This window comes from Monomorium pharaonis, chromosome 6, assembly GCF_013373865.1.
Source record: "Monomorium pharaonis isolate MP-MQ-018 chromosome 6, ASM1337386v2, whole genome shotgun sequence".
Classification (NCBI taxonomy): domain Eukaryota; kingdom Metazoa; phylum Arthropoda; class Insecta; order Hymenoptera; family Formicidae; genus Monomorium; species Monomorium pharaonis.
Window position 1 is genome coordinate 10,195,801 of NC_050472.1, and position 70,004 is coordinate 10,265,804.

Genomic DNA, 70,004 nt, shown 5'->3' on the forward strand with positions numbered 1-70,004 from the left:
TCAGAGACAGAAGATACCAAAAAAGGTTAATTTTAGAAATGATCCATATTAAGAAGCAAGTTAAGCATCAATTTACAGAACACGGAGTGTATTGACTATTATTCATTTAATTGTATTATTTATTGGTTCACGTTTTTATTTATGTCAGTTTGATAAGATATGCATTGTTTTTTGGTTATTCAATAGTCATCATTTTTTAACTGTTTAAGTATATTTTCGTTTGCGTTATTTTATTCATATTTAAGTTCATACATATAGGTAATTTATTATGACTGAAGAGGACTAAGGGCGGGTTTATCAATGCTCAGCTAAGTTAAATTTGACTAATAGTTAAATACTAACTGTAAGCTATGTGTTTATCAAAGCGGAATAACTAACAGTTACGCATAAACTGTTAGTTATTCCGCTTTGATAAACACATAGCTTACAGTTAGTATTTAACTATTAGTCAAATTTAACTTAGCTGAGCATTGATAAACCCGCCCTAAGTATAGTCGAAACGTTTCAAAGTTTAACATTTTTTAACACAGCTGGTTTTTAGTCGCGGTTATAATTATATTTTTATTGAATAAATTATTTTGTATTAGGAAGATTTGTCTTGGCTCGATATATTGACCTGTTATCGTATTATTTTTGCTTAGCATTAACAAGCTCTTTATATGTTTTGTTGATTTTCAGAACATTTACAACATTCCAGAAGATGACTTTGGATATTGGTACAAAGATAAAGAGAATACTATAGAAAATGACGTTCCGTATTACAAAGTTAACAGAAATTTTCTGGTAACATGTAAAGAAAATCAAGGAACAGTAAGATTTGAGCGTATGTGCATTGCTTGCATTAATGTAGAATCGAATAGTTTTTATACAGTGCGATCACATCTGTTGTGAAGTTATGCGAATCATATTATACAGGAAAGCAATAATGTTAAAAAATGTCCGATTTGCAAAGGAGAAATTTCAGCAGTTTACAAAGTATATATACTATAAACAAGTTTGCATCTTTTGAATTCTTAATATATGTAAACGAGTAATATGTAACTATAACAATTGTATTTGCATTTTCTGTAAGTTTTAAAATGTTGCTTTTTTTCTGTAGGGTTTAGAAAAACACAATATTGCAAAAAGTAATTTTCATAATTAGTATGACTATTAAAAGGTAGTTTTTTAATTTTCACTTTAGCTCATATTTTCTGTATCAAGTAACGAAGAAAACCATTTCTTCGAGTCTTAAGGTTTACTTACTAAAATGTAACATATATCTAAATTCTATTATTTAATTGCAACAGCTGCAATCTTTGTCTACTTTTGTTTTCCGTCTTCGTGTAATCTGAAATTATTTAAATTTTGTTGTACTTAAGAAATATAGATAAAAATAAATATTATATTTTAATTTGTACTTACTTTTGACGGAATATTTTCAATAAAAACCAATTGTTTTCGATCATTGTTTATTGTATAGTTTTCATAGTCTTTACGTTTTAATCATGATAATACAACTAGAGGTCATTGCATGTTTATTGCATTATCTAGATTTACAATAACTTGTGTCTCTTTTTCATAATTCTCTTGATTTTCATTTTTCAAAGAGATATTTGGTATATTTTCTTCTTCTAAAGCATAATAAAGCAGATTTACTTTAAGATTAAAAATTATTTGCACAAGTTATTGTTAATACTAACCTTGCATATTTACAAAAAGGCAAACATTTTGTTGTATATTTATTGCATTATCTTGATTTGCAATAACTTGTGTCTCTTTTTTATAATTCTCTTGATTTTCATTTTCCAAAGATATATTTGGTATATTTTCTTCTTCTAAAGTATAATAAAGCAGATTTACTTTAAGATAAAAAATTAATTACACAAGTTACTGTTAATACTAACCTTGCATATTTGTATAAAGACAAACATTTTTGTATGTTCCAGTAAACATTTGTAAAAATTGTTCAAGATTCAATCTATAAATATTTTAATATAACATTATTATATATTCATTATATTATTCATTATTTTATTAGTAACTTTTTATACTACCTTCCTACAATTAAAGCTGTTTGTGCTTGAACAATTTTTAAGTCACGCTCTTTATTTTTGCGTAATTGCACAAATGTTAAACTTTCATTATTTTGTAGACGTCCAAAATGAATTTCTTGATCTAGAATTAACTTTGTCAGTTTATCTGAAATTAATAATTTCATAATGAGTGATATGTAAGCAAAATTTAATTTTTTAAATTAAAATTAAATTTGAAGTATATACACAAAATATACACAATAAACTCTGTGTTATAAAGAACGTAACAATCAACTATAAATATTTTTAGAAAGCTATTTTTTACAAAGTAATAGAACATATTAACACATAAAAATCGCTTTGAAACCAATATCAACATAAAGAAGATAGTCTCAATATCATTTCCACCAATGTTACTATTGGTTTGTCCCAAGAAATGACCCATTTTGTTTCTGATAAAAGCCACTTGATGGCGAGTTTGAGAACCAATCGCAAAGAGAATCTTGTCGGAAATCAAACTTTCGAATCTTAATCAATTATAGTTAATTTTTTAATTATAATCGGTCAGAATTATTGAGACCGTCCTTTTTATGTCTTCTTTGATATTAATTTCAAAGCGATTTTTATGTACCAATATGCACCATTCTCTTGTTAGCTATTTGACCGATTTTTATAAAATTTAAAAGTATTAAAAGAAGGAAGATATTTTTATTTAATGCCAGTAACAATTGTAAGTCATTAAAGAAATTTTTTATCGAAAAATTGGAAACTGTCAATGCATATGTGGAAAGTTATCCTTAATATGTCATTCTTTTCATTCTTCAGTTACTTATTTGGATATTTCATAAGTTTCTAACAAGTAGTTCAAAAGAGTATTGGAGAAAGAAAAAGAATTCTTTGCGATAAAATAAAAAAATAAAAAAAATACAGTTTAAACAATAAAGTAAACATGAAAAATTATCAAAACTTTTGACTATTATTCATTATTACATTCTGTATAACAAACAGTATAATACCACTATACAAAATACAAGACTTGCTGTATTAAAATAGTTTACCTAAGAAAATCCATAAATTTTGATGAGAATTACCCAGCTTCCGTCTTATCATAATATGGAAGTTTTCCACTAAATTGTTTGTTCTTACAGGACAGTTATATACGCTGACTTTTGATGCTTTCGGTAACCAGGTTTTTTCAATATATGTTAGAAAATCCAATAACTCTTCATATTTAGAATGTGTAGCATCACAATAATTATGCAATATTTTTAATGCCTGCATGAAATATTCTTCCGGCAATAGTGGAAGCGTCATTGTCATAGACAACAGTGTATTTGAAGTATTTGTTAAGCCCAAGCAATTCCACTTACGTAATACTGCCTAAAATATAAAATATAATTCATGTTTTTTAATTTCATAAATTAGTTATTAAGAAAGATAAAAACCTACTTGATTATAATGAAACCAACAACCATGAATATTTGCATTTGGAAAAAGTTTTTCCATAACTTTCATAGCTTCTGCTTCGTAATCGCTCATAATAAATTTAACATTAGTTTTTAGTCCTGGAGCTAGCTCTAATATTTTTAACCATATTGATTCATATAGTGCACTGGTACGTGCTTCACATAAACAGAACACAGTTCCAACTGCCTAAGAATAATGACTTTTAATATTAATGTCTAAATATATTTCATATAAAAAAACTTACTTTATTCATATAACGAGTGTGAATGGTATATAGTTGATCCATATGTGAATAACGGGGAACAACCTACCAACAAATTACAAAGGTATAAAATAAAAAAAATGTTAGAAGGAATTATAAAAGATAAGAGGGTTTTGAAGCACAACAAGATGTTTGTGTCAAATTTCATCAAATGTTTGTGTCGAATTTATTATTCATTAATATTATAATAAATTATTTTCAAGGATAATTTCTTGTAATTTCACACGTTTACATTAATTATATAGACTGCAATAATTTATTCTCTAAATGCATTTTGTTTAAAAAATGTTTATTGTATTCAAACTGTTATTAATTTTCTTACATTGATGGTCTCATTAAAAAACAAAAATGTTTATTATTAAACTTTAATTTAAATAAATACAGGACAGACCGGAACGCTTTAAAAGTTTTTTTATATGTAAATAATAAATAGAATTTAAAATGCACTTTTTTAATAGCTGCTTGTAGTAAACAATATAATAAAACATTTTTTAGTTAAATAATATTATTAACTTCATTGCATTTATAAAAAATATATGCAAATACACTTGTAACGTATAACTATTACCACATGTGAAATTGTTGCACTTATTGGAACTGATTACAAATCTAGTTTTTATGTATTTATAAATAGAATACATGTTATAAATAAAAATTAGAAACAAACATATATAACATTCAATTTTTATTAAATGTATGCATTAAAATAATCTACAGTAATAAAATAAACTTAAATTATTGATTAAACACAAATATGTTTTAAGACTTTAATAAAAAGTTATTAATTTTAAAGTAAAGATTTTAATGAAATAATTTAAGTTACAATATAATGACTAGATTTCTAAATATAACATTTAATATGTCACTGATTTATCTTACTTTCGATTATATAAAACCTTTTTTTAATTCTTTATTTTATAAAAATGTGTTCTTTGGTTTAAAATAATTGAATGTTCTTATAAAAAATTTTTTACAGATTTTTATCATTTGTTATTTTGCAATAACATGTAATGCTATTGCAACAACTAGTTCCAGTCTCCTCTATTATAGAATACTAATAACTTAGATTGTACATCTCTCTATGAGTCAACATATTTATAATATTATTTAATTATAATTCAATAGAATTTTTCATGCATGAATTTGTCTTCTCTGCTCTACTTTAATTTAGGAGAATTTTTACATCAAAATTTGGCTATTTTTTAAGAGTATGTAGATCAACAGCTTGATATATATCGGGTGTCATCATAATTTGTTATATGTAACAATTTTTCAGTATAAAATGCTAATGTAATGCATCTTTTTATTATTTATATTTTTAATCACTTAATAACTTATATGCTTTACATAGAGAGAGGTATTTGTTTTTTTAGATTTCTTCATTTATTCTATAAGATTATACCAATCAAAATAACTTACCGAAAAAGTTCCATCAATAAAAATTTCCCTAGCTTGTTGAATTATTTCAAGAAGTCTATCACTTGAAAATATAACAGCCCTGTTGCCATCTTGTGCAATTACACTTCCTTTATTAATATTTTTAATCCATTCATACTTCATTAAATCAGTATGTAAGGCTTCAAAAGTCTGTGATATAAGAGGTCTTTGTTTCATTCGTTCTCGAGCCATTATACTTTTCATAGAGCTATACGACATATGTGCAGCTACATTTGGATTTCTAAAACATTATTAAATAAAATAAATTAAACATAAATTTAAAATAATTATAAATGCTTTCCAATACATAAGGTATGTAGAACAAAATAAAGTTTTTCTGTTCAACAATTTAATTACAAATATGTGCTATTTCTTATTATATGCATATTTATAAAGTACATGAGAGAGAACCAATTATGAAAGTAAACATGTCTAATATTAATAAGAAATAATAGTTAAATTCTTTGAATTTCTTATTCTCTATTAATATCAAAAATGTGATTTTATTTTACAAATGTACTGAATATAAAATATATATATATATATATATGCATATATTAATATATATATATATTGATTTTGTTCTTATTAAACATAAAAATGTTTTTATGTGTAACAACTACCCAGATAACCAAGCGTAATGTAGCATTTTAAGCAAACCAATGCATTGGATGTATTGTTATAGATTTGCTATAAATTTTGACATCAAAATAAAACATTATGAATTCAGCAATATGATTATTTATACATGCAATCAGTTAAGGACATTTAAAAAAAGGAAACGATCAGCAATAATGATACATAATATTGTTTGCGATATAACAGCAACATAGCAACAACAAATGATTGATAACAAATTAATGCTGACACGTTGCTATCAACTTGCCATTGTTAAAACAGAATTCATATGAGTTCAGCCTAACAGACATAATGCTGTTTCACTTTGTTTGGAGTTTTTCTAAATTAGTTGCTGCAAGATTGTTGGTAACATAACTGCAACATCAAGACATTTGGCTATCTGAGTATGAATCAAAGAAAGCACCTTTTTGTAATTTCATTTATAAAACAACATACATTCGACAAACGTCATCAAAAATTTTCTTCGGTGGCAGAAGCGATTCACGTGATAAACGTAACATTTCACTCTGCACTTTTAATTTTTCCAACTTTATAGTATCTGGCGGATGTCCATGTTGAGTTTGCACATGAACTTGGTCATCAATTATTTTTACCATACCAGGGCATCCTGTTGTACGACGGCTTGAACATCTATATGTGTTCTTTATTCGTTTATCAATATTATACGTATATCCGTCATATACGTAAATAAAAGTTCCTCTTTGTTTACCATTAACGATCTCCATATTACATATATCGAAATATAACTTGCGGTAATGATTATTTTCTCTACCGGGATGAAACGCACGTTCCGATTCTAAGAGCCATCACACGAATCAACAAGAATGCAGCTTGTTATTTTGACTGGGTTCGGGGAGACGCTATTAACACAGCGCTAAGGTTGGACTGTGCTCGGAGTCGGAGAGCACAGGAGAGCACAGGAACAGGAGAGCACGTCAGCACGCTTGGGGTGCGTTCGGGGAGCTCACTATTAGCACGATGAGCGGAGCCAATGAAATTTGGGTCCAAATGCACCGCGCCGCAAATAATCTTCTTGGGTCTGTTCGCGTCACATGCTCCGACATGCTCCTATTCACCCCAACACACTCCAATACGTTGATTCCGATGACGCCAACCTATTAGAATGCGTTGGAGTAAGTAGGATCACAGTTTAGCTATAACCAGTTACGACAGTACAGTCGGAACCTTTGATGTTTATGTTACCTAGTCACGTGACCATCCGCCATGTTTTGGATTGTAAGAAAGCGCGTTATTCGAAGATATAAAACAAAAAAAGATAGTAAAAATATTTCTTATGATTCGTGTCAAATTGTTATTAAAGAGATAAGTGAATAAATAAAAAAAATTACAGAAAAAGTTAAAAAAAGTTAAATTCTGAAATGAGGTTAAACAATAATAAATAAATGGATTTTTTGGAAAACAAAAAAATTTTATTCCTGCGTTTTGTCCAGATATGTTTTTACACATGACACAGGAAAATCCACCTTTACTAATTTTACTCATTATTATAATTTATTTCAAAATAAATGATATTGAAAAAAACACTGAAGATGATCTTCATTAATAATCTTTTCAAAATAATACCTAATTAATATCGCTTAATATCACTGAAAAATTATTCACACAATATAACCTCTAACACGCAATTATCACATGTCTAGCTCATAGCTTCGTACCGCGTGGCTCGCCATGTCCGCCATATTTTAGATAGTACAGTTGACGCATGCGTCGTAAAATATTATACGAAGAATTTCGCTGACTGTCGTAACTGGTTATAGCTAAACTGTGGTAGGATCATGTCGGGGCATGGCGACGCGAACAAACCACTTCTTTCGAACATTTGGACCCAATTCTTATTGGTCGACTACTGCGCATACGTGGTGTTGGTTCATCTTTCTTATTACATCATGCGTAGCACTACCCATGATGGAAGGATATAGGCTGGTATTCATAGTCGAATCTTATTTCAAGATCGTCTCAAGCAATATCTTAAGATGCTAATACAGCTCTGTGATTGGCTGATGGCATCTTAAGACAGTACTTAAGATAATCTTAAATATAAGATCCGACTATGAATACTGGCCATAAGGTGTGCTCCTCATACTCAAGACGAATTTCAATACGGTTCTGCGCAGATTCCAGGGGCTCTATTCTTGAATTCATTCGCAAGAGAAACGTATTCGCAAATTCTGATCTTACAGAAAAGTTGGAAATTTATTGGCTATCGTATGGCTATTAACCAATAAACTTGTAACTTTTCTGTTAGAGCGAGTACTTGCGTATACGTTTCTCTTGCGAATGAATTCAAGAATCGAGCCCCAGATGCGGCCATTTTAAAGAAAGAGAGAAAGAGAGAAGAGATCCTTTCTCTTAGGCCGGAATTCATAGTCGAATCTTACTCAAGTTCCAGCTTAAGCACGATCTTGAGACGTCAATGCTGTTATTTTATTGGTTAAGTAAGTCTCAAGTCGGCTTGAAGCTAGACTTAAGACCATTCTTGAGCTTAAGATCGATGAATCCCGTCCCTAGCCCGGTATTCATAGTCAAATCTTATTTCAAGATCGTCTCAAGCAATGTCTTAAGATGCTAATACGACTCTGTGATTGGCTGATGGCATCTTAAGACAGTACTTAAGATGATCTTAAATATAAGATCCGACTATGAATACCGGCCCTAGAGATACTATAACAGGTAAGGAGCCAAAATCCATAAAAAACTAGGGGAGAATGTTGGCAATGATGGAAAATCTCTAGAATCCATAAATTTATTTCTGAAGTTGACAACACTGTGGTGCATTCGGGAGTAGCATGGGATGCGTCATGCGTGTAGTGCAGAACCGTGATTGTGACAGATGGTGCATGAAAGACCAAAATAACCTCGCGGAGATGACAGGTCAGCAAGACGCAGGTTAGTGCTAAATATTAAACTTTAATAAGATTATTAATTTAGGATCTTTACAATACGAGTTACTGTAAACTGTTTTTGCTGTTTAATTCTGACTGCATTTACTATGTAAAGATTATCTTTCTTATAAAATTATGTGATATTTACTACATGTTTACTTTAATAATTAAATAAATAAATAAATAAAACCAGAGTTGTATTTATTAATTAATTTAACACTAAAGTCATTTGTGTTGTAAAGATCTTAAATTAATAATCTCAGATCAGTCTTTCTAAAATAGTATTACAATGTGAAATAATATTATTATTACCAAAATACCAAAAATAATATAGAATTATTATTATTTCTTAAGAGATATAAACGTATAAATCCTTTTTTGTAAAGATTTAATGATTGTATAGATCCATCAAAAATAAAAGATTAATTAGTAATTAATCTTTTACCTTTGACAGGTCTGTATTAATTAGTAATTAATCTTTTACTTTTGATGGGTCTGTATGATCATTAAATCTTTACAAAAAAGTATTTATACATTTATATCTTTTAAGAAATAATAATCAAACCATATTCTTGGTATTTTGATAATAATAATATTATTCCCTATTGTAATATCGATACTATTACAAAAAGACTGATCTGAGATTATTAATTTAAGATCTTTATGATACGAGTTACTGTAAACTGACATTGCTATTTAACTCCGGTTGTATTTATTAATTGAATTATTAAAGTAAACACGCAGTAAAATCACATAATTTTATGAAAAATATAATCTTTAGATAATAAATGTAGCCAGAGTTAAATAGCAATGTCAGTTTACAGTAACTCGTATCATAAAGATCCTAAATTAATAATCTCAGATCAGTTTTCCTGTAATAGTCGATATTACAATGTGAAATAATATTATCACCAAAATACCAAGAATAATATGAGATGATTATTATTTCTTAAAGCATACAAATGTATAAATACTTTTTTGTAAAGATTTAATGATCATATAGTAAAAGATTAATTACTAATTAATACAGACCTGTCAAAGGTAAAAGATTAATTACTAATTAATCTTTTATTTTTGATGGATCTATACAATCATTAAATCTTTACAAAAAAGGATTTATACGTTTATATCTCTTAAGAAATAATAATAATTCTATATTATTTTTGGTATTTTGGTAATAATAATATTATTTCACATTGTAATACTATTTTAGAAAGACTGATCTGAGATTATTAATTTAAGATCTTTACAACACAAATGACTTTAGTGTTAAATTAATTAATAAATACAACTCTGGTTTTATTTATTTATTTATTTAATTATTAAAGTAAACATGTAGTAAATATCACATAATTTTATAAGAAAGATAATCTTTACATAGTAAATGCAGTCAGAATTAAACAGCAAAAACAGTTTACAGTAACTCGTATTGTAAAGATCCTAAATTAATAATCTTATTAAAGTTTAATATTTAGCACTAACTTGCGTCTTGCTGACCTGTCATCTCCGCGAGGTTATTTTGGTCTTTCATGCACCATCTGTCACAATCACGGTTCTGCACTACACGCATCCCATGCTACTCCCGAAAGCACCACAGTGTTGTCAACTTCAGAAATAAATTTATGGATTCTAGAGATTTTCCATCATTGCCAACATTCTCCCCTAGTTTTTTATGGATTTTGGCTCCTTACCCTATAACAGAGATTCGTCAATACGTTAACGATTTCTGATTGGCTCCCGTCGCTTGGGATATAACCGGAAGTATGAGAGAGAAAGATAGATATAACTGACAGAGAAAGCCTAGCCGACCTAACCTGTCATCTGTCAAAAGAAAACAGAGTGTCTACGTGTCTACCAAATAGAATATAAAATCAGAGAGAAACCTGAGATTGCACATATTTTTCTACGAGTCTAAATACAATGCTTAAATTATATTTATAATACATCATGTGTATATAAACATAATAATATATAATTTCTTAATAATCAATTTATATTACTTAACCTTACATGGGAAAATTAATAAAATATGCCTAAACCTTTTTTTTAAATATATTGTGTTTTAATATTTATTTTGTTCACGATTATTAAATATCAATAACTACAAATAAAAATATATATATTGTATTCTTGCATTTACAATCAAAATAAACCGCCATCGAAAACGTTATATCCGATATCCGGTTTTACCCCAAGACGGCACATTCGCAAATCTCTGTTATAGTATCTCTACTTTCTCTCTTTCATTATTTCTGTTCCTATTGCCTGCACTAATTACCACAGCTTCGAGCTTGAAATGCTCGCTATCGTACGCGCGGTCAAAAGGTTCCATATTTATTTGTACGGAATCGAATTCACGGTCGTGACCGATTGTAATAGCCTCGTACACGCCGTGACTAAAGCAAACCTCAACCCGCGTATCGCGCGTTGGACTTTAAAATTACAAGACTATAAATTTAAAGTAATACATAGAGCCGGTCATCATATGTCGCATGTCGACGCGCTTAGCCGACAAGTAGCTTACTCGGCGTACATGCCGATATCGATAGAACGTGAATTAGAGTATAAGCAACTGCAAGATCCGAAACTTAACGAGCTGGCTCAGCAACTCGAATATTCGGATCACGACAAATTCGAATTAATCGAAGGCCTAGTCTACAGAAAGTCGGAGGATCGTCCGCGTTTCGTGGTACCGGACTCTATGATAGCGAACATGATAAGAGCCTATCACGATGAGATGGCACATTGCGGTTTTGAAAAGACTTACCAAGGCGTCTACGCTACCTATTGGTTTCCGTCGATAAGAAAAAAGATTAGAGATCATATCGATAATTGCATCACTTGTCTCGCGGCTAATAGCTCCACACACGGTAAAGAGGGCGAAATGCAACTTAACAATACGGCCCTGGATTCATTCGAAGTTTTGCACATCGATCATTTCGGTCCGCTGCCGGCGGCCGAAGAAAATTATAAACATGTTCTAGTCATTATCGATGTCTTCTCTAGATTTACATGGCTTTATACCACGAGATCGACGGGAGCCAAAGAGGTCGTTGAACGTTTAAAATTGTTGTTTAGCATTTTCGGCAAGCCCAAGAAAATTATCTCCGACCGAGGCACAGCCTTCACATCATCAGAATTCGGTGATTTTCTCAAGGAGTTAAACGTGTCACATTCGTTGATTGCCGTCGCCTCCCCGTGGGCCAACGTGATGGTAAAACGGGTAAACAAATTTCTGAAATCCTCTCTTAAAAAATTAATCGAAGAACAGGCCCAGTGGCACACCCATCTTGATAGGGCTCAGTATGTTATAAATAATATGTTTCATACTGCGATTAAGAATACACCTGCTAAATTGCTCCTCGGATATGATCGCCGTGAGCACAGCGACAAAATTGTTACCGATTTAATAAATCAACTCGCCGGCGTTGATCGCGATCTCGCCTTCGAACGAGAAACAAATAAGGCAATAGCCATCGAGGTTACTGACCAACTGCGTAAATATAATAAACAATATTACGACAAAAAGCACACAAAAATTTCAAAGTATGTCGTCGGGGATTATGTCATAATAATAGATTTGCAACCACGGCCAGGGCAAAGCTCAAAGTTGAAAGCGAGTTATAAAGGTCCGTATATGATTGCAAAAGTATTAGAGAAAACCCGTTTTATCGTTACAGACATCCCGGGGCATAACATATCTTCTCGACCATACAACTCAATCTTGTCTTTTGACAAGCTCAAACCGTGGGTGAAGCCATCAGTTGTCAGAACCCAAGATTGAATGCGGAAAAGAAAAAGAAAATATATATTAGTATAGAGAAAATATATCAAAACTTTGTAAAATTAGATTAAGTTTTTATTAGTGGAAGATCTGTATGATTAAAGTATTAAGATAATATTGTAAAGACAATTTGTAAAACATGCGTTCCATTAGCATTAAGCTATTAGTGTTAAGATAATATTGTTAAGTCATTTCGTAATCATTAGTTAAAAGAGGAAAAACATATTGTCGATTTCTGAGATAACCATGTTAATTAGCGGCGAAAACATTTCAACCAGCGATCATGTACGTTACCCGCGTTTCTTCTCGCGGGATAAGAAATAGCGTTTGAGGACGAACGCCGAGTCAGAACGGTCGAACTGTAAAAAATTTCGGTCACCCGGTATGCTCTCCATAATGCGGAGCAGCACTTGCTCCACGTGAACGATCGCTTTAACAGGATAGTGATTACTAGCATTTATTACGGGCACATAGCTTTCTATGTTAAATTCAAAGAAAAGTGGAATGTTCTCCATTTTATTATAATCAAAATCTAATTCAGCCTCTAATCTCGTTTAACCTACGTAACGTCGCGTTATATCATGTCCCGTTCTCAATCTAGCTGCTTTCTCCACCAATCATCGCAGTTTACTCATGGTTCCCTTGCACAAAACGCAGATGAAAATTTTACTCGGTGAAGGAAATACGAAGATTTCCTTTCTAGTTTTGGAACACCTCCGAGTCATAGGCGAGAAACCAATCGGAAACGCTCGTAACATTTTGGAACAAACTTTGAGTAAAATTTTCCTCGAAGAGGACGTTTTGGAATGTACCCCTAGTTTACACCGAGCACTTGATACGCGTATTAAATAGTAAATAACTAGTGAATGTGTTTAATTAGAGCACTAGAAAAGTAGGTATTCTCCATAGACCTTATAGATATGGACTGGCAATACCATCGACATATAGAATGGACTGAGCATTGCGATAGGTTAGCGCGCGCCTGCTTTAGAGTGAGAGGTACTACACCTGAGGCCTATGTTTGTCTCTTTTGCAAGCTTCTGATTTGTTATTTCGTCCCCCTCCATTCACGGAGGAGGACGAAATAACAAATCAGAAGCTTGCAAGAGAGACAAACATAGGCCTCAGGTGTAGTACCTCTCACTCTAAAGCAGGCGCGCGCTTGCCTATCGCAATGCTCAGTCCATTCTATATGTCGATGGGCAATACCAAGCGAAACCGTGTCCATACTTCTCTCTCTAAAAAGTCCGGAAATATGTTTCGCGCATGCTTGTACATATTATACATTGAAATCCAATGATTGGATACGTTTTGGTCACGTGTTTTAACTTATGTGTGTGTATATACAGGGTGTCTGGTATTTTTTTATGGGATTTTTATGAGCAGGTAGAGCGCATGAAACTGAACAGAAAAATCCTTACCGTTTTTCCATTTTTGCAATAGTTAACAAGTTAGTGACTTATAAAATTTTCTGTATTAGCCCGGCCTACCGGCAAATGCAAGCGCGCTGAGCGCTCGGCCGCGGCGGCCGCCCTTCCCTAGCGCTTGAACCTTGAGATTGCTAGGCGTGCGGGGAGAGTTGTTACAACAAGCGACAATGGCTACACACAAGCAACGCGTAACGCTAAATTCTCCCTTTGAATTATGATAGTTCCTTACCTTTTTTAATGAAAATGAAATTTTCTAACTACAAAACGCATGTGTGTACGTGTACATACATATGTACAAAAAATATCAGTTTTAAGGCTTAAAGAAGTGATTACTAAATTTATTTTTTTAATAAATAACGATTATTTTTAATAAAAAATTTTTTTTTGATGGTAGTCTTAAACGTCGTAAACTGTCATTATAAAAGAAGCTGTTATCATATGCTCGAAACAAAATTTATGCTTTTTCAAAAAACATTAAAAAATTTTATCCATTAAAATGAAAATGACAACCAAATAAAATGTTTGTTTCAACTTTATATTCTTAATTAAAAATTAAATAACTAGGATATTTATATTTTTAATAAAATTAATCCTTGTGATAGACTTATAATACACGGTAAAAACTTTATGGCAGGAATTACTACGGTAAGTAGTAAACGCGAGCCAAGGAGGAATTATGCAAATTTTCATTATATTTTTCATCAAATTACGACAATATTTACACTACTTATATGATATAATTCTCTGAAATTTCTTCTTACAGTTTGTGGTTACTATCATAAATAATAAAGTCATACATAATTTTACTATAAAATTTTCTCCGTGTAAATTTACAAATATAAATTTATTAAATGTTTGAAAACTTATAAACAATATTTATTTAGTTTAAGAAAATTTTAGTATGTAATGTGTGTGTGTGTGTGTGTAGGGAGGGGGGGTGTACATACATACGCGAGCTAAAGAATAATCACTTTGTGACAGGAAAATGATTATGCCTTAATTCAAGAATTGGTTTATAATTTGTGTGTAATTTGTGTATGTGTGTGTGTGTATGTGTGTGTGTGTGTGTGTGTGAGTGTGTGTGTGTGTGTACATACGCGAAAATGTTAAACATTATTTGTTTTATGTACAGTGTAGTGTTTATTATCAACAGAATACTCTTTTCAGACATTAAAGATAAAATAATTATTAAAAAAAATAAAATTAAAAGTGAATAATTGATTTTTTTTAACTAGAATCTTTTTTTTTTTTATGTGTACGTGTATAGTAATCGGCGTAAATAGTAATAGTGATATAAAATCGCGGAACTAAGGTATAATCATTTTCCTGTCACAAAGTGATTATTCTTTAGCTCGCGTATGCATGTACACCCCCCTGCCTACACACACACACACACACACACACACATTACATACTAAAATTTTCTTAAATTAAATAAATATTGTTTATAAGTTTTCAAACATTTAATAAATTTATATTCGTAAATTTACACGGAGAAAATTTTATAGTAGAATTATGTATGATTTATTACTTATGATAGTAACCACGAACTGTAAGAAAAAATTTCAGAGAATTATATCATATAAGTAGTGTAAATATTGTCGTAATTTGATGAAAAATATAATAAAAATTTGCATAATTCCTCCTTGGCCCGCGTTTACTACTTACCGTAGTAATTCCTGCCATAAAGTTTTTACCGTGTATTATAAGTCTATCACAAGGATTAATTTTATTAAAAATATAAATATCCTAGTTATTTAATTTTTAATTAAGAATATAAAGTTGAAACAAACATTTTATTTGGTTGTCATTTTCATTTTAATGAATAAAATTTTTTAATGTTTTTTGAAAAAGCATAAATTTTGTTTCGAGCATATGATAACAGCTTCTTTTATAATGACAGTTTACGACGTTTAAGACTACCATCAAAAAAAAATTTTTTATTAAAAATAATCGTTATTTATTAAAAAAATAAATTTAGTAATCACTTCTTTAAGCCTTAAAACTGATATTTTTTGTACATATGTATGTACACGTACACACATGCGTTTTGTAGTTAGAAAATTTTATTTTCATTAAAAAAAGTAAGGAACTATCATAACTCGAAGGGAGAATTTAGCGTTACGCGTCGCTTGTGTGTAGCCATTGTCGCTTGTTGTAACAACTCCCCCCGCGCGCCTAGCAATCTCAGGGTGCGGTCCCATGAAGCGGATTATGCGGAAGCGGGACGAGCGGATCATCAATCGCGGGATCATTCTGATAGAACTCTTTCAAAAATTCCGTCGAAACGGTCCTGTGATTGGTGATCCGCTCGTTCCGCTTCCGCATAATCCGCTTCATGGGACCGCACCCTCAAGGTTCAAGCGCTAGGGAAGGGCGGCCGCCGCGGCCAAGCGCTCAGCGCGCTTGCATTTGCCGGTAGGCCGGGCTAATACAGAAAATTTTATAAGTCACTAACTTGTTAACTATTGCGAAAATAGAAAAACGGTATGGACTTTTCTGTTCAGTTTCATGCGCTCTACCTGCTCATAAAAATCCCATAAAAAAATACCAGACACCCTGTATATGTATATATACATATGTATGCATGTGTGCTGACATGCGCGATAGTTATTTCCGGTAACTTTAGAGAAAGAAGTACTAAAAAGTCTGTTTCTCTCTCGCACCTCTTCTGGACACCGTTTTCTAAAGACCTATAATCAAAGATGCGCCAATGGCCCCCCACCATGACTGCTATCCACCATCTTGTACCCATACGAAGACTGGATGGGGGCTGGGGCCGGGGGCTGGGGTCTGGGGCTGGGGTCTGGAGTAGTGGAGATAGTAAACAATGTGAGCCTGCTCCAAGTTGTACGCAGCCATATAACAGATGTAAATTTAATTTTTCTTGTTCTTTCTGAGTGTATCGTCAAAATATAGTGACCCTCGAGAGTGCAGAGATTGAATTACCTTATAATTTCTGACACATATTCCTTTAACCTATACTGCTCAACACAGAGCACTCTCTCCTCTTCCTCGCTCAGCGTGGGTACGCAATGGCGGATAAACCATGTGACTCAAGTGACCAATCAAAATTGTGTTCTCCATTGGCGAATCTTTGATTATAGGTCTTTACCGTTTTCTATACACAAACTAAGGCACTATAAAAGTGAGTATTCTCACGTCCGCCATTTTTCTTCAAACTAGTCAAGTAACTAGCATGATGTTTTATATATATAATACATCGCAATAACTTTTACAGTCTCAAGATTATAAATATCGTGTCTTCGTTTTATTGTCGCATAAAGTTTGGCGTTTTCAAACATTATTGATGTATACAGGATGTCCCAACGCACGTGGACCATTACACGTAAAAAGGTAAAAGGGATCGAGATGAACATAAAAGTCCAATATTGTCTTGGGTTAGGTCTTGGGTTAAGTCTTGGGTTAGGTTTACCAATAATCAAGGTATTAATTTTTCAAATTATGCGAATGAGAGCGCGCCGAGAAAAGAGCTCGATCCGCTTGAGCCATAACACGGAAAAAATCTATTATAAATGTTTGATAAGCTTTTATTATTTACTGTTCACAATTACAATAGAAATTAATTAGATTATTTGAGAATTCCATACGTTAATATCTCGATTATTTGCAGACCTAACCCAAGACAATATTGAACTTTTATGTTCATCTCGATCCCTTTTACCTTTTTACGAATAATGGTCCACGTGCGTTGGGACACCCTGTATATGTACAAAACATATCTAACTTTTCATGCTAGTTACTTGCTAGTTTGAAGAAAAATGGCAGACGTGAGAATACCTACTTTTCTAGTGCTCTACACAAACTGTAGGCTATTGCCGGTCCATATCTATAAGGTCTATGGTCGCAACGCACACTTAAGAAGAAAATATCCCTAGAATTGTGTTTAGGCCTACTTGTTGCACCAGTGTAGCAGTGTAGCTAAAAAGAACAGACCTAATGTTGTGCCGTCCTGCCGTCTCGTCGCTGCTGATTGTCACCAGCGGAACAACAATACGTCACGTTAAATTTGCCGCATGATAATTGCTCGTAAGTCCGATCGGATCGCTGTTCCGAAGTATTGGAAGATTTGGAAGTATTGTGCATGTGGCACGCGCGCTGGATGGATTGGCTATAATCATCAATGCATTCTTTGTAGTTAAAATAACTTTAGTTGACTCTTTCGGAGGTACGTAGAGTGTTAGGAGGCTTTTTTTTTTCTAGCTGTTGATGAAATCGCAAGCTTCGCGTCATCATTTATCAGTGATGATTAGACGCCGCATATATAGATTTTATCAAGCATTTTATCGTCCTGTGTATTTGATGTGACTGACGTGCATTGAAATGCGATTCGCAGCGAGTCTCAGCGAATTCGGTTGCTTGCACTAGTGCGCACTGAGTGTATATTAAAGCTTGTTTATAGTCAATTTTTATATTTAAGAATCATCTTAAATTCTTCTTAAAATACTTCTTAACCAATAAAATGATCTATACAACATCCATAGAATTATTTTTTTGGTCAAATAGTTTTTGAACATGTATTCTTAGTGAAGACTCGTAAAATTTTAGCTATAAAATATCCTTGAAACGCGTTTCTGTCAGAATTTTATTAACCAAGATTTGCAATAACATTTGCAACACATTTTGTTGGTGATACATAGGTGATAATTTATTTCTTATTTGTTGCAGATGAGGGGGCTCATATTTTTTTACATATTCTTGTTATGCTCTAGTCAACTTGGAGCTGACAAGAAGATTAACAAATATGTGACAACTTTAATAAATGCCAAATGGAATGAAACGCCTCTGATTCTTGAGGCAGCTGAATATTTCAGTGATGAGAATCCAAGTTACTTTTGGAAATTTATCGATTTATATTCCAGAAGGATTAGCAATCTTGTACTAGGTAATTATATTATGATTTGATTAAATTGAGAGTGTCAGCTAGTCATATATTCTGTAATTATCTTCAACAGCTACACAAAAAGAGAATTATGATGTTATTCTGGAATTGGCTGAAAAGTTTCTGTCTCAATCTGAAATGGCAGTTTTCAAATTAGGATTATCTTTACGTATTTATTCCGCACGTGTGGAAATGTACTCTCAAATGGCTGTGAATAAAAATGTTTCTTTATATGGATGCAACAATGTTGTTAACGTTGGTGGAACATTTACTTGTTCTTTAGAAGAAATAGACAAATTGCTTGATCAGGTTAGCAATTTACCATATTCTGTTCAATGTCTGGGTATAATTTTACACATATATAATTGGTTGTTTTCTAGGATACATGGGAAACTATAGATACCTATGATGCAGATCATCAATATTTAAGTACTTCTGAATCTGATAAAAAAATTATATTGTATGGTCAAATTGGAACGCCTATATTTATTGATTTTCATGAAAAGTTAAAAAATATAGCGGAAACAAAAGGGATCAATTATATCCTTCGTCATTATGTTAAGGTAATGCAGTATAGATAATATATTTCTCTAGAGTCCTATTTTAAATGATGCAAAAAAGATTTCAGACAAAAGTTGTATGGTTGGAAGAATGGTAAAATTAATTTTTGAAAAAATTTCAAGTTATGAGAGTCATTACTATTAGGAAAGATAAAATTGTATAGTATTTTTACATAATATAGTTTAATTATTGTATATGTGAAAGTATTATATAAATGTTTTATATAAATATAAAGTTATCTAACAGTAGTTTACGAAGTATTTTATACTTTATCATATTTCATATGACAAAATATAAAATATTTTGTAAATTATTAAGTTTTTGATGATATAATTATAGAAAAGTAACTAATAACTAGATCAAAACTAAAAAATATTTTGTCTCGGATTGTATAGTAGTTTTATTAACTGTTTCTATATTTTGTAAAAATTAATGTTTTTGCAACGTGACTAAAGATAACCATTGAGAAATTTAGTTCCAAAATTGGCACAAGTATTTTTTCTTTTTTTTTCTTTTTTTGATATGAGTCATTTGTACAAAATATTTATAAGTTAATGTTAGAAAAATAGTTTAAAGAACTCTTGGAACTCCTAAGATTTTAGAAGATTATTTATGATTATTTTGACTTTGATGTAAAACATTTTTTTAACAATTATGTAAATACTCTATGCTGTTCTGCAAGACCCAACATATAATGTGATTATGTATAATAATTAGCTTAGATAAGATTTGTTTTTAGCATATTTTATATTTTTAAAAAGCTATAAAATAAACTATAAATTTTTATTTCTTTAATTATCTAAACTCATATTTTAATACAGCAATGTTAAGTTTCCAAAAATAAGGGAATACTACTTTAGAAAATCTACCCCAATATTGGTCATAACTATTGTTTCCAAAAAACTTATAAATATAGCATAAACTCATAAAGTAATACCAATTAAAAAATATATATTATTGCATATTGCAAATTGTATAATTTTTTTAAAGCAATTTAAATATGACCATGTATATATTACAGAGAATTGTATATTTTATATTTAAAATGACTTACAGGAGAGGGAGGATAAGAAATTGCGGTTATCAGGTTATGGTGTAGAATTGCAAATGAAATCTACAGAGTACAAAGCGACTGATGATTCCGATATTAAAGATAACACAGGAAAAAGCTCAGAAGTGGCAAATGATGGCATGGAGGAAATTGAAGGAATCAACTTTATGACTTTAAAGTAAGGTGGTTAGAAAGAACGTAAGATATTGAGTTTGGATATCCAGTAATACTTTATGTTGCATCACTATACTGTAGTGTATTATCTTTTTAGGAAATTATATTCAGATCAACAAGCTGAATTGGATAAAATACAAACATATTTACTGGAAACTAGTCATGAGATCGGTGCTTTTAAAGTATGGCAGTTTCAAGAACTAAGTCACCAGGCAGCTGAAAGGATAATGAAGTCTCCTTCTACAGAAGCACTATACATTATGACTGATATATCGCAAAATTTTCCTATGCAAGTGGGTATTACTAACTCTGTATTTATTTGATTGAATATACATACAATAGTTGATTTATTTTCGTTTTGTAGGCAAAATCGCTAATTCGAACTAAAGTGAATAGTGATATGAAGAAAGAAATGAAACTAAATCAGGAAATATTTATGGCAAGTCTAAATATACAACCAACTGATACAGCGCTTTTCATCAATGGTTTATTTTTTGACTTGGAAGCTATTGATGTTCTAACCCTTTTAGAGTCTTTGAGGAGCGAATTACGAGTCATGGAAGCTCTTCATAAAATTGGTACAATTATATATATAGAATGATTTAATTAATAATGAATACATTAGCTTTTTATCTTATGAAACAAATTATCATTTGCACATCAAATTGATTTGATCTAATTGACTATAGATCAAGTCTATAGATCAGGATTTAGACGGTTACGCATAAAATATGAATAATCTATACACATACGTATTGTACAATGCAAACTATGTTTTATGTGTCAAATGTTAAATGTATAAACAAATAATCTATGAATCATCGAAGATTCAGATTTTACTTGAAATAATATTAATTATATTATAGTAATATTATATAACATTATATAATATTTTATTTTTTTATTTTTAATAATATATATATTTTATAAAATTAAAGTTAGATATATTAACAATTTTATAACTCAATTATTTAATTCCATATTATATTATCCAATTTGTTATCCAATGTACATTGCTCTTGTATTATCTATATGAAGAAGATTCATAAGAATGATGTAGCAATTATGTAAATAATCCCTGTACATATAATCTTGTACGTGTAATGTAAATTATTTATATTTTGTATGTAAATTCTCCCCCTCCCACCTAATTTATATATTGCTGCTAAATCGATTTGGCATGCAGATAATTTGTTTCATAGAGTAAAAATGAAGTTTAATTATTTTAATTTGCTCTATTAAAAAATTCTATTTTTGTAAATTATTGCAGGTTTTAGTAATAAAAAAATGAGTAAACTATTAGCTTTGGATTTATCTGGAGATACAGATAATCAAAACTTTGCAATGGATATAAGAGATTCCGCAATAAATTGGATTAACGATATTGAGAATGATCCACGTTACAGTAATTGGTCACCATCGTTAACCGAATTATTACGACCAACATTTCCCGGCATGCTTAGAAATATTAGGAGAAATTTATATAATCTAGTTAGTATTATTACACTAGAGGAATAACAATGCATATTTTATGTGAAATAATTAACATTTTTTTCTTTAGGTATTAATTATTGATCCTCTAAGTGAAGATTCCATGCCATTAATAGCTCTAGCACAATCTCTTTATGCGCATTCTGCACCACTGAGAGTAGGATTTGTCTTTGTAACAAATTATAATACATCTGTGACAGGTTTAATGGATGCTAGTGTTGCGGTTAATAATGCGTATCATTATTTTGCAGACACTAGAAGTCCAAAAGATGCTCTACATTTTTTATCAGAGGTAAAGTTTTATATTTACAGAATATTTATCATCAGAAAATATCAGAAAACGGAATGTTCGGAGAATATTTGTTCTTATTTTGAATTTTTGTGGAGGTTTATTGATACTCAAGAAAATTTTTCAAATTTTATTTTTAAAATTCTCTTTCTCTCATCTGTCTTTATTCTTTTTAAATAATATTTTTTGTTTTAGTTAGGAAATTACATCGGACAATCTAGTGCTGATGTAGATGATATAAAAAAAGTTATAAGATCTAAAGACTCGTCCGCTAGTATACCTTACATTCTTGGTGAGGAGTCTGAATACGACGTAGGACGCCATCTGGCCAACGACTTTATAAAACGATGTGGTTTTAAGAAGTTCCCACAAGCTTTGTTAAATGGTGTACCCTTGACGCCTAATCAGATAAATTCTGAATCGTACGAGGAAGCAGTGTTATCTACTATTATGTCACAGACACCTATGTTGCAAAAAGCGGTATATCGAGGTGAAGTAACAGAAGGAGACGATATCGTTGATTTTCTCATGAATCAACCAAATGTTATGCCACGGTATATAATTAAATGTACTTTTTATAATTAAATCTTTAAAACATTGTAAATTTATATTCTGTTACATTAATTATTTTGCTTTTTAGATTAAACGAGCGTATTTTGAAGGTGGATAGGAATGCATGGTTAAATTTAATTGGCACGGTTCCTGAAGATGATGACTATACTAAATGGGCTTCTCAAAATTTATCCACTTATTTAATGAAAAAAATGCATTATTTCTTCGTACCGCGTCGTAATATGCGTCATTTATATTCCTTCTGGGTTGTAGCTGATTTGAAATTATTGTCTGGCAGACAATTACTACGAGAAGCTCTTGAATATGTAGTATGTAATTTAGAACTACATACACACGTGCACACATGCACGCACCAAACTTTATATCACATATATATTATAATCTCTCTCATATCAGTCCTTCCTAACTGAAGATCTTCATGGGTCATGTTTAAGTAGTGGTCAATTAAAAATTTGATATACAATTATAAATATATATTATAACAGAATTTATGAAAAATTTTTATATTTTCTATAGGAATCAAATACTGATGCACGAGTTGGTATTATTATTAATGCAAAAGATGACGCAGATCTAAAGTCTGATATTAACAAAATTGTACTTGCTGTACTAAGTGCATTGTCACCAGAAAAAGCTATACTTTACATGCGTAAAATCCTTAAAGAAGATAATGCTGCTCTCATTGCTGATGGTAACTTTAATATTGAGGTATGGTACATTTGTAAATGATAAATTTAACGAGTGTAACAAATATTTAAGAAAAATATCTTTTATAATTGTATTTTAAAAAGAAGAAGTAAACATTAATTGACAATTTATTAATAACAATATTGTATGTGTAAATATATGGACTTATTAGTAAATTGCTAATTAATATTTATTTTTTAAAAATATAATTAAAAAAATTTTTTGTATAAGTACTTTTTACATTCACTGTATATATTGCTAAAATCACCTGTTTAATGATGTAATTACTGCAGGAGGAATCCGTGGTGGCAAATTTACAGAATCAAAAACCGATATTATCATTATATCAATATTACGTTAAAACCGTTTTAAAAATGGAGACACAAGCAAGAGCAGTTTTATGCAATGGCCGTATTATTGGCCCTTTTGATAGTAGTGAAGAATTTACGAGTGAAGATTTTTCTTTATTAGAAAGATTTAGCCAAAGCACTTATGGCGAAAAATTATTTATGAAATTGATAAAAGATCAAATCTTCAACGAAGATGAATATGGTATTTTATGATTTTAATGATAAAAAAATTCAGTTAATCTATGCAATAAAAGTAATTAAATGTTTGTAATATTTTATACAGAAGAAAATAATATTACTGACGATACAATTATGAAGATTACTTCACTCTTAGTGCCACGTCCACAAACTCGAAGTCGGTATGACGTTCCTTTCCATGGAGATGATCACAGGTAAAATAATAATTTTTTGTATACAAGTAAAAACAATTAATGTAACATACACAAAAGTGTTCAATTACTAAATACCAGAATTGAATAAATTGAAATTTTTTAAAAATCAAATTAATGTGGCTTAAAAAATTAATTTAGTTTTTATTTACACGAATTTACAAACGTTACATGAACAAAAAGTAATTTAGTTAAAAGTTATGTTAGATTAAATAAAATTAAATAAGTTCATGTGTTTTAAAAATAATTGGTTGAAATTAACAATTAATTTATTTAAAATTAACTAACTTAAAAATTACTTTTTAACTTTATTATTTTTTACTGTAACTTTTTAACTATTTACCACTCAACCTAAATATATATTATGTATAAGAATGTTTATTTTATTTTGTAGTGTCATCAAAATTTCAGCAGCCAATCCCGATGAAGTTGCCTTCAACTTTATTGGTATTGTGGATCCAGTTTCACGTGGTGCTCAAAAATTGGGTCCAATATTAAAAACACTACAACAAGCTTTAAATTGTAATATAAAAGTTTTCTTGAACTGCGTAGACAAAAATAGTGATATGCCATTAAAAAGGTAAAGTTTTTCGAGTTCTTGAATTATTTTCTTAGTAATTGTGAACAATGATGCATTTTTCTTTTTTGTTTTAGCTTTTATCGATTTGTGCTTGAACCTGAATTGCAGTTTACAACAGAAGGAGATATTAGTGGTTCTATCGCAAAGTTCACAAAACTTCCTACTTCGTCATTATTAACACAATATATTCATGCACCTGAGAACTGGTTGGTGGAAGTAGTTCGCAGTATTTATGATTTAGATAACATTAAGCTCGATAATGTCGCGATGGGTGTACACAGGTAAAAATTTATATGCACAATAATAAAAATATATCTCATTATAAATTGAAATCAAATAATTTTGATTCTAGTTTTACTAGTTTTTATTTTGTATTGTTTTAGTGAATTCGAGTTAGAATACTTGCTGCTTGAGGGTCACTGTTTTGAAGCAGTAATAGGGAATCCACCAAGAGGTCTTCAGTTCACATTGGGCACTGAGAAACAGCCCGTGATGGTTGATACTATAGTAATGGCGAATCTCGGCTACTTCCAACTTAAAGCAAATCCTGGCGAATGGGTGTTACGACTTCGACAAGGACGGTCCGCAGAAATATATGACTTTACCACTGTTGATGGACAAGATGTGATTCAGAACGGTAATGATGTGAAAGTACTGATAAGTTCTCTGAAGAGTCATGTGTTGAAAGTGAAGGTTTCCAAGAAGCCAGACAAAGCAGGGGTCGATCTTTTGTCGGACAACGAGAAGGACTCTGGATTATGGAACTCCATTTCTAGGTACATTTAATTGATTGAATTACATATTTCGTGTTTTAATGATTTTCTAATGCTGGGTGTTAGTATTTAACATATGTATGTAGCATGGTATTCCGTTACCTTTGAACTTAACTTTTATTTATTCTCTTTTTTAGCATTGCCAAATTTTGGTAAGCATTATTATGTAGTTACGTAATATCTACATAATTTTCTAAAATTAAGTACACATACACATTTTACCAAAAACCAGGCATAAATACATATGCATTACAATGGAGAACATATTTGTGGCTTTAAATTCTAACATCCAGTTAATCAACTGTTTTAATATATTTTAAATCATCAGTTTTTTCACATTGATTACTATTCTATTAGGACTGTGTCTAAAATAAATATTAAAAACATGTTTTTTTGAATTTAACATAAATTTAAAGGAATAACATATGCTTATTTTTATTTGCAAATGTTTATTTTTTATGAATACTATAAAAAAATTATAAAATGTAAATTTTATAACAATATTCAAAATATATATGTGCAAAAACAAGCAAAAATTATATCTTATTCTATTATTTAAATTTTAATAATATTATTAGGAACTTTGTTTAGTTAAAATATAAATGTTTTAACAAATAAATATTTTTATTTAATATTAAAAAATATTATATTAAATTTTATAATGCTTATTTTAAATAAAAAAAACCTTTAAAAAACATGATTTTTATCAACTTTGCTATTAATTCTAAGTCACCAATATGTGTTCTTGTCTTTGACTTGTTCTATTAACTGACTTAACATATCGCTTTCATAATACAGTTTATTAATTAGAATGTCTTGTTAATTGAGACGAAATACTATTAAAGACCTATGGAAATTTGGGTGACTTAAACTTTAATTGAGTAAGAGTGCGAAACTGATAATATGTACTGATAATATGTACTGCTAATTTTATGATTATCTTGATGTTTTGTATATGTATATATTTAGAAATCAATAATACTTGATTTTTATTTAAAACTACTTTTTAATGTTATCGTCTCAGTTTGATTATAGAGATTATAATTATACAAAAAGATTGTAATTTATAGCAATATATATGATATAGCATTATAAGCATGCATATTTAATTATGAAACGTTTATACAATAAAAAATTTAATGTATTAAAATTTATGTTAACAATCCATAGTCGATACAACATAATCATTTTTCAATTACCGCTGGATCCTTGAGATCTATTCAGTGGTCAAAAATTGCTCAAAAAAAAGTTAATGGTCTTTAATAATATTTTATTGGTGGCTGATATAAAATAGCTTAATCGCAAGTAATTTAAATTTGCAATAAGTCTTATGTTTTAATATATTTCGAAAACTAGGACATTTACGGTAACAGATGAAAGTGAAGATAAAGATGAGAAATTGAATATCTTCTCTCTTGCCTCTGGACATTTATATGAAAGATTCTTAAAGATCATGATGCTAAGTGTTATTAAACACACTAAGACACCGGTCAAATTTTGGTTTTTAAAAAATTATCTTTCACCAACGCTAAAGGTAAATAGTTACGGCATATAATAATAAAATACATCTTATTCTCTAAAATTCTAATTACATAATAAGTAAAAATCTTATGATATAGGACTTTTTACCACATATGGCTAAAGAATATGGCTTTGAATACGAACTCGTTCAATACAAATGGCCTCGCTGGCTTCATCAACAAACTGAAAAACAGAGAACTATTTGGGGATACAAAATTTTGTTTCTCGATGTATTATTCCCGCTGAATGTTAAAAAAATAATATTTGTCGACGCTGATCAAGTAAGTAAAATGTTTAAACTATGATATAAATATTCTAGCATTTATTACTAAGAAAAACCAGGAAAAGAAAGAGAAGTTTCAGAGAATTTCTTTTTTTACTTCTGAAAATTTTGAACTGTTGAAAATTGTGAATTTTTATGAGATTTTATTATTATAAAATTTTACTTATTTTAATGTAAATTCTGATAAAATTGTTTCTATAATTTTTCTTGATAAATGTCAACAATCGATTAACAATAAATATGGTATGTGTATACTATATACACATACTTTAAATTTCTATACTTTCAGTAAACTTCCATGTATGCAGACAGATAATTATCTATTTTATATTATTTGTTTTTAGTGCTGCTTTAAATTTAATATTTTAAAGTAGCTTTTTGAGTAGTTTTTTTTGTAATTGTGATTAACGAACATTAAAATATATTAAGTAATATAATAAACGCATGTAAATTTTTATTTTAAGGCTGCATTTAAAAAATTCTGTAACTTTATTTGAAATTTTGAAATTGCTGGAAAATCTGAGAATTCTTAGAAAAATTGTTTTACATAATTTTAGTTAAAACACTAAATTTATTCTTAATTATTTTACACATTTCTTACTTTTACTTTTTTTAAATTATCACCTTTGTAGGTGGTAAGAGCGGATTTGAAGGAACTAGCAACTTTGGATCTTGGTGGTGCACCTTACGCGTACACGCCATTCTGTGACAGCAGAACCGAAATGGACGGGTTTAGATTTTGGAAACAAGGATATTGGAGAAATCACTTGCAGGGTCGTGCTTATCACATCAGCGCACTATATGTAGTCGATCTCAAACGATTCCGACGTATCGCTGCTGGAGATAGACTACGAGGACAATATCAGGCATTAAGTCAAGATCCAAATAGCTTAGCAAATCTTGATCAGGTACGTGAAATGAGTGATTTAAATATTTACAAGAATATAAAAAATATATTGTTAATTGTTATATGATCGTCACGTTTTTGCATTTTTATAAAATAATCGATAATAACTTCAGGATCTTCCTAATAATATGATTCATCAAGTGGCTATCAAGACACTACCACAAGAGTGGCTATGGTGTGAAACCTGGTGCGACAATGCATCAAAGAAATATGCCAAAACTATAGATTTAGTATGTATTCTCATTTACATCATAAGAATATGTTATAATATTTCTAAAATGTTTTACTAAATGATGTATTTTTTTTCCTATTATAGTGTAACAACCCGATGACTAAGGAAGCGAAATTACAAGCAGCTATGCGTATCTTACCCGAATGGGTGGGTTATGATGAAGAAATTAAAGCTCTGCAACAGAAGATAGAGAATGCAAATAGACAGACGGAGAAAGACAGTGGTATGTTTTTCATAAATTGTTTTACACACACAAACACACACACACACACACACACACACACACACGCGCGCGCGCGCACATATCTTTTTTTCTACGAGACGTTTTTTGTCTTTGTTTCAGAAACTATTGATCACGTCTCAAGCCATAATGAACTGTAAATTACATTTACATATGATGATCTGAGGTATATATTGAGCCCCAAGATTGTCAAAAAAATTTTATAAAATTGTGTATATAGAAATCTTCGTTTGCACTACATTAGCAAGCGTCAGTACGTAAAAATTCCATATTTCACTTTTGTAATTGACACTTGGCACTTTTGTATAAATATTTGCCACTGGTGCTCTCGTGTAAACTCAAAAATAAGGATATATTGGAAGCTGAAGATCTTTGTTACTTATTCTTATTAGATCCACATCGTATATAATTATAAGTTATGGACTTCAATAATTACCTCATCTTTTCATATAACATATGTTATATGAAAGATTACTTATTTCTTCAGATCAAGTCGATAAGAAGTCAGTAAAGTCCAATAATCTAATAATTGTTGGGGTTACAGTATTCTGATTAGTCGTGAACATACAATTCTGTTTATGTTATTAAGCCAATTGTGATTGATTATTGTCTACTATAATAGTTATAAGAAATAAACTTGTAACATTTTGTAACTTTGATATTTTCTTCTGTATAGCATGATAAAGAAAGAAAGAGAAAAAGAATATCTGATAAAAATGCTCAATATTCGGCTTTTAAATAAATTTGTCTGTATATACGGTATGTGTTATGTACCGATATTTATTCGTAAATACTGAAAATCCGATTCCATTTTTAATAATGAAAGTTTTTGTGCGATATATTTTTCAGCACGGATTATTACATGCGCTAATGATAATTATCTTTCGTGAGAATTTATTTTGAATGCTACGAAGCGAATCAGAGCGAGACGAGCGAAGAAATTCGACACATTTCTGTAACCCAAATTATCCATAATTCAACAATTCCACAGGTGTACTCTAAATTTTGACAAGGAGAAAGAATTAAATTGTGAAAATAATTTTTACGACAAAAAAGTTAAATGCTTGTTAACTAATGCGTGATTTACTCTTTATTCCTTAAAAAGAAAAAAAATTATAAAACGGAAAAAATTGTGACTAGCAGAGATGAAAGATGCTGAAATTTTCTTCAAAATCTACCTTGAATATTAATTATACACATCGAACACTATTGGAAAGTTTTTTTAGTTTATTACAAAGGGTAAAAACTTGTTTGCAGTTAATAATTTTAAAAAATTGTCTCAGAAAATGTACTATGGTGTGTATTAAGACTGTTATTTTTTACAACTTTGAAAATTTGAAAGAAAATTTGAAGCTTAAAACTTTTTTCACGTGAATCGTCGAAATTAATTTCAAATTTTGAAACATTAAAGTTTAAACTTTAAGATGCTTGAAGAAGAATTCTGAAAATCTTCAAAAACCAATAAGTATCTTAAATAAATTTTGTGCGAAAATAAATTCTGTTCTCCTTCTCTTCCAATTGAAATTCTGGGTACGTCCATGAACAATCTTCCGATTTCGATTATATCGAATGGAAATAATGGAGGCAACCGGACAGGATTAAAATCATTGCGCACTATCATTGATCATTTTTCAATCGAGAATCCAACGTGATGCGCGAGGTCGCGCAAAATGGACTAATTTCTCGCGATAAAGCGCGTTTATCGTCTATCGCATTCGCTTGATTTTGTGGACATTAACGGACGCGTGAAATTGGAACAGCACTCCGTCTCATCATCGCACATCTGTGCATCAGATCAAAACCGGCTCTTATCAACGGCTCTCACAAAGAAGACGAAAATATCAAATATGAATTCGGTCTGGATCATTTCGCGTGCGTCTCCCGTGTTCATAATATTTATGTAAACACATTAGGAGAGTCAGGTCACCACGCACTAATGACATCTCCCGACGCATAGTAACCCCGCGCTGTCGCCAGATTTGCCTTGGCCTGCCTTGGCTGCGCGATCGGCTTGACGGTCAGCTTCTGTCAATTATTCGATGCTCGCGCACTCGCATCGTTCACGCTCCTCCTCGGCGATTCGGCCGGAAAAGTCAGTCCGGCGAAATGGAAAATAGTGGAGCTACATCTGCCGACATAGAAATTCGTACTGTCGTCCTCGAGCATAACAACCGAGCCAACGAGTAAGTATTCTCGCTCTATTGTGATAATATTTTCATGTTGTTTAGCATTCGCTTCTCGAATTTCTCATTTAACAGAACGCGACACGTATCTTCTTCATGTTCGTATATAGAGTATTTTGATAATTGTGCGAAAAAATATGTGATTCTTATTTTTTAAGAATGTTTGTGTTATATTTCAAAATATCAAAAATTTTAAAGTTCTACAGATTTTATTATTACGTTTGAATATCTCTGTGTAAAATTTGAACGTGATCTTATTAGTTTAAAGTTACTTTAGTTTAAAAGTTACTTAATTTTTTGTTCACTCTTGATTCTTATTTAAAATCACGTTTTGTAGAACTTTGCCAATTCGATGAGAAAGTGATATATATGTATTAAGCAAGAGTTAACTCAAATTTTTTACACGAAATAATTAAACTCTAATAAATAGTTGTAGTGTAAATACTCATTTGGGTCCACTTATTTGTTTGGAAATTATTTAAATTTACAATAGAGTTATTTTTGTTGCGTTAGCCAAATTTTTCGTTATTTTCTTTGCAAATAATTTCAGGATCAAAATTCAAATATTTCCGATTAAATTTTTTGTTTAAGAAAAAAAATAAACTTAATAGGTTAATAATTTTTAATTTTCGATAATTTTTAACTGTCATTGTAGAGCCACACATTCTTGAGAAAATTGTTCTAACAATCCGATATATGCAATTCAAGTAATAGAAATAATTTAAAGCAATACTGGGGTGAGGAAAGTACATAAAAAATTAGAGTAGAAATAAAATGCTTAAATCAATTCTTGATTTAGAAAATTAGGAATTTATTTTTACGATATTATTAATTTACGATAGTTTATAATAGAATATCAAAATATATTTTTATATATTTATTTTTTCATATCTGTTCTCGCATTTTTTAAAACTTACGCACTAAATTGTTTTGCTTATCTGTAATTTGAAACACATTATGATAGCAAGTTATCGAGTATTGACCAAACACTACCTTGACAGTGATAAAAAAAAGAGGTAAAGTAACTTCAATTGACTATTGTTGTCGGAAAATTTCAATAAATTTATAGGCGCAATTGTAATCCAATACGTTTCATCGAAAAATCTGAAATGGCGTATTAAATTATCCGCATCAGGGACATGCCAATCATTAAAGGTTCTACAGTCGCTTATGCTTTTTTTTATTATCGGTGGCGTTTGTACACGTAATTTTTGATAGACAGATGAAGGTTATTTAATAATATGTATTGTTATATTTCTTTCCCACTGTCTAACACTCTATGTAATGACCTTTTTTCTCGTGATCCAGATCACGTTTCCGCGTAAACGTAAAAATGCAACCCCAAGTATCCAATTGTTTTACACGAAACCCTACCTCTCGTCTCGTGACATGCCGCCAAAAGAGTTACAAAATATCATCGCGTCGAGAAGGAACTAGTAGTTCTGATTCGAATACGAAAATCGACCGAAAATGGATATGGACTGCATCGTCAACGAGTAAATAATAAGTTCAAAATTGCTTTAATACTTTTCGCTTTCAAACTCTATACGAGAAAAGGATCATTATTTTCATTTTGATTTTTGTCATGTTTAACTTTCATTCAATTTACAATCGATTCGAATCAAACTATGGCGCGATTTACAATTTCAAAATATACTTCGGAGATCCTGAGTAATAATACGAAAACGTCAAAGACGATTTAAAATCCCAATTTTCCGCGTTGTATTGTGTTAATTTACGCATCAGAGTATCATGTTTAAACGTAGTGATAGCAAGACCTAGTTTGTCATAGATAATTTGTAAGTATTCTCAGCTTCTTGGTTTACTCGCGTTTGTTTTTTTCCGGGTATCTCGTAACATATATTTGCATTGCGCATCATTGATCAATGATATGCGATACAAACCATGACAGCCATACACTATCGGCATATAAAAAGAACAGTGTGCGTAATAGGCAACATATCTTTAATATTTCATTGCACGTTGAGACTGTCTGATGGGCTTGGGATACCTATTTATATTTTGCGTCGAATAAAACATGAAAAAAAAAAAAAAAACTTACTTTTACATAATTAAAACAAAACTAGACGAACTGTTTTTGGTATCATTAAATTTAATTTATCATTCTTTATATTGATTTACTTTATTATAACTCTTAAGGAGATCCTGAAATAAATTATCGACTTTTTTTTATTAGACAACATCTTTGAATTGGCTTTACAGAATTCCAAATCTTTTTGCACAATTAAAGCAAAAATTAAGAGAACAAAAGGCGATATTAATAACAAAACAAATTGTCAACATATTAAAAAGTACAAAAAATTTTTATTATTAACATAAAATCACTCTTTGCCTTTTTCATTTTTGTGTATACTTTAATTGCGTAAAAGAATTTAGAATTCTATAAAGTTAATTAAAAAATATTCTCTAATAAAAAAATGTCGGTAGTTAATTAATTTGCTTTAGAATCCCCTTAAAATTAATATAACATTCTCTTGGCTTCCTGTTTCTTGCTTTTGTGTCTATTGCCTGTATATTTCTTCACATATTTTATAAAAATTGATCAGATAAAAGTTGACAACCCAGACAAAAATTGTTAGTGACAGCTAGGTAATGAGAGATTGCATTTATATCCATTTGTGAAAAATTTTATTGACGGGTACAAACAGTTGGTGAATCCTCTGTTAACATTTTATTACACAGATAAGGGCCGATTGTTTCCAATTTATTGAGAAACTTTATCCGACGAGTACTTATTATCTGTCTTTATTTAAAAAGAAAGATAAAAATAGGCACATGTTTACCTAATAGATAAGTTTACCAAGCAGTTAAAACAACCAGCCCTAAATATGTCATTAAATGCCACTAAAACACTTCGTAAGAAACGCTTTGAAAGCACTCACATAATTGCATGTCAGCGTGCAAAACATTTTGTTCATAACCAATTAATAAATATCTTTATAATGTAGAGATCTTTAGCGAACGCAGCATCACCATCACAGACAGACGCGGCATAATTCCATTTCTCGTAAATAAAAAAAAAACGCACATAATAGGATAGAACATTAATTATTACAAAAATTTTTACTGAGATTCTAATAAAATAATTCCTTGATGCAAATTCCTAAAATTAGGATTAAAGATAAAAATAAAAGATGTATTTTAACACACAGTACAATTTTTAATTTTGTGCAAAAATTAATTCACAAAAATTTGATAAAATACCTAACACCCAGGCAAAAATAGTTTTATATTTAAAAAGTTAAAATTTTGATAAGTGTTATGTTTTTAAAATGTTATACAAATGTTCAAACGGTATTTTAATAAAACATTTTCCGAACATTTGCAACATTCCAAAAACACACAATACTTTTTGAATATCTATCAAACATAGTCGTAAACAAATTTTTGCCAAACAAATTTTTAAAGAGACAAGAATTATATGACAAAAACACGATGAATTAGTACGCAAAAAGATAAAAAGGCAATGAGCAAAAAGAAAGGATGGAAAGCAAAGAGCACATTATAGATTAGGTTTTAGCAGAAAGAACACATAAATATTATATTATGCTGCTTTCTTCCGACTTATTTCTTATTTTGAACTGTCTCTTTAAAGTATTCAAGTTGATATTTCTTTAATTTTTAAATTTTTTCCTCGATGTTTTTATAATTAATTATTTATAAAGATTATCGATAAAGCAATAATTTCTCCGAGAAAAAATCAACTCTCACTCGATCGTCGCTCAAATCAGATCTTTTCACGAAAAAAATTGCTGTAATTGTTACAATAATATATTTTTGTTTGAAAAAGAAAGTACGTAAATTTAAGTTATATCCCAGATAGCACAGAGAGTTAAAAAAGAACTCAATTGTATGTCACCAAATATGAATTCTTTTTGAATATTTCTGTCTCTGACTACCGAACATTACAATCGTTTTTAACGCTTTGTAGAAACTGTTGGCTTTTTTTGCTTGTGTTAATATTGTCTGAAATCAACATATTTAGTTTATAGTTATTTTACAATAGGCATATCGATTTATATTGTTCATTAAGTACATGTTTTTCATCGGTTTTAATCTTTTACATTTCTCGACAAGATTTTTTGACCATAATTTTGGATTATTTTTGATTGTATTATTTATTTGTTCACGCTTTAATTATTATGACACATTTTTATGGGCGATATGCATTATTTTTATGGATATTCAGTCGGTATTTTCTAAATGGTATTAACTATATTTTCGTTTGCGTTATTTTACTCTTGTTTAATAAATTATATTGTATTGTGAGAATTGGTATTGGCTCGACATATTGACCTATTTATCTTATTATTTTTGCTTAACATTAACGAGCTCTTTATAATTTGTTTATTTTTTCTTTTTGAATATTTTTTATAAAAATAATTCTTTTTGCATCTCAAAAAGAATTCATAATTGGTGACATAAAATTGAATTCTTTTTAAATCTCTGTGCTATCTGGGATTACATTGAGTGTTTAGATTAGATCATAACCAGGTTAGTATCATCAATTCGCCAAAAATTTTGAAGTAAAAGAAGTGTTCGTTACATTGCGATTCTCCTTAAATATATCTTAGCCAGCAAAATGTCCATAATATGCAGCAATTGCACCTACATTAAACTCATGTTCTAACAATGCAATCTATGATGCTCTAATGGCAAATTGGTAACAGAGTCTACTTGATTTTTTATGCCAATCTACATCAAACTGAGTGTAGAGCTACTTTACTTCTGTTGCCAACTTGCCGTTAGGTGTGAATAACATTTTGTCGTCATTATCTGATATTATAATTATACTATTGTAATATTCAGAACAGCTTCTGGATAAGGTTAGGATAACTGTACAATTGTGCAGTAAAGCTTTCGGCACACGATATGATTTTTCATGCTAGCATGCATATGCGGCATCGTACGATTGGGTTACGATTGGTAATATAGTCATTCGAGCCAATCAGGACACGCAATAAGATGGCTCGTATGCGATCTAGTATGAAAAATTGTATCGTGTGCCGAAGATTTAACTGTACAAATCACTTACTTAAAGATAAATTATGGTTTCCATAACTTTTTTGTACAGACGGAATATATTAGGTGGTAAATTTAATTTCTGCCGCTCGCTATTAGAGAGCATTGGTCCCAACACTGATGAGTTTTGACGGTGAAGTCGCACGTTTTTGTAGTTTATACATTGCTGAAAGTAATTCAGTCCTTACAGATTAGATTTCTTGAAGCCAAAGAGATTTTCCAATTGATTGAAAATAAACTGCGATAAGCTATTTTTCCGACATGTGCTTCTTTACTACTTCCACCTCAAGAAAACCGCAGCTGAAACACATCGCTTATTATTTAAAGTGTATGGTGAAGAAACTCCATCAGAAAAAACATGTAGAGTTTGGTTTGACATTTAACGCTTTCGAAACGGTGATTTTGACACGAGAGACAAAGAATGTTCCAGACAACCAAAAAAATTTGAAAATGTTGAGCTGCAAGAATTTAGCTTAAACGCTTTTAGAGTTATCGAAAGCGTTAAATGTTACTCCAATGGCCGTCTTAAAACGCTTGCATGCCATAGAGACGAAAAGACGGCAGGAATTAAGTTGACCACCTAATAATATTATTATTATTCTGTCGTGACAGCCGTAATCTCCTTGAATAAAAATCTAACGCGATCAAAGCATGACGCGATCACAGGAAATGCCTTTCGGTTATGAAATAATCCGCTTCCTCGCGCGATCGGTACACGTCCGGCGTGATTTCTGAATCATCGCGCGCTCCTGCATCACGTGCGCCCGCTGTACCTCGCTGGAAAGTTACGTGAACGTTACCCGCATGTTTATTTCACCTTCGCCATTCACTCAGTCTCGATTCGCGATCCACCGTGTGATCCGCGTCAATCGACGGCGGTACGTAAACTTTCGCTTCGTTCTAACGACGGAACTCCTGAATTTTCCGCTACATCGGTGCAATACATCGGTGAAATCTCAAGGAGAGAAACACATCGCTGATCCGAGGAATTTATCCTCTTAGTTTTCTTTCAAGTCGAGTTTTCTTATTAAGTGTTTCGCGCAAGATCAACAATCCCGCGTTGGACGTAGAAGAAGACGAGCGACTTTTGAAGAATGCTATCGGTTCCGCGTGTCTCATTCGAGAGTCTCGAACGAGACTGATAAGACTATTATTGGTGCCAATGCGATTACTGAAGAATCAAAGAAGTGTAAACGATAATCGACCGCGCGCTCGCCAATAAATCGCGAATTATATTCGCGTGACTGTTAAATCCGTTGCAGATGCAATAAACCGGATTCGATTTGTGAAAGCACCTATTGACACCAAAATGAACGTGCTGAGTCGTCAAACTCCAGGATACGAGATATGTACCAGTTATACAAGATATATCGAATATATATATAACAGCAACAGGGTATTGTGAAATTTTAAAGACTGAATAACGTACGATGAAAAAAAGGTCTTTTCTAAAAAAATAGTTAATTTAATCGGCGATTTCGATCGCCTTTTTCCTTTTTTCCGCTCTTCCAACAATTTACCTTCCCGTCCTAAACTAATTAAAAGACTGTTGGCGTCACGAGCTCCTAAAAGTCAGCCTATCTACTCCGTGAACATTGAGTTCGGGACAAAAGCTCGACGAGACGTATCTTCTCCAAATGGAGATAGAAGAAAGAGACAGAGAGAACAGATAGAAAGGGAGCGAGTGAGTAACATATCAAGCAAGTGGGGACTTCTGATAAAGACAGGCCGACTGAGAGGAGAAGCAGAGAGACTGAGAAGGAAAAATATAAGAAAAAAAGAAGGAAAAAGAGAGAAAAAGAGAGAGAGAGAGAGAGAGAGAGAGAGAGAAAGAGAGAGAAAGAGAGAAAGAGAGAGAGAGAGAGACATCGCTGGTGTTAGATCTTTTATCTGCCGGACGAGTAGGCCCAGGCTGAAACGCGGACCCTCTTCCACCAAAAGCGTGGCGAGTCTCCGTATGGGTTGATTCTTCATTCGAGTGACGGGTGCAGTCGATCCGCGTCTCTCTGGTCGTCGGGAGGACGACATCCACGCACGACTTCGTTGATTACGACAACTGCACGCACCAGTCGCCGCGGTTCCCTTCCCCGTCCGTCGCGGCCGCCTACACTCGCGTTCCTCCGCCTCGGACGAGCCCGCGATCTCGTCTTCCTCTTTTTTTCTGGCACTTGGCAGTCGCTTGCGATTCGACAAAACAAAGGATCGTCGGACGAATCTCGCTCGTTCCAGGGAGACCGAGACGGTGACGTCGCGCCATCGGCGGCCGACCGACTGCGAGCTGGACCCGCGAACGATCCACCTTGGGATGGATGACGAGAAGATCAAGCTGTGAGTTTCCTTCGAGTTGCAATCGTTGATCCTCGCTCCGTATTAGAATCGGCCGAGACGCGAACGGAAGGAGAAGTTGTGCGAAACCAGCGAATGGAAAATTTCGGAAGATTGCGGGAACTTTGGGAAGGGCTGTTGTCAATCACCCTGAATTATGATCCGCATAATCCGTAGTTTAATTGCACCTTTGAAAGATGCGTCTGTGATATTTTGATTATTTTTTGTAATTTGTGACAAGCCACTTTCTAAGGAGAAATGATGAATTAGGTAAAAATATGCTAGCTATTGTCGGATGGAATCAGAAGAGTGCCTTTTCTTGATGAGGATAATCATTGGAAAATCTTTGATCTTTGTACACCTGTATTTCTTTCACCTTTCTTTTTCTTTCAAATACATTTGCTACTGGTATTACACGGTATTATATTTTTTACATTGAATTAGATTAGCATATAAAAAATATGGGATAATGGCTGACAGATTGAAAATTAATTCTTTATGGAAGTTAGAGTTACATACCCGTAAGTAATGTCATTCATTTTTCAATCTTCAAATATTTCGATAACATACTACACAATATATAATATTTAATGATAAATGTATTTACTAAAATTTATTCTTTTAATATATGTATATACGTATGAAAAACATTATGAAACTTTTATTCAAATTATTAAAATATAGATTACACATATATAGATTATACATACACTGGCGAAAAGTATATTACTTATAGGTTTTTTAAGCATAAATTTTTTTTAAGTAAATCAAATGGAGTTATTTTACAATAAATATTTTTTTCAAAATAACATGTACAAAATGTATCTAATACTAAGTTTTATATAATATACAATATTTATGATAAGTAAAAAAATAAATATATTTTGTACATATTTTACACATACTTTTGACATTTGTGATAAATCCTTATACTCAATCTAAGATTACAAAAATACTTTTGAAATATTTTAGTAAATATTTATAAAATTGTTAAATAATTGTTATAAATATTATAAATATTTTTATTTATAAAACTTTTATAAATATTATGTGTGCATTGTTTGGGGCGTTCAAAATAATTCATATCGTATAAAATATTTTGAACAATTTTCATGTCTATATTTGAAGCATAAATTTTTGGAGAAATGTTAAGACGCCAAGAGTTTCCGAATTATTAATCTCCTGTGAACTAAGTTTTAAATTCTTTTAAAATTTAATTTATAAAAAGGATATGTTTACATTGAAAATTTTGTGCTAATTTAACAAAATATCGCAAATTTTAAACAGATCACTAAAATTATTGTGTTAATTTAACACAAGATAAATGTTACAAAGTAACAAAAATCTTATGTAAAAAATCAATACTTTAATATAATTTAGAAACAGATTATAAAAACCTATTTCTTCGGTAATATTTATATTATGCTAAAATATTTGTTTATCTTAAAATTTATGTTTTAAAACTATTACTTTAATGTTATTTGTTTCTTTACCTTATAGATTATGTTATTTTAACATTGAAAATGTTAAATATTAATTTTACATAAAATGTTTAAATAACATAATCATTTATTTGGTTATATTAAATTAACACTGGAGTATGTTATAAATTCAACACAAAAATTTTAACTAGAAATGTTAACATAAATACAAATTGTTTCTTACTGTCTTACAACAATGTAGAATAGCCTTGAAAGAATCCGATATAGTACGAAAATATTGTGGAATATTAATGGAAGGTCACCAATACTGGCATATATCTCCTAAATTAACACCTTATTTCTCAGAAACTAAACACTACATTATATTAATATTAATGGAAACATGATTTTAGATAATTAAAGAATTAAAAATCTATAGTTTAAATCCACAGTACTAAAGACGAATTCTTTAAGATTAAAATTTGCATGATTTTTTAAGTTGCATACTTTAAACAATAATGAGTATATTATTGATAATAATAGATTATTACATATGTTTGTAGCTTTCAAAAACTTTTTATTTATATTCTTTTATACTTTTCTCTTAATATGGTAAAATATAAAATTGTGAAACATAAGTCAATACATTTCTGTATTCTGAGACGAATTTGAGATATATGATCTATTTTTTTCATAACATAATTTTATTTTAAATAAATGGTTTATTTTTCAAATTATTTATAATTATTTAAAATTTATTTTTGTTTTCTAATCTCTAAATTGCTTTTATTTTTAAAATATTTAATGGTTTGAGTCATCAATTAATTTTCTCTTAAAATTTATTCTCAAAATGTGATAATTGTTGGAAAATGTGTGACCTCGAGAAATTTTACTATACTTTTAAAATTTACTGAAAGTATAGTAAAATTTCTCGAGGTCACACATTATCCTACAATTACCAAATTTTGAGGGTAAATTTTAAGAGAAAATTCTCTCCGTGTATTTGACTTTTGCTATTACTACTTACTATAACAATTTTGATGGTCCATTTTTTAGATGTAATTTTTAATTGTGTTGCAAAAACATTAAGTATTACAAAAACTGCTATACTATATTTAAAAGAAGAAGAATTTTTTAGCTTACATTTATGTTTTATTTTTAAACATTAAAGTTTTACTTTTAGATTTTGTTTAAGAAATATTATTCAAGAACAAAGTAATGTGCCCGTATTGATGACCTTCCCTATTAAAATATTCTTACCATTTTGTCGACAAACATCAACTGCCTTTTGACACTCGACACACGTCGCGTCGTCGCGTCGACGAGAAAGCTTCCCTCCTTCGATTTCTCTTTCTTCGGGTAACGTCTCCGCGTGTTAACGAGTCGGCAAGCTGACTCGCTGATTGCCGAAATTATGCGGCAATTTTGCCGTGTGCGACGTGCAGTGTGGCTTTGCAAACAACAAGGCCACGATTCCCCTTCACTTTGCCACGCGACAGGATCTCTAATACAATGGTCACACGTGCACGAGGACGTGCAACCAGCCTCGCGAGTTTTAACAAAAACGCACGTTTCTTCCGATTAAATCATCGTGTTGTAACTATCAGCACGACTCTCGCGTGTAAAAATGATAAATCAAGTTTTTCCTCAACATTGTTTGTCGACTTAATTACCTTGATGCGCGAGTTCTTTCGCATAGAACTTTATATTCTAGTTAATGTAAAAGAAATAATCGTGTGTGCTAGAAAAAATAAAATTCCATGTAATATGATTGATTATTCCGTTGCGTTTTGTTGATAACTTTTATTGAATTAGTTGTTTTTATTTGACTTAACTTTTATAACTATTTTCTGGTATTTTCTGCCGGATATTTACGATCATATCATTAAACTCGGATAAAAATCGCGTCGGCATTATTTATGAAATAAATTCAAGTAACTATGTAATCACGAGCAACTATGCGTGCGAGGATAATAAAAGGAACGCGCTGTCGCGTGATTCCCGTTTCGGTTTTGTTCATCACGGAATATTTTTTCAGTAAACTACTCTGGAATAACGGGACTTAGCTTCGCGCGACCTGAAAGCATTGCGGTTGTGTCCATGGACCTTCAAAACGCAGCCTTGAAATACTTTGCGTCCGACTTCGCCGACGTTTCTTTTTTTACTCATACTTTAACAATTCATGTAAAACGTAAATGGATTTATCGTTACACTTGTGAATCCACTAAATAATTTAAGATAAATTAAAACTGTCGACACTCTTCAATGATTGATCAATGGTACGTTTGACACATTTATATCCGATTCAAATAATGAAATAATTATTTTTTATTTTCTATTTAGATGTTTTTCAATCTATATTGAAGCTGTACTTTCCTTACGTTCACGTTAAAGGATGTGTACAGCCTTTTTTACACGTGAGAATGTATTTCTTTAAAGGTCTGTAAATACGAAAATAATTATTGGTTTAATTGAGCCGAATAATACATAGATACCAGATAACAGAATGAGACAAATGTATATTAATTTTCTAGGGACTTCTTTGAAGAATCTCTTTCCAGCTAAATCGCACGTTGTTATAGAAAGAGCGTCAATCATTTAAATCACTCTTGTTTGACGATCGCGGTTGACTTCTTGGGTTTCTCTCTCATTAGCGCATCGTACCTAGAAAACCGCAAGTTTTTTCTCTTCCTTCTTGTTCTTTATCTAGTTGTTGGCCCGTCATGCTTTCTAAGGGTTAAGAACAACGAATCGTTAATTCACGATTGTTTAACTGAAACTGTGCTGCACGCAATTTTCGCGTTGCATAAGTAGAATGTAGGAGTTTTCCCTCATTTCTGTCATTTTTGCCGTTTTAACATTGCCAACCTGCTGTTAATCCACGAGTATCCAGTAGTGGTATTTGCGGAGTGGATAATTTTACATTAGCTAGTGTAACGATCACGTTTTATCGCGGGGAGGAAGGGTGCACTCGCGCGTGTGATCGTGATCGTACGATCTTGAAAACGATCATAGGCGCCGCGATACGTAAGGATTCCGATCGTTTGAGTTTTCTTTTTAGAGCAATCAAAGTATTAAAAGAAAATTTTTTTTCTTCCGAACGATATTATTTGTTATTTAATTATTAACACAATAATTAACATTAATAAGCTTTAAAGCGCAATCAGTGCGTATATTCACTGATTTGCAGCGGCATACTTCGGTCTTTCAGTGATTTTCACTTCAGAATTAGTGTGTTATCACCGAAAGATTAGAGTATTTATTTCACTGATTCACAATCAGTGAATGATTATAAGTACAACTCTGAAAGTTATATTTTCACTGATTTTGTCGAGATTTCACTAATTGTATTTTAGAGAGTATATTTTTTTAATTACTTATTTCATTTACTCGTTCAGGATTCAGCTAATAATCTTATTTTCGTCAAATTCTCGTTATCCAACTTGTTTTTAGATTTTTTTTAGATATTAGTAGATGATTAGAACATTACTTTTTTTTAAAAGAAATTGATAAGTCCATAAAGATTTTCTATCGTATCAGCGATATATTTGTCGTATGAAACATCTTGTCGACGCCCATGGAAGTGACTCTCTCTCTTTCTCTCTCTTTCTCTCTCTCAACCAGGCGAGACTGTTGTTCTCGTATTACCACAGTATAATTAATACGAAACACTGACATGGTGTCCGATAGCATGACGGCGAAACAACGAATCAACCGTCGTCGGTTATTAATCCGCCGGTGCAACTGATTATTTAAGAATACGTGACGACAATCTGCAAGCCATTCAATCGATTCGAAATACATATAATCCAACGCAAATAATTGCCATATGGTTAATAAGGAGTATTCCGGTAATAAAATAACGAGAAACCCCTTCGTGTAATAATGCCTATTTTTCTGTTCTTAAATCTAACAATGTTTGAAATATCCATTAGTCGTTTGAATGATAGTAACAGGGAGTTTTCATAGAGTTGTGAGGTCATTTGTCATTTCCTCATTGACTGGCGGACGTAGGAGGAGAAAAGATAAACACTGTGCGGCGTGTATCATGAACGAAAGGAAGTATATTCGACATACGTATCGACACGAATTCTTTCGTTGTCCTCACGTCTCGTCCTCGGTATCGGCAAAAATTCACAAGTCACCATCGGCGAGCACCTTGATTCAACAACAAAAACCGTCGCGAATCTACTCCGTGAATAGTTGGTGCCGCTCGTTCTTCCAGTTGAAGGACGAATTTTCGAGGGTCAGCCTTCCACGCGACCCTCGAAGAGATTAAGGCTACGCGTGATACAAAGTATATATTTATACATAAGTATAATTCTCAATACGATGGAAATTATAAGCTGAATAGTTTAATGGGCGATCAAACATTATAGAGTTTGTATTGATTAGATAAAAGTCCTTTATTAAAATTTAAATGATTTATATAAACATACAAGTTCAAAAGTTTGGCTTGTTCGACACCTGTCGTTGAAAGAGACATAGGATTATTTCTTTTACACTTTTCTCTTTTTAATTTCTGCACCGAGGAGCGTTTGCATCAAGGATTGAAATGTTTGTCATTGCGCCATTGTATTATTATAATATTCTAGTAACGATCTTGTAAATCTCTCTCTAAGCACGCATCATTGTCTATTGTGTTATCTTTAACCTCACGCATTAATTGTTAACTGCGGCGGTTCATATTGGCAATTTTTTAATTTTATTGATTTATTATTTTAGAGCCTGACTTGCATTTTTTGTTTAATATTTCTTTGTTATTTTATACATATTTAATTTACGAATAAAATATTAAATTTATTTGATTGTAATTGTTGTTTAGTGTAATCTAAATTTCAAAAATTATGGAATTTTTAATTTCATTTAAATGTTTAAAAAAATAACTTTTAATTTAATACACGTAAGTTCATTTTAATGCAATTTTTAACATAACTAAATTATTTTTTTCTTCTTTACAAACAGAAAAATGTAATTAAGTATAGGTTATTAACTAACTTTGACTTAATTTAGTTTAAAAAAGTATTAACTTGATAACTAACCCGGCATATTATTATTATTGTTGTTATTATTATTATTATATACAGATGTATACATATATCATTAGATATATACTGTATACATTTAACTTATGATATGAAGATATTCCGGAAAAATCTAGATGCGGCTTTATCAAGTTTTCTCGCACATTTTTGAACGTAACATCGCACGTGATATCGCAAACCTTGATTTTCATCGATATTGTTCGATCGTGTGACTTTGCACACGGCATCATTGTCATCGTTATTGAATCACAACCAGTGATGGGGGAAGGCGTGTGATGAATGCGCATTTGCGCACGGCATCATTGATATCTAACTGATAGATAATAGCGTTCTACGGAAGGCGATAAGAACTGGTCATATATTCGCGTATGTAATGTATTGCAGTTGTTAAAGCGTGTAATAATGTCAGCAATATATTATACATACAAACGTTTCCGTCAGGTTTATTACGAAATTACTTATGTAATTAGAAAAGTAGTAAAAATACATTTATGTCCTTACTGTGATATCTCTTCATTATTCTACATTCTCTTTTCTCACAAGATTTTTCTTTCTTTACTTAGAAATATTGATTATTCTTAATTATGTTAAGATTTGTACTTTTAATAATATTAAGAATGCGAATATTCTTAATAATATATATAATTCTTGATAATAAATATTTCTAAAAATATATCTAATAAGGCGAGATCTAGATATGTATCTTAAGAATTTTGAAAAGTTTGATACTATAGATACTATAGATATTATAAGAATTTGATGTCATAAAAATAATATATATCACGTATTAATGATTAAAGAGTTACAAGATTTTTTTCTTTATTATTCGAGACCAACTGATAATATTTCTTTTTTTAAATATTTATCTTTTTTATATTTTTAATTGGTTTTACGATTCTGATAAAACATTTTTTTTTTAATTTATTTAAAAATAAAAAATTAATTAGATAAAGATTATCAATATTAGCATTTTGTTCTTGGATAATATTTTTTAAACATAAGCTAAAAATAAAACTTTAAAAACACAAATGTAAATTAGAAAGTCTCTTTTATCAGGTGGTATAGCAGTTTTTATAATACTGTTTAATATTTTGTAATAATTAATGTTTTTACAATAAAATCAAAATTGAATGTGTAAGAAATTGAGTAAAATGCATGATGGACTATATATTTTTTCATTTCCTTTAATATGAGTTACTTGTAAAAAATACAAAATATTTATAAGTAATGTATATAACATTTCTAAGAAGTTTTCACTTTGATGTAAAACTTTTTGTGGATTATTATAAATATTATCTTATACATGTCGTATACAAAGGTTAGATTTGTTTTTAGTAAATTTTATATAATAAAAGCCATGAATATACAAACTATTTTTATTTCTTTAATTATTTATGCAGATTATGTTTTTATTAATATTAATTATATATTTTTACAATATTAATATGATGCAATTAATTTCTTAGAAATAAAGGTGCATCATTTTAAAAAGCTTATGTCAGTATTGACTTTTCTCTCTACTTCAAAAAAATCAGAACACATTAAATTATTTCTTCAATATGTACTATTTAATAAAAACTGTGAATTTTAGAGAGAATTAGCACTTATACATTACAACTAGACTGATTGTATAACATAAAGCTTTAATTATTCGCTGTGATATTTCTCATACATAAAATCATTCCAAACTTTAAAATCTCGTAATTCTATGATTTGTTGGCATCCGAATGTTACATATTACTCTTACGACTTCAAACTCTACATTTTAATACCGAATTTTCTAAAAGGTATCCGCGAGATACATATCTGCTCTTGTAAGAAATATCAATTGTTATTAAACAATATTTTTTAAGTATTATATTAAAATATAAATACATTTAATTTGACAAAAAAATATGGAAGTAAATTTAATAAGTCTCTATTGAATGAGTTAAATTAATAATTATAGATTTTCGATAAATTCTTATAAAACTCTTATCAGAAAATAAATTCTATTAAAAGTTTAAATCTTATTTCTATTACAATGCCTTGATAGAGAAATTGTACAAATATTGTATAATAATGATATCATGAAACGACGAAAGTTTCGCAATAATTGCGCTAAGATAATACGCCATGATACAGCAATTTTATCAAAATAATATTTCTACATAACATTTGTCAAAAATTAGACAAATATATATTTGAGTTATAAATATTTTAGAATTATTTAGAAAATTATTTTAATATTTATTTAAATTATTGCTATGTTGAATGTGTAATGGTTTTATATTTGTCGCGATATTTCTACATTATCATAATATTTAGGAATATGCATTTTTCCAAATATATTTATGCAAAATATATTTTTTAATTATTGATAAATTTTTTTCTAAATTTAATTATAAAAATGTGTCACTAAGATGATTTGCCGTATTATTAGCTTTATCGAAATACTATTTCGAAATTAATTGTGTAAACAGTTATCAATATTTTATAAAAGGTTAGTACTTCTTTTAAATATATCTACGTAATTGCATGTTATAATTTTTATGTAAGATTTTGTTATATAATTTAATAAATATTGTTTTATCGGGGGAAGGGGGCTACTTTACGCTAAGTTTTTGTTTCGTAAATAAATGTACCCACTTATCATCACGTCAATTGAGGCACAATTATCTTCATACAGATCTTATCAAAAGCTAAAAGAAGAAGGGGGAAGCAAGCGTCATTTATTGATCGATAAATAAAAAGCTGCTAAAATTAAATATTTGACATACTCGAAATGTGAAATAAAATTGACACGGTGAAAGAAATAATTGACAAAGAACTAGATAATTTCCACACAATAAAAAATTTATGGAATCTCGTTCTAGACAGATATCTTATTAGGAGATTAGGATATTGTGACATTTCAAAGATATTTTATAAAGATTTAGACTTGACTTTGTACTACTCAAGTCAATTTTTATCTAATTTTACAAACACGTAATATTAACTAAATATAGTTGAGTTCGTAAATGTAGAGTTGTGCATACTTTAATATTTAGTTTTCACGACATCAAAATTTTGTTTATTTGGCTTAATTAACGTTTTCTATAAAAAATAATTAGAATCACGAATTATTTTGCGGATTAGTTTCATATTATTAGTATATTATTAAATTATACGTAGATTGTTGACAGAGTATCATTATAAAAGAATATTATTATTATAAAAGAATAAAAAGTAAAAAAAATTATTTTTTTATATTTCTTTATATTATCATTATCTAAATAGGTAATACAAGGAGGTGACATGTAATATCAGTTTTAATTATGTGTGACTTGAATAATAAATCGTATGAAAAAATTATGTTTTAACTTCTTATCTTAAGGTCTTTGCTAATATTTATAAGTTTATTTTTAGTATCTGGTAGACTCATTACATTGTAGAAAGGTAAAAGATTAAGCGTGTTTTCAATGAAATTCTTACCTTGCGTAGGGGTTTTTGTTAATCTTTGCAAGTTTATTTTTAATTTGTGGCAGACTCATTATTGTAGGAAAGGGAAAAATTTGAGTGTATCAATTAAATTTAAATCTTGCGCGGTTGGTTATTCAGTAGATATAAATATCTTTGAAAAAATTAATTAAGCTAAAAAATTAAAATTTTAATATCTTTATAATTAAAATCTTTATAATTAAAAATCTCAAAAAATATTAATTAAGCAGAATAGTTAAAATTTTGCTATATTAAAAATTAAGCCTTTTTGCAACTGTGGATTTAACTATATTAATATTTTGTCTTATATTTTATTTAATGTTTAATATTTAATATTTTTATTTTGTATAATATCGTTCTATTGTGTTATTTTAAATGTTATGCAACACCAATTCTACTATATACCAATTGTTCAATATGCATATCAATTAGTTGTAAATGAAATAATTGGTGCAACTAATTAATACATTATTATTATTATTATTGAATTATGCTAATCTTTTCGGTTTTATCAATTTTGATACAATACTTTAATCATACACTTGTATTTTGTAAATAAACTTTGGCATAAGCATAATTATTTTTCGTGTTATTAATGATGCTGGCTTCATAGAGTACACAGAATAGAAGTGTATGGTCAAAGTATTGTGTCAAAATTTATAAAACCGAAAAGATTAGCATTATTTAATAATAATAATAATAATAATAATAGCTTAATTAGTTGCACCGATTATTTCATTTGTAACTAATTGATATGCATATTGAACAATTGGTGTAAAGTAGAATTGGTTGCATAACATTTAAAATAACACACAATAGAACAATATTATACAAAATAAAAATATAAAATATAAAATAAAATATGAAATATTACTCATTATGATATTTTAAGAAATAAAGATATATTTCACATATACGCGATAATTTCTATTTATATTCTATAAATCTTTATTGCTGTATAAGAATATTCTACAGAGATATCTTTTTTCCATGTTTTGAATCATCTACAACAAGCCGCACGCATTATTTTACTAATACGTAACTACTTTCATCCATTGCATAACATAAGAAAGTATGCTATGCGCCATTTACGATCGTGAACAATACAGAAAGAGTTCAATAAATATAATGCTTATAATATATATAAGCAATTATTATTTATAATTTACAAATCTAAATAGTAAATAATGACTGTAAAAATTGCAATTATATTTATAGTTATATAAATTATTAACAGTAATCGAGACCATTTATTTTGCTTCAAAATTGGCTTTGTTAAAACAAGACATCCATAATAAAGTAAAACTTTTTCTGTAAAAATGCTTCGTTATTTCAATAATGTTCAACTCTGCATATGAAATAAAAATGGATTTATAATGGATTTATAATTGCAGGTTCAAGGAAAAGGCGATTTATGGCTATGGGACGAGCATCCCCCCAAATAATAACGAAGATGAGGAAAATGAGATGTCACCACGGAAGGTCATCTTCTGTGTTCATGGAAAATTATCAGGTTGTTGTACAGTAGTGAAAAGTTCTGGCGATGAAAATGCAACCGCGGAATATCAACAAAGTCCGACAAGTACGTTTCTCTTAAAAGAAATATATATATATATATATATATATATATATATATATATATATATATATATATTTAAATATTGTCATTATAATATTGTCATATATATATATTTAAGACTTGTCATTATATATATATATATATATATATATAAAATGACGTATTTAAGAAAATAAAATAAAAATTATTAGAAAATTGAAAAATAGACTATAAAAAAAAGTCTAGATAATTTTTTAGCGGCACATTTTAAATTAGTCGAAGATATTAAAAGAGGTGAATAAATTGTGTTTTAATTCTGAACATATTATATCGCACATCTAATTTTTGCATTAATCATATAACTTTTATTGACATTTGACAATTGAATTTTTCAAATAATTTTCTTTTAAGTAAACATCGTTTACACTGTATTTTTTAATGATTAATTTTAGTGCCTCTGGAAGATCATTGTCACAGGGAAAGGAATGAGGAGATCGACAAGAAAGCTCGGAAAAAGTTGTGGATTGCCAGTGCACTCTGCGTCATTTTTATGATAGCAGAAATCGTCGGTAATACAACAAAATACGTTATCCGTGAAAACGAGATACAGAGAATACATTGTAGAAGTTGTTTACAAAAGCAGATCGCGTACACGTAAATTTCTTTTTATTTTTCTTCTCTTTAGGCGGTGTATTATCGAACAGCTTAGCGATAGCGACTGATGCCGCGCATTTGTTGACTGACTTCGCGTCTTTTATGATATCTCTCTTTTCTATCTGGGTCGCTAGCAGACCAGCTACTAGAAAAATGCCGTTTGGTTGGTACCGAGCGGAAGTGAGTATTTTTTTCTCCTTTTCTTCGATATGAATATATTAAAGCAAAATAGATTAAAATAGATTAAATTAGCTAAACCTTAGATCTTATCGACAAATAAATATAATTTAGAAGTTAACGATAGTAACAATGTAAAAATTAGTGATAACAGAGTATAATGTAAAATTACATTTTACGCGAATATAATTAAAAATGGTTTTAATCCTCCATCTGTACACTGACCCCAAAAGAGAACAATCGAAATTGTTCACTTGTATAACCACAAGATTGGTAACAGACGAAGCTTGGCTCCCTTTTAATAAATGACCAAAGTAATTATTAAAGTTTGAAATGTAGTCACTTAAGAGTAATTAGGAATTTTTTCAGATTTTTTGCATGTATTTAACATTTTAAAAAAGGGACAGGACAAAAAGGGATCGGTGTACAGACTGTGTTGGTGAAAATAAGTGTATAGACGGAGGGTTAAATTAATTTAGAATTATTTATGGTATAATATATACATATATATATATATATATATCACACACGATATTTACTATTTATATAAAGTATTTATAAATATTTATTATTTATTTTTTAAAACATAAATATTGCAATATTAAATATTTTATACTATTATTATTATTAAAATTAATAATTATTATTAAAATATGTATTCATTTTTTATGTACGAAGGTAAAAATCATAAAATATTTATTTAATAGCACAAAAATTAATATACATTTTACATACAATTACAACGCAATATTTTATTTAAAAAACCAGAAATATTTTACGCGTGAAAATGGATAATTGGAACTTTCCTGTATACTGATTTAGGTTATCGGAGCATTGACTTCAGTTTTATTAATATGGGTAGTCACAGGCATCTTATTCTACCTCGCGGTAGAAAGAATTGTCCACAAAGACTTTGAGTTGGACGCTATGGTGATGCTGATCACGTCTGCAGTTGGTGTTGCGGTAAATCTAGTGTTAGTGATATCATTAACAACAATTTATTTAATCTCATGCGCGATGCAGCTGCGATAACATGATACCAAAGTTTTTATAACAATAGAAATTGTAATATATATATATAACGTAATCTTAATTAAGCGTATTATATAATGATGTAATCACGAGTAATAATGATATTAATTATGTTACAATTACAATTCGCGACTGTTAATGAAAAAAAATTATAATTAATAATTATATGAATGGCCTGATTTAAATCTTATTTAAATTTAAAATACAAATCAGTTAAACAATTACAAATATAATTGTCGATATAAATCAATTGCAGCCAAATTTCCGCAATTAGACTTGCATCTTTGATTGTTTTAAAGAGATATATACAGAAATACTATATAATTCGGTATTGCAGAATGGGCCTATCATTGCATCAGCATGGCCATAGTCACGGTGGACACAGTCACAGTAACCACGACGATAATGCAGAAAATGGGCTTGATGATGATCTCAAAAAAGAAAATTCGAAAAGGAATATTAATGTACGCGCTGCCTTTATCCATGTTTTGGGTGATTTTATTCAGAGCATAGGAGTATTCATCGCCGCTTTAGTCATTTATTTTAAGGTATCTTCAAGCTTTTGTCAATATCTTTAGACAGCACATAAAATTTATGATAAATATTCATAAATATTTATTACTTATTTATTAAAAAAATATATATATTAATATTTTATATAAGTCAAAATATTTTATATAAGTTATTTTATATCAGGTCAAAAAATATTTATGCAATATTTTTATAAATATTTTATAAACCTTTTATAAGTATTATATGCTGTCTAAATTACCAAAATACATTTTTACATATTATTATTACATATTATTTTATATCTTGTAGACCGGATTAAGTTTTGGAAATTTATCGTTCTTACGTTCTTACGTATATTTATCTTTGATATCAAAATCAAGTCACGTCACGTCTTTATATCGAGGAATTTTGTGACATTTTCATAATTCAATAAGCAAACAAGCTTATCTATCGATAACAAAATTTCAGAGCACGATTCAGTGATCGATTTATTTATTTCAGCCAAGTTGGAATATAGTGGATCCAATATGTACATTTCTCTTCTCCATATTAGTTATCCTCACTACGGTGGCGATTATTAAAGATGTAGTTAATGTCCTAATGGAAGGAATTCCGAAGGGTTTCGAGTATTCCCAAGTTGAAAACACCTTTATGCAAATAGATGGAGTCGTGAAGGTTCACAATCTTAGAATTTGGGCACTCTCACTTGACAAGACCGCTCTATCGGCGCATCTAGCTATAAGTATGTACACCCAAAATACAATTTCGACACGTATGCTTCTTATTTATGCATTTTAGTTACGCAACTGGGTTAAAGTCTTGTGAAATAACATCTGCTGTGTCATAAAATATGCTAAGAGTTCGTATTTTTAGATTTTTTAATTCTCTCTCTCTCTCTCTCTCTCTCTCTCTCTCTCTCTCTCTCTCTCACTCACTCACTCATAATAGATCCTTTATTATCCTGAATCTTCATATTTCTCGATTAGAAATTTTATAAATTTTTGTATCTCATTATTCGTTTTTTGACTCCTTATTCCATCATGTATAAAATGATACATATCACTCTTATTAATAATTATGGATACTCTAGTGGAAAAATTTTGTTAAATTTTTACTAAAAGTGATATTGCAGCAAATTTTGTTGACATGAGATATTTCTTGTAAGTAAAAAACTATGTGAATAAAGAGCAGTATTTTTCTTTTGTTTTGACAAGCATATGTTTTGAAATAAAAGGATTTATTCCATAAATGAATATCTCAAGCCTTCAAAATTGAATTATAAAATGTATAATAAATTATTTTAACAAGAAAAAAATTTCGTTTATTGAACATTATTAATAAATTTTAATCAATTCTGATAAAAATATTCGTAAAAAATATAATTTTGTTTTAAGTTTGATCAAATTTTATTAAACTTATATTAAAATTGTGCTGAAATTTTTTCGAAATTTTGCAAAAAAGTGTTTCAAATATGAAGCAATTTTAGAAAAGTTTTAGTTTAATTTAGTGAATTTTTCACATTTTTTCACCAAAAATATTAGTGCAATATTTATTTCTCGTAAAACATACGTTATTTTTATTTATAGAACCTGGAACGAGCCCTCAAAACATTTTGCGTACTGCCACGCGGAATATCCACGACAAATACAAATTCTTCGAGATGACATTGCAGATAGAAGAATTCAACGAACGAATGGAGAACTGCAAACAATGCAAAGCGCTATCGCAATAGCAAGTTGTTTCAATTGCACTTATACGTGTCTTAATCACGATATAAGGGACGCAATATTCAATAAAGATAATTTTAGGAGTCTCGTGAACGTCATGCTCTACTGAACGAAGCCGCCGACGCTTTGTTCACAAAAGCAGCATATATGCATCACACTGAACTTTCGTTGTACCTTTTTCTTTTTTTTTGTTTTTAACTTTGTGAAGATACGTATGAGCAGTCAACATCATTCACGTATAACGAGATATGTGATTGTGAATAGTTTATTATTCAATTATAAATTATAATTAGTTTTATAAATAAACTAAGTTAGATAACGTTAATTGTTGCAGTTGCGATAAGCATCGTAAGTGTTTCTCGAATTAATTTTCGTATTAATAGTTATTTTGAATATTTTCAAATTAAAAATTGTAAAGAATTGTATTTATTTTTAAGAGTGAGCCATAAATATGTATTTCAATAAAAGTTACCAGTCTACCAGATATTACAAATGTAAAGGATATTGTATATATGCACAAAAAAGAGAAGAAAAAATGAATAAAACTTATTTTGAACTTGACAATCTTAAGACAATTATTTTTAACGTAGACAAACATTGATGTCGCAAGTTTAATTAACGTAGAATTATTGTATTGTCCCAGATCGCATAAGAATTTATCATAAACATTCATAAATACTCTAAAAATTTTGTAAAAACAAATGTAATAATTTTTTTATAATTTTTTGGAATAATACAAATTTTTTTTGGATTAATACAAAAATAATTACTATGATATAAAAAAAGACACTAATATTCAATACAGAATAAAGGTGTATTTTTGGCTGCCACTAAGACGCACTGTGTATAGAAAGAGTGTTAAAAAGTAATATAATATATTAAATATATAATTAAAATATATTTTAGAAATATATTGAAAAATAGTTTGCGCGTGTATATATGTGTATGCGTATATGTATAATTATAAAGAAAGAAAATTTACTCATTATTTTTAACATTTGAGGGGATTCTAAAGTCGTCTGTTTTACCGACAGAATTGTACAATTTGTTCCAATGTCCAACTTTTTATTGCATTTACAGAATTAAAAATCCTCCACAATTAAAGTATAGACGATAACAGTGTGCAGACATAACAATTTTATACAAAAAATTAAAAAAAATTGTTTAATTGTCGGCGTCTGGCGTGGGCTCGTAACAAAATGTGCTTAATATAAAAGTTGTGCACCTTGTACGTATAAATCAAGTCAGATCCGCACACGAGTGAACATTAAGGAACAATACTATGCTTTCAGATTGAGCGTATGCGTCTTAATAAAAAAGATACACATTGGTAAACATTTCGTGTCTCAAAAGAGCAATCTGAAAAAATTTTTTTAAATTCTTGGTATGAAATTCAATTCATAAGCTGATATTAATACATAAACTTTAATTTTGGAAAAGGGTTTCTAAATTTATAAAAAAAATACATACAAAATTTTGTTAATAACGTGCACAAATGACTTTACATTATCGACTTCCTTCAGGTTTGACGAACAGTTTAGCATCCCTTTAACAATTTGTTTTACATAAATACACTAGAGCAAAAAACACGAAATAAAAATTATGTTCTTTTTTTTAAATTGCTCAGAAAGGAATAAACTTTAAATATCTGGATCAATATTAGTAAGATTTTAACGAGAAACTTGCGAAAAATGATAACAAACTTTTACTTTTTTCAACAAAAAAAAAACATGTTTAGTTTTCATGCGATACAAAAGGGTCACACTTAACAAATTAAACTTTCGCTTAAGGATTCTTAAAGTAGAGTCTTTGCTCTTCAATTTAAAAAAAAGTTTATGTAATTTGCATGATTTTTTTGCAAAGTTGCATCACTTTGAAGATTGCTTAAAAATTTGGTCAAAATTTTTATCTCGATTTCTTATGCGCCAATGTATATAATTTTGTAACAAAATATTATGACTTTTTCAAACAAAACCAATTTTTTACATTTATTTTTGTGGTGGTCATATTATCATTTTTTCTTTTTGACCCATTATGCAGTTTTGTTACGTTTTTATGAATAATATAAAATACAGTAAATATTTTATAATTTAATTTAAAATCTAATGATTACATATAAAATCTAATGAGATAACACTTTAATAACTGATAAGTTTCAATTTAAAATATTATTATAATTATTGATAAAATTATTGTATAAAATGTAAATGGGTGGCCGTATTACCATGCATCTTCTCCTCTATATATATGCATGCATATATATTTTGTATATGCAGAGTAATTCAAAACAATCTTTGTCTTTAAAGTGTCGTATTCTTCATTTTTGAGACAATTTTTACTTTTCCAAAATTTTGTCTAAAGCTTAGTTTCTGAATTATTAAAAGAAATGGTTGTATTATGGGTCAAATATAAAAAATAGGCAAAGTGGTGCAAGTTAGACGCGAGCGTTTACGCAGAAATTGCTACAATCAATTGATAACATTAGCACGTTTTTGAAAAGAAAAAACTGGTTCAAAAGCCAGAAACACGATATTTCATAGACAAAAAGTTATTTTGTTAGTATATCTCTTACGGAAAAAAACTCTAAAAATAACACTTAAAAAAATACTCAAGTTGAGTATAATTTGGGACAAGGGATAAACACTCAATTCAGTGTAAACACTCAACTTGAGTGTTCGCTCTTTAATTTACTTTTAATTAGAGTGTTATTACTTTCAACTTGAATGTTCGCCATCTAATTGAGTGTTAATTTCAATGTTAATCCTAAATTTAAGAATAACACTGAAATTAACACTCAATTAGATGACAAACATCCAAGTTGAAAGTAATACTTAAATTAATACTCAAAGCCAGCTGAACACCCCAGATAGCAAGCCCACGTCATTTTGACGTCCCAAAATGGTCATATCTGGTCATATGTCGTCAAAATGACCATTTTTTTACATGACTTAAAATTGACATCATGATGACATCATTTCGAAGTCATATTTCAGTCATGATCTGACGATTATTTTCCCAGACATCCAAAATCGGGACATAAAGACGTCATTAAAACGTATTTTAGACACGGTCTAAAGCGGTGTCTATACAATGAAATTTAAGGCGTAAAGCATAAGCATATTATATAAGCATATTATATTCAACTTTAAAAGAACTTTTTTAAGAAAACATTTAGATATCTTAGAAATAATTTCAAAATGGTCAAATTAACCATTTGAACGTTTCAAAGTCTTAGGCCCGGTTCCACAACTCACGGTTAACTGCTAACGGGAGGTTAATAGATTTTCTGTCTCTCCTTAGATAATAATACAGAGAAAGATAGGTAGTCGATTAATCTCCCGTTAGCAGTTAACCGTGAGTTGTGGAACCGGGTCTTAGTGCTAAATAGATTGCAATTTCCATCAAATTATAAAGGTTATAGAAAAAGTTAAATTTAACAATGAAATTAATAAGTAAATAAGTTAATGCTATTTATTTTTAATATGTTTTGCAAAATTTAATTGCTTTTATAAAAAATAATATAATTGCGACAGTTTATAACATATAGGTATATGTATAAGACAATAACAAGTACCCATATCGATGATTCAAACTGGCGTAGCAGATAGAGTACAAGGTTTGTAATCCTAAGGTCCCGGATTCAAAACCTACCAGCGGCAAGTAAGAATAAAATAAAATAATATAATTTAAATTTAATTAATTAATAAAAATTTGTCCCAAATTTAGTACGTACTGTTGATAAGAATAATAAAAAAAAAAATGAAATTTTTATTTTATTTTTTAATCTCTAGTTGCATTTTAAAGATATCCAATTTAAGAAATCTTTTAGATATTAGTTTCATGATATCTTTCTGTTCTCAAAAAACGACGCATTGGTTAACATTCTGACATTATATGTTATCTTTTATAAGTCTCTTTATGTTATCATTTTCAGAAACAGGATATCTTTTAGAGATCTTTTTGACAACATATTGTTCACGTCATTCTATGAGGTCAAAATACGGTATATTTCATGACGTCAGGAATTTGTGACATTCGACCGTCATTTTAACGTCATAAGGGCGTCATTTCGTGACGTCAAGAATAGTCAGTAAATGACCATTTTGGGACGTCAAAATGACGTGAGCTTACTACCTGGGACTCTAGTTGAATGTTTATTTTAGATATTCGTTTTATGTCCATTTCTACCAATGCAGATTAATTTTAATCTCGATTGAACTTGCTTTTTTTGTTTTTGTTTTTATTTAATATTTTCTAATTCAATGTTTGAGAGTGCACCTTTGACTATTCGTCATGTTAAGCGATGGGTGCCGCCACGGTGCGGAGGCAAACGGTAACTAAAAATAGGTCCAAGATATGCTGTTTGAATGCTTCGTAAAAAACTTAAGAGAAAATGACTTTTTTGATCAATTTAACCGATTTATTTAACTACGCAGGTGAGGGCAGTCGCAAATATATTGAAGGGGAAAATGTTGTGAATGCACATCACTTGATGTACAATGGCATCACAGGTGATGATGAAGAAAAAACAAGTTTAATATTTTTATGTCTGAAGTCAAGCGATTTATACGTACATACAGTAATCCACATGAAATTAATGTCAATTATAAAAAATAATATTAATTATAAAAAATATTGATTAAAAAATTATTAAATGTTCATGTTCGTGCAAAGCCAGGTCTGGACAATGCAAGTACTGCATAGCAGCTCTTATATATTTAATTAGGTAAAAGTTATATATAAATATATTAAAAGTATTATTATACTTCTAATTAATTAATTTTAATGTAACAAATATTTTTCACTTAATTTACAGGATAGAAAAGTGTGATATAGAAAGATCTACATGCACTGATATTAAACAGAAACGGGGCAAATTAAAAAATACTGTCAGAACAATTTATGAAGCGGTACCAATTAAAAAATTTTGTCATGGATTACAAAAAGAATGTAATTACAAGGTACTCGAAGTTAGTTAATTTGTAATCACATTATATAAAAGCGAATCATTTTCTATTGGTGAACAAATTGTCTGACTAAAGATAAATTTGCATTCTTCTGCGGTAATAAATATATTTTTCTTTGGAGCAGTATTAAGTGCAGACCTTTTCTGATTTATTGTAGCCTTCTTTTAATTTATAAGTATACTGTTTTTCTTATCTGCAAAAATTCTTGATTGTGTACATTATGTGAAGAATGTATATTTATTATTTATACAATAAACTAATTAATTACCTTTTCATATACATTGCACAAGTTCATCTAACATACATGGACTAATTTTGGGTACCCATGTAATTACATTCTTTTTGTAATCCATGACAAAATTTTTTAATTGGTACCGCTTCATACATTGTTCTGACAGTGTTTTTTAATTTGCCTCATTTCTGTTTAATATCAGTGCATGTAGATCTTTCTATATCACATCATTTCTGTCCTGTAAATTAAGTGAAAAATATTTGTTACATTAAAATTAAATAATTAGAAGTATAATAATACTTTTAATATATTTATATATAACTTTTACCTAATTAAATATATAAGAGCTGCTATGCAGTGCTTGCATTGTCCAGACTCGGCTTTACACAAACATGAACATTTAATAATTTTTTCATTAATATTTTTTATAATTTATACATTAATTTCATGTAGATTACTGTATAAATTGCTTGACTTCAGACATAAAAATATTAAACTCGTTTTCTCTTCATCATCACCTGTGATGCCACTGTCATCACGTTATCAAGTGATGTGCATTCACAACATTTCCCCCTTCAATATATTTGCGACTGCCCTCACCTGCGTAGTTTAATAAATCGGTTAAATTTACCAAAAAAGTCATTTTCTCTTAAGTCTCTTACGAAGCATTCAAACAGTATGGCCGGTATTCATAGTCAAATCTTATTTCAAGATCGTCTCAAGCAATGTCTTAAGATGCTAATACGCTCTGTGATTGGTTGATGGCATCTTAAGACAGTACTTAAGATGATCTTAAATATAAGATCCGACTATGAATACCGGCCTATATCTTGGACCTACTTTTAGTTACCGTTTGCCTCCGCACCGTGGCGGCACCCATCGCTTAACATGACGAATATAAGTATGGACTGCTAGCGTTAGGCTGTCGCCAACATTGAACAGCGCTATAAAATACCAACGGGAAAACGGCGAACTAAACTGCGCTGCCATGCTCGTGTTATCTCAAGTTGTCAGTGCTTAGATTATTAAAGTATAATTCTGTGATAAAAAATGGTTGTATATTGCTTTGTTGAGGATTGCACATCTTCTAAATACAAAAAGCAAGAAAATCAAAAACACCAAATTTTACAAAAAATTAAATGCAATACTTGTAGTCAATTATTAAATGAATGTGAAGAAGTACCGTCCTTATTTATAAAAAGAAAAAGTTTTGGCTTTTTGCGGTACCCGAGAGTCGATACGTTAACAATTATTACAACTGCGGAAAAGATATTTAATTTATTTAGGTTACAAAATAAATTAAAACTTAAAAATATAATGCAAAAAATGATTATACTTTCTTTAAGATATATCAATATGCCAAAGATATTTATTAATTTCGAGTCTCATGTTAAAGATATGGATCTCATGGAAAATCATAAATATTTGATAATTAAGTTAATATTAAGCACTTTTTTTAAAGTTAAATTATGTTATTTTGGCAAACAAAGTACACTAAATGAGTACAAAACATTCGTGAGGCATACATTAACAAAAACAGTTATTTTTTCCGGCAAGTAACATATTGTAAGACGCGGATAAAAATATACCCAAATCTCGCGACACTAGGAGCGCAGGTTGGTCACGCGAGGTTGACGCGCGTGCTGGAAGCAGATGGTGTGCGGGTACTGGACGTGCGCTGACAGCCGGATGTGACGTTCGAGTGAGATCGGAGCACGTCGCTGACTCCGAGGCGAGGGAGAACGCTCTCACTCTCGTTCGGGAAGTCTCGTGGACCTGACCTCCGCTCTAGTCACTTTTGTGTAACGTACCTGAAAAATAACGTATCAGAAATATACTTACCTAGTTTTAATCACGGCTAGTTATTTCTCGATTTCCCGATCACCTCACGAATTCCTGATTTTCGATTCAAACTCGGAAAAAGAAAGACACGGTTTACAATATATATAAATATAGATGTTATAAAATATGTTTTTTTATGTCTTATTTTAATATTTTATTTAAAATTTTGTTTAAAATGTTATATTTTAATATTTTATCTAATAAATATTTCTAAGAGAATATATTTTACAATTTTAATTTCTATTATAACCAAAAATATTCTTTCTACAATTGATATAACCTCATGACATTTAAATTTCCCGAATTTTTGATATTTGAGGGCGCTGAAAATCGCGTCAATGTTGGCGACACCTCTCACTTGCTCTAATGCGAAAAATAAAACGTAAGGGCCACCGCACAAACTCTTCCATAACGCGTTACGTTACGTTAAGTACTCCATACGAACGTAAGTTGTACTTAAAATTTAACTTAAATCAACGCACAAAGAAATCCTTAACGTAAGTTCTTAAGTTCTTAAGAACTTTTAAATATTCAGTATTTAAATATTCAAATCCAAACTTTAGTATGAACACTCAATCATTGGGTGTACACACTCAATGTTCAACTATAAACACGCCATCTTTAGTGTAAATACTCAAGATTTGAGCGTGAAGTAATAGGAAACGCTATTTCTCGATCGAATTATATCTTGATGCCTCATAATATTTTTGTCAATCATTTAATACAATTATATAATACAATAACTTTCAGTTTTACAAACTGGATGTGCTTATCGGACTTAAAACGCAATCGTAAACTGTATCAACAGTTTCGACACTGCAGTGTCCAGTTACCGATGATAAAATAAAACGCCGTGATAAAATCTTTATGGATACCGGACCATACGTATACTTTCGTGTTCATGCAAATAAAACGTACTTCGATAAGACTTTGGGAGAACGATGGTAGAAGATAGAAACGACTCGACAGATGTATCACTTTTATTACGACGTACACAAGTACGCGAGATTACTTGCAGGTATAAAAGGAACAACATCATCAATCTCGTGAATTAACGTTCTTCATTATTCTCCCAACGGAGAGAATAATGAAGAACGCCTAAATTTGGGAGTAAACTCCCAAAATCGAGTATTAACACTCAATTTTGAGTGTAAACTCTCAAAATTAGAGTGTTTTTTCCGTAAGGGAAAGCATAAATGAAGAGCTACTACAATAATATGAATTGTGAATATTTATAATTGTTATATGATAGTTACACAAAGCAAAAGCTTACCTCTGAAATTTTAGATTCAAAAGAACACAAATTTAATAAAGTGTAATTACAACCCATAGAAAGGAGATATTGAACAATTATCAAGCATAAATACAACATACTGACTTCCTGAATCTGTTAAATTAGCGTTATCTGTGAAATTCGTTGGTGTAATTATTTGAAAATGGAGGTTGAACCAAATTGGGTACATGGCCATATTGGACACAGGTACCTTAATTTAGAAACAAAATATAATAGAGACAAAATAAAAGTAATGACTTAAAGTTCTATCAAAACTTTCTTATAATTTTTTTTTCACCAAGATATTTAACTTTATATTGCAAAATTACAAGCGTATTCAAATTTTTGGCCAGAAATATATGTTAATTGATATTATTTTAATTTTAATAAACGAGTTAATAATGTATGAAAAAACATTTTGATTCATATGTATGTAAAATCTTTTAAAAATATGAGAATGATGTGTTACGTCCGGCAGACTCCACGATTTCCCTTCGTCAGAGGAACAAATAATTTTACAAAAGAAATTCCGTTTCAACGGTCTCCGATAATTTTTTACGCGTTTAGGATTAGTCTGTTAGAAACGTAATGACAAACATAGATGGACGAAACGACCAAGTAAATAATTCCGACTCTTTTTGAATATTGAGTCAACAAATAATAAATTCTGAAGATAGAAATTCAAAAACAAACATGGGATCTAAGCAAAGTTTCACGTTTCCTCACAAAAAATGAGCAATAAAGTATCTAAACATAAGCAAAAAATAAATAACCGTTTCCTCCATCTAATGGAACCATACCGTAGCACGTCTAGCACGATAGAAAAAATTATTTATCTCTTAAACCCAAAGGAAGATAACCTACGCGATAGGTCGGATCCCTTCGATAAAATTGAAAGAATGTGGGAGGAAACAGAGAAACTTTCGACAGAGTACTCAACGTATGATTGGTCAAAAAGGAAAAACTATTTTTCCAATAAGAAAACGTAGAATTCACCCACCACACAATCCTGAAAAAGAATCCTACCAATTAGAATATTTGAACCACCTACCTCTGGATCCTCCCCTTGTAAGACTCTGTATATATAATACAAAATCTTGAAGAGAGTATATATAATGTTGTGAGTAATGAGAGTAGTAGTAATAGTTGAGCGGTCAGTTAGTAGCAGTCAGTAATAATGTCAGTAATAGTCAGTAATAATAGTAGTAGTAGTAATAGTCTGTAATAATCAGTTAGTTGAGAGTAGTTAGTTGTGAGTTCAGTTATGTTTTTAGTCAGTTAATAAGAGAGTTAGTTAGTAATCATGTAGAATCAGTGCGCAAGTAAACTTTAGTGCCGTTCCATCCGGTCAAGAAATCCCTTCGATTCCAACGGATTTATTCGAGAACCAGTAATGAGTAAGTCCTACAATCACAATTTCTTTCTTTGTTTTTACGTTACTCATCTATTCCCTTCCGTTTTAATTTTTTAAGACACGTTCCTATTATTTTATAAATAATTTCCCATTTAGTGTTCCTCGACCCTCCTTTCCAGCTACCACCTTCGAAGAACTTAGTGTTCCTCGACTCTTCTCTCCAGCTACCACCTTCGAAGAACTTAGTGTTCCTCGACCCTCCTTTCCAGCTACCACCTTCGAAGAACTTACAAGGGAACCTCGCGAACTCGAAAATTCTGATTTTAATGAAACTTGGCATAAATGTAGAGGGGGTAAATACATGAATTGAGAAATTTATTGTAGCTGCCCATAAACGGTTTAAAGAGGTGAAACCACCCTTCAAAAATTGAGACATTTTTCGTTTTCTCGATATATCTCGTAAACTAAACAAAATATTAAAAAATGTCTTATAAAAAAGTTTTACAATAAAAGTACTTTTATCTAACTACAGTAATTAAATTAAAAAAAATTTTTTTTTAAACAATTGTTTTTTATAATAAAAAAAAAAATTTTTTAATTTTATTAATGTAGTTAGATAGAGATATTGTTACCATAAAACTTTTGTATAAAACATTTTTTGATATCTCCAATAATTTTCGAGATATATCGGAAAAAGCAAAAATCTGCTCTACACTATGCACTGAAAAAAGCATAAGAGAATGCGATAGTACCGCGACGGAGAGCGTTAAAAAATATTTTAAAGAAATTTTTTATTAAGGTTTATTTATGATATTGATTATAATATAAGATACTAAGAATATAATAAAATAAAGTAATATAAAATAATAATATTTTGTATAATATAATAATATGTAATAATATAATATAATAATGTCGCACGTGCATGCATGCTGATGTGAGTGAGAGAGAAAGAGTAAATAATATTAATATAATATAGTAATATAATAATATAATATAATATAAAATATTTATATCCAGACTTCTTGGTCCAGATCCATTAAAGAAGATTTCTGGGACATTCCTAAAAGCCTATTAAAGAAGCTTAAAAAACTTCGATTCCTACTCCTACCAAATTGTCAAGTAAAAAAAAGAAACGATCTTCGATCTAGATCAAAATTAATGTAATCTATGATCTAGATCAGTGCTTGAGCCTAGTTGCTCTTTTCGAGCCGATTCCCAAACGCGCCGCCTCCTATGCCCCCACTACCGCGCGCGGCCTTGACGGCTGAGCCGCCGATCTCGCCCGTACGCTTTGTCTCAGGAGCAGCTCTGTATAAGAAATAGTGCCCTGCACAAAATTCATTAAAATTACTTTAAGTAAATAATTTTTGTTTTTATAAACAAAAAAGTATTAACTTTTTTATTACTAATTTATTTTATGTAGTATAACAATATGTAAAAACATAATATGTAAATTAGAATTTTGACAATAGTTTTCCACATTACCCGTGAGATACTATTATTGATGCGTTTTTTTTAAGTGGTTTCCCCAGTAGGCCTAATTCACTAAAAGATGAAATATAATATACAGCTTGGCAGAAAAACAAAATTTTATATATTGTAAGATATATAAAAACGACAGGAAAATTAGAAGAATGCCAAGCTATATATTATATTTCATCTTTTAGTGGATTAGGCCTACTGAGAAAACCACTTAAAAAAAAGCATCAATAATAATACCTCACGGGTGATGTAAAAATTAAACTATTGTCAAAATTCTAATTTATATATTATGTTTTTACATATTGTTATACTACATATAAAATAAATTAGAAATAAAAAAATTAGTACTTTTTTGTTTATAAAAATAAAAATTATTTACTTAGAGTAATTTTAATGAATTTTGTGGTGCAGGGCACCATTTCTTATACAGAGCTGCTCCTGAGACAAAGCGTATGGGCGAGATCGGCGGCTCGGCCGTCAAGGCCGCGCGCGGTAGTGGGGGCATAGGAGGCGGCGCGTTCGGGAATCGGCTCGAAAAGGGCAACTAGGCTCAAGCACTGATCTAGATCAAATGTATGAAAAATGATCTGTGATCTGATCTAGATTTAATATTTTGATAAAGATCTTGATCTGATTTAGATTATTTATTTAATGATCTATTACAACACTGGAATTAAGTAATGCGATATTTTTCATTATGCATTACTTTTGAAATAAGTAATGCGATTTTTTTCATTACGTATTATTGTTTTAATAACACAGGCACACAAAAAAAAAGTGGTCCGGCGGACTAGACTAGTCAATCCTTATGTATTTCGACCCGCTGAATCCGAATCTAAGGTCAGAATTGCAAAGTTAGCTCGCATTTTCTAACCACAAAAAAAATTCTTTTTTAATTACACAGGCACACAAAAAAAGAGTGGTTGGTCCGGCGGACTAGACTAGTCAATTCTTATGTATTTTGACCCGCTGAATCCAAATCCAAGGTCAGAATTGCAAAGTTAGCTCGCATTTCCTAACCTTAAAAAAAAAATTTTTTTTTAAATATTGGTCCGGTGGGCCAGACTAATCAATCCTTATGTATTTTAACCCGCTGAATCCGAATCCAAGGTTAGAATTGCAAAGTTAACTCGCATTTCCTAACCTAAAAAAAATTTTTTTTGAGGTTAGGAAAAAATGAGTTAATTCAGCAATTCTGACTTTGGATTTGGATTCAGCGGGTCAAAATACATAAGGATAGACTAGTCTGGTCTGCCGGACCAACATTTAAAAAAAATTTTTTTTGAGGTTAAGAAAAAATAAGCCAATTCAGCAATTCTGACCTTGGATTTGGATTCAGCGGGGCAAAATACATAAGAATAAACTAGTCTGGTTTGCCGGACCAACATTTAAAAAAAAATTTTTTTTGAGGTTAGAAAATACGAGCTTACTTTGCAATTCTGACTTTAGATTCGGATTCAGCGGGTCGAAATACACAAGGATTGACTAGTCTAGTCCGCCGAACCAACAACTTTTTTTTTGTGTGACTGTGTAATTAATGAGTAAAGAAATAATTACTTACTAAAAAATTAATAAATAATGCATTATTTTTTAATTTGCATTCTCATTACCCTGATTCAAAGTATATTGTTGTTCAATGTATAATGCCACACTAAAATATGTTAATTTTGTATCTAGACATGGATATATCTCTATAACATCCACATGGATTTATCAATATAAGAAAAAGATTTTGGACGCGATACTTTTGCAAGATCGACAGAGAGCGAAATAATGCCTTAATTGACAAATCATATGACCGATTTGGATTGGCAGATGTCATCGATCTGCGTCGACTCTTTGGCATGTCACCGCTAATGGATCCGGACCAAGAAGTCTGGATATAAATATTTTATATTATATTACATTATTATATTACTATATTATATTAATATTATTTACGCTTTCTGTCACTCACATCAGCATGCATTCACGTGCGACATTATTATATTATATTATTATTATATATTATTATATATTATTATTATATTATTATTATATATGATTATTATATATTATTATATTATACAAAATATTATTATTTTATATTACTTTATTTTATTATATTTTTAGTATCTTATATTATATTCAATATCATAAATAAACTTTAATAAAAAATTTCTTTAAAATATTTTTTAACGCTCTCCGTCGCGGTGCTATCGCATTCTCTCATGCTTTTTTCAGTGCATAGTGTAGAGCAGATTTTTGCTTTTTCCGATATATCTCGAAAAGTATTGGAGATATCAAAAAATGTTTTATACAAAAGTTTTATGGTAACAATATCTCTATCTAACTACATCAATAAAATTTTGAAAAAAAATTTTTTTTCAAAAATTAAAAAACAATTGTTTAAAAAATAATTTTTTTTTAAATTTAATTACTGTAGTTAGATAGAAGTACTTTTATTGTAAAACTTTTGTATAAGACATTTTTAAATATTTTGTTTAGTTTACGAGATATATCGAGAAAACGAAAAATGTCTCAATCTTTGAAGGGTGGTTTCACCCCTTTAAACCGTTTATGGGCAGCTACGATAAATTTCTAAATTCATGTATTTACCCCCCTCTACATTTATGCCAAGTTTCATTAAAATCAGAATTTTCGAGTTCGCGAGGTTCCCTTGTTAATGTTCCTCGACTCTTCCCTCCAGCTACCACCTTCGAAGAACTTAGTGTTCCTTGACCTTTCTCTTTGCCTCCAATTACTGAAGAACATGAACACGTTCCTCAGATATTCCCAACATATTCTTTTTCTAGTTCACCTCCTAGGGTACTTTTATTTTTTGTGGGCTTGCGTAATTAATATTACAGACGAAACAATTTCCTTTGCAGTGATTTATTTTGTAATTTCAATCATAGATTTTAAAGTAAAAGATATAACTTTAAACAGTGTTAAATAATTTAGTCATTAAATTTTATCGATAAATATCACTGAACACATATGTACCAATGCTGCTTATTTTTTGTTTTGTAGGGCAATAAAAAAGATAATTGTAATTGTAGATTATTAAATGACCTATTTTTTTGCAATTCCTTATAAAACAAGGCTAATCAGATGTTATTGCAGAGGCACTACATCAAATGTTATTGCTAGCTTACTTCTATAAATAAATATAATACATGTTGAAATAAATCTTACTATTAAAAAAGATTCGAACAATGTATAATATATTATATATGTATATTATGTCAAATATGTATGTATGTCAAAAAATCCATAGAGCAAACCTCTAAAATTTGGAATAAAACGTGACCTTTTGCAAAAGAATCGGGCCACAAATGACGAAGGAATTCGCGGCCATACAGAAAATACGGACATACTGACTCCCGGTACTCATATACATATATAGATTTTATCGCCTCCGCGCCGTATCTACCTTTTTGCTATCTCAATAACGTTATACTGATTTTATTATTAATGTTTTTAAATGTTTTTTGTAAATATCGAGTTATTCATTAGTATATAAAAAAAGTAATGATTATCGCGATATTGGAAAAAACGTTTTTTACCCCGTTACGATGATGTGATTACGCACGTTTTGTTTTTAGTTTTACCAAATATTATGTTAGAATCGAAATTATTTCAGACCTTTGTAACAATTGTGTTTATTAAGATATGGTCTTTGTGTAAAACAAACATACCACATTTGTATATATATTTATCAAATGTGACGTATTTTTGTTACGTAAAGATCTTGATATATATGTATAGTTCATTCTCAACAGATTATATGTTTTGAAACATAATCAGGTACGATGATGTTTTCGATCGCACAATTATATGCGATAGATTGAGGTAGCAGCAATTATGATAAACATCTATAATTGTTGTTAACTCGTGTATATTTTCGCAGTTATACGCGAGTATTGTAATGTAATGGTTATTATTATAGGTAATATATATAATTGTTAAGTCTATTATATTTTCTCGTTTCTTTGATATCACACAACTCTCTCAGTCGCTCCTTAACCATACGTACTTTATGCTTTCGCGATCGCTTTATCTTGCACTGTTTGCGTCATCTCGCTCGCTCCTATGTATCATTCGTATATGCATACAGTATATCTAATACGCGGTCGCGAGTCATACTATTTTCACGCGCCATTATTACGCATTCGTATACGAGTTATTACGAGGAAAGGGAGAATGAAATATAAACTTTTATAAGAATAATAAATTTTAATATATATAAATTCAAGAATACTATACATCAAATACATTTCCATTTTTAAAAAAAGAGTGTTATTTATTTTGTCATCGCTTTTCCGCGATGCTAATTGGTTGTTAATTGTTAGTCGTCAAGTTCGTGCTGTGTGACTTGCTTCCTTCTGTCGTTTGCTGCTGTCAAATTTTTGACAGTTCGCCGTATTTGAAAAAAGAGAAAGAAATATTTGAGAAACAAAATTTAATTGAAAAAGAAAAAGAGGGCCAGTTCCCGTATTTGAGAAACAAAGGAAATTGAGAGAGAAAGAAAAGAGAGAGTGGATAGAGAGAAGAGAGAGCAGAGAGAGAGGAGGAGAGACTGAGAGAAGAGAGAGAAGAGAGACGAGCAGAGACCGCGGCGCGAAGCAGAGAGAGAGCGCGCGCTCTTAGAGCGCGCCGCGCGCGTCGGCTTCGCTCTCTCTAGACGCTCTCGCGGACGCGGCGCGCGCCGCTGTCGCTCTGCTCGCGCTCTCTTCAGCGCGCCTACTCTCTCTCTCTCTCTCTCTCTCAGTTCTCGCTTCTCCCCTCTG

The 70,004-nt window shown here is 30.1% G+C and overlaps 4 protein-coding genes across 8 annotated transcripts; 2 read left to right on the forward strand and 2 right to left on the reverse strand.

The window, feature by feature from the left end:
• Positions 1-816: 816 nt before the first annotated feature.
• Positions 817-6,815, reverse strand: LOC105840913. 2 transcript variants are annotated; one of them, XM_028191164.2, is made up of 11 exons: positions 6,256-6,815; positions 6,068-6,174; positions 5,164-5,422; positions 3,727-3,789; positions 3,465-3,668; positions 3,074-3,395; positions 2,037-2,181; positions 1,887-1,960; positions 1,683-1,817; positions 1,405-1,613; positions 817-1,330 (listed from the first exon to the last, which is right to left on the reverse strand). In XM_028191164.2, exons 3-10 carry the CDS (start codon positions 5,398-5,400, stop codon positions 1,507-1,509), a joined length of 1,287 nt encoding a protein of 428 aa, XP_028046965.1. In that variant the 5' UTR covers positions 5,401-5,422; positions 6,068-6,174; positions 6,256-6,815; the 3' UTR covers positions 817-1,330; positions 1,405-1,506. The 2 variants fall into 2 exon arrangements, with proteins under 2 accessions (XP_028046965.1, XP_012543449.2); XM_012687995.3 differs by lacking the exon at positions 6,068-6,174 and having other exon boundaries at positions 6,256-6,812.
• An 858-nt stretch (positions 6,816-7,673) lies between these two features.
• Positions 7,674-10,636, reverse strand: LOC118646140. Its single transcript, XM_036288447.1, has 3 exons — positions 10,221-10,636; positions 8,489-8,734; positions 7,674-7,780 (listed from the first exon to the last, which is right to left on the reverse strand). Exons 1-3 carry the CDS (start codon positions 10,291-10,293, stop codon positions 7,674-7,676), a joined length of 426 nt encoding a protein of 141 aa, XP_036144340.1. The 5' UTR covers positions 10,294-10,636.
• A 7,297-nt stretch (positions 10,637-17,933) lies between these two features.
• Positions 17,934-29,704, forward strand: LOC105833342 (UDP-glucose:glycoprotein glucosyltransferase). 3 transcript variants are annotated; one of them, XM_012675012.2, is made up of 24 exons: positions 17,934-18,126; positions 18,627-18,843; positions 18,914-19,149; positions 19,221-19,403; positions 20,458-20,630; positions 20,724-20,919; positions 20,991-21,204; positions 21,897-22,117; positions 22,188-22,409; positions 22,602-22,960; positions 23,047-23,287; positions 23,496-23,687; positions 23,960-24,218; positions 24,300-24,408; positions 24,800-24,985; positions 25,060-25,266; positions 25,369-25,761; positions 25,896-25,910; positions 27,115-27,292; positions 27,378-27,560; positions 28,195-28,470; positions 28,583-28,699; positions 28,786-28,924; positions 29,045-29,704. In XM_012675012.2, exons 2-24 carry the CDS (start codon positions 18,627-18,629, stop codon positions 29,080-29,082), a joined length of 4,554 nt encoding a protein of 1,517 aa, XP_012530466.1. In that variant the 5' UTR covers positions 17,934-18,126; the 3' UTR covers positions 29,083-29,704. The 3 variants fall into 3 exon arrangements, with proteins under 3 accessions (XP_012530466.1, XP_028045718.1, XP_036143901.1); XM_028189917.2 differs by having other exon boundaries at positions 17,936-17,987; XM_036288008.1 differs by lacking the exons at positions 17,934-18,126; positions 25,896-25,910.
• Positions 29,705-31,048: 1,344 nt separating this feature from the next.
• On the forward strand, positions 31,049-54,643 carry LOC105833343 (zinc transporter 2). Of its 2 annotated transcripts, none has more exons than XM_012675014.3 (8): positions 31,049-31,125; positions 49,813-50,000; positions 50,429-50,545; positions 50,662-50,810; positions 51,630-51,781; positions 52,177-52,387; positions 52,854-53,094; positions 53,939-54,643. In XM_012675014.3, exons 1-8 carry the CDS (start codon positions 31,049-31,051, stop codon positions 54,082-54,084), a joined length of 1,281 nt encoding a protein of 426 aa, XP_012530468.1. In that variant the 3' UTR covers positions 54,085-54,643. The 2 variants fall into 2 exon arrangements, with proteins under 2 accessions (XP_012530468.1, XP_012530469.1); XM_012675015.3 differs by lacking the exon at positions 31,049-31,125 and adding an exon at positions 36,896-38,496 and having other exon boundaries at positions 53,939-54,084.
• The last annotated feature ends 15,361 nt before the right edge of the window (positions 54,644-70,004 follow it).

Coding starts and splice junctions, on each gene's coding strand:
- LOC105840913 (XM_012687995.3), bottom strand. CDS start 6,545: ATGGAGATCGTTAATGGTAAACAAAGAGGAACTTTTATTTACGTATAT. Junction 3,790..5,163: donor TTATTGATGGAACTTTTTCG/GTAAGTTATTTT, acceptor ATTTGTTGGTAG/GTTGTTCCCCGTTATTCACA. Junction 3,396..3,464: donor GTTGGTTTCATTATAATCAA/GTAGGTTTTTAT, acceptor TTTATATTTTAG/GCAGTATTACGTAAGTGGAA.
- LOC118646140 (XM_036288447.1), bottom strand. CDS start 10,293: ATGCGTGTAGTGCAGAACCGTGATTGTGACAGATGGTGCATGAAAGAC. Junction 8,735..10,220: donor TAACCTCGCGGAGATGACAG/GTCAGCAAGACG, acceptor TTTAATATTTAG/CACTAACCTGCGTCTTGCTG. Junction 7,781..8,488: donor TTATAGTATCTCTAGGGCCG/GTATTCATAGTC, acceptor TCTTGAAATAAG/ATTCGACTATGAATACCAGC.
- LOC105833342 (XM_012675012.2), top strand. CDS start 18,627: ATGAGGGGGCTCATATTTTTTTACATATTCTTGTTATGCTCTAGTCAA. Junction 19,404..20,457: donor TCCTTCGTCATTATGTTAAG/GTAATGCAGTAT, acceptor AATGACTTACAG/GAGAGGGAGGATAAGAAATT. Junction 25,267..25,368: donor GTCGCGATGGGTGTACACAG/GTAAAAATTTAT, acceptor GTATTGTTTTAG/TGAATTCGAGTTAGAATACT.
- LOC105833343 (XM_012675014.3), top strand. CDS start 31,049: ATGGAAAATAGTGGAGCTACATCTGCCGACATAGAAATTCGTACTGTC. Junction 51,782..52,176: donor GGTGTTGCGGTAAATCTAGT/GTTAGTGATATC, acceptor TCGGTATTGCAG/AATGGGCCTATCATTGCATC. Junction 52,388..52,853: donor CTTTAGTCATTTATTTTAAG/GTATCTTCAAGC, acceptor TATTTATTTCAG/CCAAGTTGGAATATAGTGGA.